Below are 66,083 nucleotides of genomic sequence, written 5' to 3'. Positions count from 1 at the left end.
TTTTTTATTGTGAAATTAATCCTCAGAGCATGCAAGTATCAACTCCATGTACTTCCTGTACAGATTTAGAGGGTTCAGAAATACTCTGACAGATGCAAAGGGAACTCTGGTCTCATTTCCACCAGAATCCTCTTTTCTCCCCTCATATAATCCTTATTCTACTGCTCATTTATCCACAGAAGAGAGGTAGTGGGTATGAGTCTTATAACCAAGGATTTGTACCCTGTGTTTACTTTCATTTCTGAGAACCAAAAGCAACATGAAGAAAATTACCTCCTGAACAGAGATGACTCAAGAGAGCCAAACACAAACCCAAGTGTGTTATTTCACCCTGACCTACTTGTTGCTACTTCCTTCCCCTCAGACCCCTTTGAAGAGGACTAGTGACCTAGAGCCTGCAAACAGAGCCCTGTGGATGCCTTTCCCTGTGGGATGGTGACTTCATATCTGTCTAAAAATCAGGCAGGGAAATTTGGGCTAGGCCAAGTCCTTTGGTCTTATGGTCTGTGGATTGCCAATCCTGCTAATCACAAAGCTGTGGCTATGGAGGGGAAAAGCAGTTATGTGACAAGTGAAATGAGTTGAAGGAGTTCACTGTGGCTCCCTGAGCTTGGTACCCATCCCCTTGCTACATCCAGGGCACAGGAGAAATGGTGGCTGAAATGAAAATGGGTCTAATCATCTGGTTTCTCAACTGATTAATCACAAAGACTTCCAGCTAGTGTCACTAAGTGAAAATGTCAATGATCCATCCTATATAATAAAAGCGTAATGTGGTAAGTGTCCAGTCATCCGTTCAACCAATCAAAGTGTAATCCTATATAATAAAAGCCTAATATGCTGAGAGTCCGGTCAGCCAGTCGGCCATTCAGCCAATCAAAGCGTAATATGCTAATGATATGCTAAGGCCGCTCAACCACTTGCTGTGACATGCACTTACCAGCAGGGGGCAGACTGTCGACCAGTCACTATGAAGTGCACTGACCACCAGGGGGCAGATGTTCTGACCAGTAGGTTATCTTGCTGCTGGGATCCAGATGATTGGGACGGAGCGAGACGGGCCAGATATGCCCTGGAGTCCTCCCGTGGTTCCTCCCCAGCTGGCCAACCTCCTGCGTCCCTCCCCGGCCCTGATTGTGCACCAGTGGGGTCCCTCGGCCTGGCCTGCACCCTCTCACAATCCGGACCTCTTGGGCGATGTCAGCTGGTTTCGGCACTATCCCACAGGCCAAGCCAAGAGACCCCACTGGTGCACGAATTCATGCACTGGGCCTCTAATTTCATAATAAGAGCAGTTCAACTATGTTAAAAGCATAATTATAATTTGTTTTGATTCATTCATATTAACAACAGAAAACGGCCAGGGTATTTCCAGTTCGGGGCAAATCTGGATGAAAAGGTCCCTCCCTACCTTTGACAACTTTGAACATGGTTAAGCTGCTTTTACATGAGTCCATTCTCACCCTGGCTGGGTGTTATCCCTTACACGGAGAGGTTGCCCGTTTATTTCCCCAGTTGGGGCACATACCTGGGTTGCAGCCTTCGAGAGGCAGCCGATCAATGTTTCGCTTTCACATCGATGTTTCCCTCTCTCTCTAAAAATCGTAGAAAATAAAAAATAAAGTCATACATTCTTTTTGCCCAATAAGCAAAGCAAATTCTCAAGATTCACTGGACAAATGACTTAACCACTCACTGAGTGTCTTGCACATGCCTGGAAACCAGGTCACTGGGAAGACACCTGTAGTCAGACTACTCCCCTTCCCCCCTCCATTTATGGCATTCAATGCTTCTCATCAATCCCCTTCAAACATTTTCTGTAAAGTGCCAGATAGGTATTTTAAGGGCTACACACCATAGGCCATATGGTTCCTGTTATAACTATTTGACTCTGCCCTTGTCCCACGAAAGCAGCCTTAGACAATAATGAACAAATGGCCCTGTTTGTATTCCAATAAAACTTTATTTACAAAAACAGCGGGTCCTGCAGTAAAATTGTGTTATATAAGTAATAGGGCTCTAGAATCTTTAATAGCAAGTTTTGTTTTGTTTTCATTATTATTGTTGCTCTTGTAACGAGGTTTATTTTTAGTTGGGGGTTTAATCTAACTCTATCTGGAAAAAGTGGTTGTTTTTCAGTACAGCTTTGCAAAAAAACTTCATCTCACAGGTGGTTTTATTTTACAAAAGTCTGCATTATAAAAATAGCTGAACTTGTTCAACTTTTTAGCCCATTTAACTGTGCAGGGTAAGTCATCCACCTATTGTTCAGTGAAACCCAGGAAACTACACCCTCTTACCATCTGCAGTAACAAGGCCAGCTCTTTAGCTGCCTGAGATTAGAATCTCATCATCTCAATATGGATGCCTGCCAACCTCTCAAACACTGAAAAGGAAAAAAAGCTCTGAAAATAAAAAGCCACAACTATTTATTGAACATTTCATATATGTCAGAGGTGGGGGAGGATGGAAGAGAGGGTATATAAAATCTCATTCATCTCAATATTATAAAGTGGGCGATGTCCTGTTTTACAGATGAGGGTCAGTGACTGCCAAGCTCATAGAGCTAAGGAATCGGGGGCTACGTGCTGTCTTCTCTCTGCCCGAACATTCTTTCTATTCAATTTTCAAATTCTTCTCTTTTACCTTACTTCCCCTCCAACCTCAGGAATCTATGGCCCCTCCCTAGTCTCACAGCCTAAGACATTTTTCTGTCTCTCCTTTCTCTGCTACCCAGTCTAAATGCCTTGGTGGACCATTTCATTCTCGTCCACTTTCCCCTCACCACAGATGCCCAACTCTCATCTTTCCTAAACTATTGAAGCCAACCATGATGAATACATTTAAATTCTATCACCATCACTACTACCCTTTTTCTCAATCTCCAGGGTTTTTTTTAATTTCTTTATTGATTAAGGTATCACATATTTGTCCTCATCCCCCCATTCCCATCCCACACCCCTCCCCACACATGCCCCCACCCCCCTGTTGTCCTTAACCACTGGTGAGGCTCATATGCATGCACACAAGTCCTTTGGTTGATCTCTCCCCTTTACCCCCACCCTCCACTACCCTCCCTCTGAGGCCCGACAGTCTGATCCATGCCTCCTTGTTTCTGGGTCTGTTCTTGTTCATCAGTCTATGTTGTTCATTATTTCCCCTAGATGAGTGAGATCATGTGCTATTAGAAATACACTTATAAGAACCGAAAATGAGAAAAGCAATAATGGTTATGCTGACAGGCAAATGAATCAGTCTGTAGTGAGTTTCTTTCTGGGCCAACAGTTCTTTTGAGACCCAATTTCAATGTCAAACAGTTCCTTATGTGTACATGTCAGCAATGACATTTCAGTTCTGGATGGTGGACAAATGGTGGTAATGCAGGTCCGACTCTCTCTGGTTTGGTCCTGGGCAACCTGCAGTGATGCACAGCTGCTAACTGCTAGTATGGCAAGGCGACGTCAGCGTCTTCCATCTCTGGACTGCTTCTCTTCTGTCTTCATGGCTGGAGTAGTCCTGTCGATTCCTCTCTGTTGCTGGAATCCACATGGTCTCGGAGTTGTTTTCTGAAAATATACAAACATATTCTCGACCAAAAGTTAATAAAGGAATATTTTCTATAAATTTGACTTGGGATCCTATTTCATTTTTTGCCCAAATGATTTTCCTCCAGCTTGTTTTGACACCTTGTGCATTTTTCATGGGTTGTCTTGCTTTTAGCCTTACAATTAATTTTCTAAAGTATTAATTTTCTAGATGTAATTTACTTACAGGTTATTTTTCCTTACATGATATTCTTCTACTATCCCCCCCTTTCTTGATTTAAATCTTAGGAGGCTTTTGAAAATTTTATAATGTAGTCTTTTTTTTTTTTTAATATATTTTATTGATTTTTAACAGAGAGGAAGAGAGAGGGATAGAGAGTTAGAAACATCGATGAGAGAGAAACATCGTTCAGCTGCCTCTTGCACACCTCCTACTGGGGATGTGCCCGCAACCAAGGTACATGCCCTTGACCGGAATTGAACCTGGGACCCTTGAGTCCACAGGCCGACGCTCTATCCACTGAGCCAAACCGGTTTCGGCTATAATGTAGTCTTGATGGCTTTTAAATTTTAATTTTTTGCACTATAATATTACTGTGTTAGGTTCATTACATGGTGTGCAATTTTATCATGAGATGAACTACCAATAAAAATTTTAGTTAACACTTTAGGAACACCTTTTTGTCCAGTACAATTAATTTTTCTAGCATATTCGCTTGTTTCAACTAGCCAATTTAAATTTGCCTGAAAACTTGACTACTATTTTACTGTCAAATTTATTACTCTAACAACAATCTTATTTTACCCTGTAAATATTAGTGGAAAGGATTATTTGCCTTCTTGAGTAGGTCCTGAGCATTCCTGGTGGTAGGCTGGATTTAGATATCAAAAACCCACTTCCCCACACCATGGGTACAAGACAACTCAAACAAGTCTTGTTACAGTGAGAGGGCAGCTGCTGTCGGCCAAGTCTCTGTCGGTCACCTGGGTCCTGATCTGAGCTGGGCATGGGAAGCACGAAGCAGCCATGGGGGCAGGAGACCTTCAATCTCCAGTTTTTAACCTCATTTGTTCAGACTCCACCATTCATTGACTCATTTGATAATTGTCACTACTTTAATACTTTTATCTCAGGCTTTTGGTAATATCTCATCTTTTGTCTTCTAGGAACTTCTTCCTTCAAACACCAGATTTCTTAATCACAATTTCAATCTGCTATTCTCTCCTTTGCCCTCTAGTCTCTCCCTTCCCCACCCTGTAAGTTACTCTACTAAACAATGTCAACTCCCTTCTCCCTCCCCTTGCTAAAAACCTTCCACTGTTGTTCTTTACATAGTCTGAGTACTAAAGTCTAAACTCCTCAGCTTGGAATTCAAGGCCCACTCCCACACATACACATCTTGGCATATCCATCTGTTCCACTCCTCCTCTTTGGTTGCCTTATGCACGCATCAAATGGAACTAAGGCAGTGATGGGCAACCTTTTGAGCTTGGTGTGTCAAAATTCGCCAAAAAACGGCGTAACTCGGGTAGTGTGTCACTTTGAGGAAAAAACATTATTTCGCGATATTTATAGTTTAAATAACATAAATGTATAATTGTTATATATAATTGTATTTAATAAACCTCAGCGGCCGCGTGTCATCAGAAATGGCTACGCGTGTCAGTGCTGACACGCGTGTCATAGGTTCGCCATCACTGAACTAAGGACATTTTATTGGTGGCAAAACAGCATCAGGTGTTAGACCTCGGTTCAGCAACCTTGGTACTTAAGTTCTCGCTAAGAATTCAGATCCAAGATAAACTATAAGAGAGTTTATTTAGAAAGTCACAGAGGTAGAAGTGAGCTGTAGAAGAAACGGGCTCAGGAAACAAGTTACAGCAAAAGAAGGGCCCTTGGAGCTTAGCAGAGGCACCTGGGGGAAGGGGATTGGAAAAGGCCCGGCTTGCTCCATAGAGTAGCACTGGGTCCTCCATCCTGAGGGCTTTTATGTGAGGACTCCAGAGGATCTCAATAGAATATTCATCAGCTTTCCAGGTGTGTCCTTTCAGGGTCCAGAGCCAGAGCAGGGAGTCATTAGTCAATGCGCTGGCCCTGATATCAGCCATGGCATCCCTCAGTCTATTTTGCTGCTTTTTTGGGCATGGAGCTGAAACACAGCTGAAGCCTAGATGTCATCTCCAGGGGTTAATACTTAAGGGAAGGGCTTGTAGTTTTTCCCATGGCTGGGGCTCTTGGCCCTGGTGACCTGTTACTGGTGAGATGTCTTCTTTTGATTCTTGTCTTCTTGAAGGAAAGATTTCAAACAAGAGACAAAGTGTAGAAAAGCAAGCAAGAAGTTACTGACTGCAGCAAAAGCACTTGGGACACTGGAACAAGGGCATAGAAGAAACAACAGGAGAGCCCAGGCTGGGCTGCTTTGGTTCACTAAGAAGCCAGAGAAAAGGGGGCCTTGGGGACAGGGTCTGGGGGTTAGCCCAGGATGAGCTGCCGTTGTCCATTGCTCCCCTGGTTGCAAGTCTCCTGGGGTCCCTTAGAGCTTAGGAGGCATGTGCCTGTGGGGGAAAGGGAATGGCATGGATGTGCTCCCTGGAGGGAAAGCATGCTGGGACTTTCATTTTCAGGGGCTTTAAAGGCTGAGCATTTAGGGTAGGTCTTCGGGGAGGATCAACAGAGTATTCATCAACCTTTGCTGGTGAACCAAATGAGATTTATTCTCTTAATTTGTCCTTGGCTGTGGTCAGCAAATGGCACTAATTGGATTTCTGTTATCTGTCTCCCTGAGTAGGGTGATTTAAGCTATTTTCCCTCTGGTTGGGGAGAAGTGCAAACCATTTACTCTTAAGTGTCCTTGGTTTAGGGAAGCTAGGATTTACTAGGTGGCTGCAAACTGCTGTGTAACTACCTGTCTTAGTTTCCCTATTCTGCTAGTCCTGGAATGTTCCTAGCTTACTCTCCGATAACACAAGGTCATGGGGTTAAGAAGGAGAGATGTCCCCTTGGGCTGTAGGTCTCCAGAATGAAAAGGATACCCAGCACATGAGAAGAGTCTGGCAGGTTATAGGCAAGCTGTACCCAATTTATCCAAGTTCTCCACATGCTTCCTTCTAACCAGACGGGATGATTTAAAAGTAATGCTAAAACATAAAATTCAATACACTCAAGCATACACTCAAAATCACCAAATAATTTATTTGGAATCAGAATGAAAGAACATTTGACAGTTGTTGAAATGTATGTTTCTTCTGATACTTTTGATCAGTTATACAACTCATCTAGGACACATGACCAGAAATATTTTACATTTCTTCAGGACTGCGGTTTTTCCATGACTTCAAATTTGGGATCTAAGAAGAGGAAAAAAGGTTCAATCTTAGCCTAGTGCAATAAAATGCCGTATTGAGAAGGCTTCAATATTTAACTCATCAATCTTCTGCTGTTTTTTTAGTGAATACCGATTGTTTCTAAACATCTACATGGAAATATAACAATTGCTGAAGATTTATTCAGCACTATTATGAGCCAGGCTATTAATTGACTCTACATATATCATTTACCTAAAACCACCACATGAGGAAGATATTATAATTCTCTCCAAATGTCAGATGGGAAACAGGTATCAGTTAACTATCTAAGACTACACAGTTCATAAGTGATATTGTCAGAGGATTCAAGATCAGGGAGTTTGATTTCAGACCCCCATTGTTTTAAACTCCATGTGTTGTGATCTCCTATACGAGGGTTGGGGAACGTCCAGCCTACAGGCTGTATAAGGCCCTTGAAATCATTTGGTCTGGCCTGCCAAGGCATTAGGGGTGAGTTAATTAAATGTGTGACCAAAAATAGCAGGCTAATTTTTAAGCTGATAATTCTGTATGGCCGAGAATGATGTTATAAGTATCCAAGTGGCCCTTGGCAGAAAAAAGGTTCCCCACCCCTGTGACCAATACAAATGGCAAATATTTATCCCAGAGCTTCCCATGCACACATCACTGCCCTAATAAATCTACATGTAATTGACATTTATCCTCTAAAGAAGTAAACATAAATAGGTATACATATTTTCCTCTTAAAGGATGAAACTGATTAGAGATTTACCTTCAAATTTGAAGTCTGGGAACGTATTCATGTCTACTTTCCCATACATTTGCTTAAGCTTAAAAAGCTCCCTCTCCAGGTCTTGCTGATACTCTGGGCCAGCATCAACAGGTCCTCCAGATGACCTGTGTGTAAATGAGCAAGTAAAAACTCATTTTAGGTGCTGGTTACAAAACCAAAATTATTCCCTATTCTCAAGAGGTTTTGCCATTTAGAAGAAAAAAATAACATGTTTATAAACATTTATGCCATAAGGGAGTCATATGATATGCTTCAAAGACATGGTTTAACAAAAAGCTACTCAGTTGAGAGGGCACTTTTGCTGAGCTAATCAGAAAAAACTTCATTTTAAAAAAAAATGGCATTTGTGTGCCCTGGCTGAGTGGTTCAGTTGTTTGGGGCGTCATCCCAAACACCTGGTTTGATTCTAGTCAGGGCACATACCTAGGTTGAGGGTTCCATCCCCAATTGGGGCACTTACAGGAGGCAACTGATAGGTTTCTCTCCCTCAAATAAAAATATATCCTTGTGTGAAGATTAAAAAAAAAAATGGCATTTGTGACAAATCATGCATTTGCATCAGATTTAAAAAAAAAATTTTGGGTCAGAATTTGAGACCTTCTAAGACTGAAAAAGCAGAGATATGGAGGAGATAAAGCACTAGCTTTATGAGGGAATATTGAGCAGTTTAGATGAAAAAGCCAGCAGTATCTAGATCAGGCGTCCTCAAACTACGGCCCGAGGGCCACATTCGAGTGTTTTTGCTGTTTTGTTTTTTTACTTCAAAATAAGATTATGTGCAGTGTGCATAGGAATTTGTTCATAGTTTTTTTTAAACTATAGTCCGGCCCTCCAACGGTCTGAGGGACAGTGAACTGGCCCCCTGTTTAAAAAGTTTGAGGACCCCTGATCTAGATCATGGGAAGCCTGAAATGTTAAGCCTGGGAGTTTGTATTTTATTTGCAAAGCAATAAAATGACATACCAGAGTTGTGCTTTGGGAAATAAATATAGCAATGAGACCAATTAGATTTACTTAATCCTTTGCACAAATTCTTTAGCTTGTCATATTACCGCCGGTCTATCAATGAACAATAAACAAAATATTTACAAGTGAAAATTCTATCTAGAGTAATAATATTTTCATACATGCCTATGATACAGGCACAGGGTAACATTTGTTATAGAATTTTCACAAAATATAGAGACAGCTCTAATTTAAGAACTGGTTATGGATCCAATTTTCTTCTAGATCAGCAATAAAATTTTCTGTAATGACAGCAATGCTCTATATCTGTGCTGTCTAATATGGTAGCCACTAGCCACATCTGCCTATTGAGCACTAGAAATGTGGTTAAGGCGACTGAAAAACTGAATTTTTACTTCAACTTAATTGTAATTAACTAGAATTTGAATAGTCACATGTGAATAACAGTTACTGAAATACATACACATGCAGTTTTATAAAAAAAACACAAAACTATATTGATTTCAGAGAGAAAGGAAGAGGGAGAGATAGAAACATCAATGATGAGAGAAAATCATTAATTGGCTGCCTCCTGCACGCCTCACAATGGGGATGAAGCCTGCAACCTTGGCATGTGCTCTGACTAGAAATGGAACAGTAACTTCCTGGTTCATAGGTCGATGGCACACTGAACCACACTGGCTGGGCCAGCCACAGTGCAATTCTTGAAAGAGCCTTCAATCAGATACTTTGTGCCTGTCTTCCAGCTCTGGGATCCACAAGCTTTAGAAACTACTTTGAAAAGATCCAGCCAGTCTCATCAATATACTAGTTACTGATAAGGTGAAAGCTATTAAAACTTGAATGCATGCATTCACATCTGATTTACCATACATCTGCTTAAGCTTGAAAAGCTCCCTCTTCATAAATCTACCTCCTCAACTGACTCTAAGTCTCCCTGCCCATCTTGCTCTAGATGGTGACTAGGACAAATCAGACACTCCAGGGAGATTTATTTATTTCACTTAAAAAAAATACTAGGCATGCTAATTTATTAAACCATTTAATCTTTATAACATCTTATGATACAGGTACTGTTATTATCATCCCCATCTTATATATTAGGAATCCGAGGTACAGAGGTTAAATAACCTGCCCAGCATTCATGCTCAGAACACTTCTCCACACTGTTTGCACAAATGAAGGAGCCAGACCCCTTAGGTTCAGAGTATGCCTAAGGATTGACTTCTTATTGGACAGGCTTTTAAGGACAGTGAAAGTGCAAACAGCATCAATATTGTGATGCCACAATACCTCCACACAGAAGATGCTCCAATTTCCCAACCAGTCCTGCACACCTGCTTACTGAACAGTGTGATTTTAGGCAAATTCTAACTTTTTAGCTTTAGTTTTCTAATATATAAAATGGGGATGACATGAATAAGGTTGTTGTGAGAGTTTCCTAATATTATCTTTATTTTAATCCCTTCACCCTCTCCCTCCTCAGTTCAGGTAACGAGAAACCTTGTTAGTCACCCAACCTCAAGTCTCAGTATTTTGATTCTTGTCACTTTTATTTATTTATTTTTATTTTTTTAAAATATATTTTTATTGACATTTTACAGAGAGGAAGGGAGAAGGATAGAGAGTTAGAAACAACGATGAGAGAGAAACATCGATCAGCTGCATCCTGCACACTCCCCACTGGGGATGTGCCCGCAACCAAGGTACATGCCCTTGACCGGAATTGAACCTGGGACCCTTCAGTCCGCAGGCCGATGCTCTATCCACCGAGCCAAACCGGTCAGGGAGATTCTTGTCACTTTTATATTCCCACTGCTTTAAAAACAGGATTCTCATCAATTAATGCTGATATTATTACATTTTTCTAATATATCTATCTTTCCTCTTTTCTCATACCAAATTTCCTAGTACACTGTGATCAAAATTTTCTTCCTAATACAGAGCAATATTGTTCCACCTCACCATCCTACTCAAAAATCTTTAATTTCTCATATATGCTTTTCATATAATATTTTAATTGTCCAGTCTATAATCAAGGCCTCCCATAATTCCTCATTCTAACCCTAGTCTATCCTTTACTGCTCTCTACATTCTTTATATACTCCAGTCTTGGGAAATAGCATTACACAATTTCCCAAATATGCTTCCCAGTTTTCATGCCTTAGCTCACAGTACTCTTTCCTCCTAAAAGGTATTCTCTTCCCACCCCATTTACCCGTTTCACCTTCACACCAATTGTTTGTAACCTGAGGTAGACCTGGGTATGTCTACTAACGGCCTTCTGTGGGTTTGAGAACTCTTTCAAGCTATAAACAAAATCATGTGAGTAAAGTCTTCACTTTTTTTTAAGGTAGAATGATGATATATCCTTTAGATATAAGGATATAACCAAAATAACAAAAGATTTAATGGAACTCTCCCTGGAAACCCATATAAAAAAAGGTAAAATTCGGGACTTAAAATAATCAAGATCTAATGAACCTCTATGCAAGGGATCAGCTCAGTATAGGTCTTAGACACTTTCAAACACCAAGTAAGTTTATGACCATCTCAAAACTTACATACTTTAAATATTTATATTTACACAATGGTTGATTATCCACCCACTTACTGTCGCTTAGTTTTGTATTCCCTAATCTTGTCCACGAAGAGTTTCTGTAAAGGATCAAGTTCCTTATTAAATGCCACAGCTGTAACACCAATATTCCTCCTCAAATGGACTGAAACTGCAGACCGAATGAGAGAAGAGAACCTGAAGAGCCTCTGAAGAATCATGGTGACTATTACTGGGGAAAGAAAAAAAAGGCACCACAATGTTAATATATCTTAATATACATATACTTAGTATAAAATACATCTAATTCTCTTAATTGCTACAGGACTTAAAGCATATCAGAACTCAGTGAATGCTAAGAACAATCACTTGATCCTAGCTCCATTCCCCTCTCCACTGCCCACAAGTTTTTACTTCTTAACCCGAAGACCTGGGTCCTAGGAGCACTTAGGAACTCAGGCCTCTGTGTGGCTCCACTAGGGTTATACGCAGAAAGAAAGCACAGAATATGGAATGGGGTGTTTCCTCCCCATGAACTTAGCCTTGGATCAGGGAAAATAGTCAAACTAGGATGATGGAAAGCTACCCAGCCCCAGAGAAAAAGAACAATCCTGACCTCTAAAACAATGTGCTAGGATTCTCTAAAGGGAACTGGGCAGGGGCACTGGAGACAGTTGCCTCAGTCAGGATTGATAGCCTGGAAGTTTCTACTTGGAAGACCCACAGAGGGAGTCTGCCTGTTACAACTGCAAATCTAAGTCCTGTTACAACTACAAATCTAAGTCCAACACAACCAGCAAGGAGAAATAGCCCATGGAAACCCACCAACAAAAGAGGGAAAATCATGTGGTACAACCTAGTCAGTGACCTAGAATATGTAAAGGAGATGAAATTCTGATTTTTAAAAATAAGGATTTCCAAATCCTTAGAGCTAAAGGACATACTTTTCTAACTAAAAATTTCAGTAGATAAATTGATCTCAGTTGAGATCTCATTCAGTGTCTTAAAAGACCAAATGCAAAAAATACCAAATTATAACAAATATATGCAAACAGGAATTCCAAAAGAAAAGGAATAGATAAGGAGACCATAAGTAGAAAAAAGTTCCCTTAAATTAAAAAAGACTGAGTCTAGTAAAGGGCTTACCAAACCCTATATTGGAATGATGAGAACTCAATAAAGCCTGGTACAATTTCTGAACCTTAAAGACAAAGTGAAAACCTGACATGTTAACGCTAACATGATCCCTCTACTCCCACAAATTAACTAATAATAGCAATAACAAAAATCATCATCATACTGACACTGAACCCCTATTATGTTATACTCCTCCTCCTCCTCCTCAAAGTATGGTCTGTAGACAAGTGGTAGCATACAGATTGTGTCACTGGTCTATAGCAATACAAAAATTGGAAATAATCATTCAGAAACTTTTAAGCAATTTGGCATATTAACATAGTAGAGGCCCCATGGGGTCCCTTGGCCTGGCCTGCAGGATCAGGCTGAAACCGGCTCTCCAACATCCCCCAAGGGGTCCAGGATTGTGAGAGGGCGCAGGCAAGGCTGAGGGACCCCAATGGGTGCACGATTGGGGCCGGGAAGGACCAAGGGAGGGCTCCAGGGCGTGTCCGGCCCATCTTGCTCAGTCATAATCGGCTGGACCCCAGCAGCAAGCTAACCTACTGGTCAGAGCACTTGTCCCCTGCTGGTCAATGCATGTCATAGCGACTGGTCGACCAGTCAACTGTCGGCCCCTGGTGGTCAGTGCACATCATAGTGAGCGGTTGAGCGGCCTTAGCATATCATTAGTATATTACGCTTTGATTGGTTGAATGGCCGACTGAACACTTGGCATACAAGGCTATTATTATATAGGATATCTGCTGAACTTAATAAAAAAATTAGGGTTTGTATTTTGTGTATCTTCATTTTGTCTTTCATATAATTTTTCTAATAATTCATTTTTATTGTATTCTTCAAAAATATTCACAAATGTTGGGGAAAGGTAGAAAGCCTTTTACCACTGAGAGTTAGAGAAGCACTACGCTAAAGGACAGTAGAATAGCACAGTTGTTGAATAGGAGGGGGGTACACTCCAGGAGATGTTTGGCAATGTCTAAAGACATTTTTGGCTGTCCCTGGTAGGGTGAGTGTTACTGGCTTCTAGTGGGTAAAGGCCAGGGATGCTGCCAAACATCCCATAACAATAACGGACTTCCTACAGCAAAGAATGATCTTCTCCGAAATGTCAGTAGTGCCAAGGTTGAGAAGCCCTGGAAGAGCACACAAAAGCTACCAAAAGGAAGTATACAATCAACAAAATACCCTTCACCTGCCAGGGTGAAAGCAAACCAGATGAAGGAATTAGAGAATCCATCACATGCCATTCTTATACCCCATCAGAGAAAGATACTTGAGAAAAGACTCCAAGCAAACAGCAAACGACCTTAAGCTGCTGCGTATTTCGAATCCCATTTTACACACACAGAAACCGAGGTTTAGAGCTAAGTACCTGGTCTAAGATTACACAGTAGATTCTTACCGGACACAAGTATATTTTAAAAATTGTGCAATTCAATGTATATATTCCTTTCTGGCAACTTAAGGACATATTTAACACTCAGCAATAAAGGTTATCTAATGTTTGTTCAGCCCTAGGTATTTCGCAAAGTAATCCCATATATATTCTCTCCTTGCACCCTTATGGCATTCCTGTTCAACATTACAAGGTGTTCTTACCTCTGCTTTACAGGTAATAAAACTATGTCTAAGAAGGCTGTTAAATTACTCATATTCCCACAGTTAATTTGCTCTGACTGCAAAAAATCATGTTATTCCTACTGCAACATGAGGAAAATCTTTTTTTTCCCCGATTCCTGAGTACTGATGATTCCGAAATCACATCTCTAATTTTGTTTTTCCCCTGAACCCAATACATTCAACAGCTCACGTCCCTTCGTAAGTCCTTTAGGGCCCTCAAATTCATCTTCTCTAAAAAAATGAACACATAATCTCATTTGTGTTTACATACACAGTGAGTGTGGACGGTCCACTGGCCCGCAGGAGACACGTGCTATTACACAGACAGGTGTAAAATGTCAACTGTGAAAAGTTTTCTACTGGAGAACTAGAGGGGTCACGAGAGGCTATGATAGGGAGTTGACAGTCAGAAAAGGACTGGGGAAGGCAAGAGAAAAGGGCACAGCATGTGCCGAAGGAGCAAGGTTCTCCTGTTCACAGTGATGGCTGACCAGCCAAAGGTCAGTCCTTTCGCTGCCTCTCCAAAGCATATCCTTTAAAGATATACATCTTTTCTTTTTTACTTGTTGATTGTAGAGGGATAAAGGAAGCGGGAGAACAACATCGACTTTGTTGTTCCACTTATTTGTGCATGCACTGGTTGCCTCTTGAATGTGCCCTGACCTTCAACCCTGGTGTATGGGGAAGACGCTCTGGCCAACCGAGCTACCCGGCCAGGGCCCCTCAAAGCATATCCTCAAAGTCCATGCACGATCCGCCTGACTGGACCCGCTTTTCCCCTCCTGGAACCCTGCTGTGCTCGCATGCGCACTCTGGCCTCTCCCCTGGTTCAAGCACCAGCCTCCCACCCCGCCCCGCCGCCCCGGCAGCGTCCTGTTCCTCGGGGTGGTTGGGGTGTAGGATTGTGCAGGAAAAGAGTGTCAAACACGGCTGCCTAACAGAGTTTTAGCACTACTGATATTTTTAGGCGGGCTGCAAACTTTGAAGATGAGTAGCAGCACCCTGATCCGCTTTAAATAGCTCAGAACCATCTCCCGTGAGCCCAGGTGGAGCAGGCCTGGCTGAAGACCTGCCCCGCGAGCATGACCTTGGCCGCCCCAGCCGGGAACCCCCCGCGTCCCTGCAACCCGCACCACCCCGGCTGGCCCCCAGAGCGGGCATTATTATCCAGGCTATCCATCGAGCCTACTTGGCAAACTCCAAGGCCTGAAGGCTCACGGCAGTGACCTCGGGGCCGGCCGTGAAGGTCCCCGGGCCAAAAAAGCTGCTCTCTCATCAAGGGCAAAGGTAACAGGCAGCCCAGTCCCCAGAGAAAAACTCAGAATCCGAGTCCCAAGAGGCCCAGCGAGGCCAGCTACCCTCCCAGTCACCTTGTCCTCAGTCCCGAGCTGCCAGAGCCGCCGCCGCCGCCGCCACCGTCCCACTTCCGGCCTTGGCTCCGCCCCCCACCCGCCTACACGCTATCGCAGTGCATTGTGGGCCGCCGTTTCAGTCGGTCGGCACTCACCGGACAGGAAGCGTCTCAGAGACAGTCTGCGACCGGACGGCTCTAGGTGAGGCAGAAGGCAAACGGGAGGAAGTAGAGGGTAAGTGCTTCCGGGTCCCCTAGCGACTCTTCCGCCATCTTTCCTCCTCCTCATTTAATCGGCTCCCTCTTTCCCTTCTGGAAACCTTCCGATGTACGCATGCGCACTTGGCCTGGCCTTTCCGTGAGTTCGGTCCTTCCTGCCCCGAATCAGCCAGCAAGTCCTGTTTCTTGGGTTGTTGAAGTGTATGAACGTCCCGACAGAGTGACAGTGTAAAACAAAGCGGACTGGGGCGTTGTGCTCCTTTGTGCCTCGTGAGCCTCCGTTGCCTCGGGGCGTTCGTTTTCGCGCCACCTGCTGGGACTTGTAGTCCTGAGCCCGGGGGTGCCTGGGAGGCGGGAGGGGGGTTGGAGTTTCTCCGCGCCGATTCCGCGGGAAGGGCCCAGGGGCCTCACACCTGGGAGTCGCGGGAGCTGCAGGTTTTACCGGGAGAGACGCCGCACGTGGAGCGCGCGCCGCCGCTGTTCTCAGCCGGCTCCGGAGCGCGGGCGGGGGCGACCCGGTTGATTCCGGAGCGGGTGAGTGCGGCCGCGGGAGAGGAGGGGAGCGCGGGCCCGCGCGGGCCGGCTTCGTTCCGGGGCCTGCTCCCCCAGAGCGGCCCCCCCGCGGCCGCCTCTGTGTTTTGTTTCCGCTGGTCCCCGGCGCTGTGACTCCCATTTCCGTTCGTGGAGACTTGAGGGAGCCGGGTGGGGAGGGGCGGGGAGCTGTGCGGGGAGCGGAGGGAGGGGCGGGGGGCGCGCGGCGCCGGGCGGGGAAGCCGCGCGCCCCGGGCCCCGGCGGGCCGCGTCCCCTGCCCCGCGCTCCGCTCCTTCGCCGCTCGCTCGCCCCCCACCCGGCGTGGCGGTCCGCCGTCTCCCCGATCGGAACGTGACCCTGGCTCCCGGGATTTCACAGGAAGACGCAAAACTGGTCTCGCCGACTCGGCGATTGGCTCTCCCTCCCAATCCAGTTGTCTTTCTGGAATGGTCCCACAGTTGCAGCAAAGCCATTTATTTGTTCCTGTTGATGTTGTTCGTTGGGTCTCTCTTGAAAAGTGGCCGTGAGACAGGGGGGAAATGATGGGTTAATGCAGTTTGCCAACTTTTTTTAAGTGTTTTGTGTGCACTGGAAGCAAAGCCGTTTTCGCCTGTTTGAACGTAGGGGTCCTGGTTGGATGGGGTTCGCGGTGGGGGAGACAGTGCCCAAGGCCGCGGTGCCCGAGGGTGAGGGGTCACTGAGAAACACGCGACGGTCCGGCCGTGGGAGGAGCCAAGATTGAGGGGGACTCGCTCCGGCCGAGCGAGGAATGGGCGGTGATAACAGTGCCCGTACTGTGTCGTCTTAAACTTCAAAAGAAACGGGTCCGCTCTTTCCAAACTGCTTGAAGGGATTCACCCCTCTTTCAGGGTTTGGTCCGGACTTCCCAGCCCTATTTGTTTTTAGACCAGGTTGGCTTAAGTCGGTTTACCTGGATTGCATAGCATACAGGACTGTGTGTTAGGAGGGGTAGATAGCCTTGAAGTAAGACGGTAAAGACCGAACTATAGATGCTACATGGAGGCTGTTCATAAGAGGATGTGGAGGCTGAATAGTAAATTAAAACTTTATTTTTTTCCACCAATTTTGTTCATAAAATTTCAAATCTACAGGGAACTTGGAACAATTATACCATGAAATTATACAGTGAACACCTTCACCTGGAGGGGGAAGTCACCAAGTATCAGTCATTCTCCCCATTTGCTTTCCCTCTCTCTACAAACACACACACACACACACACACACACACACACACACACACACACAAATGCGCGTTTTACTTTTTTTTTCTTAACTGTTGACTTTATTTTTAAAATGTTTTTAATTGATTTTAGAGAAAGGAAGGGAGAGGGGGAGGGAGAGAGACATCAATGAGGGAGAAACATCCTTAGATCGCTTTCCTCCAGTCCCACTAATGGTGGTGGAGCGGGAACCCTGGCAAGTGCTCTGACTGGGGATCCAACCTGTGACCTCCTGTGGCGTGGGATACAACGAGCCACACTGGCTGGGCTGTTGACTTTATTTTTAAAAACAAAAATTTTTTATTCAGGTATTGAACAATATTTTTTAGTTTGAGAAAATGTTCAGTTGATCAGGTAGGTACTCTTAGTTTACATTTATGTATATTAAATACACATTTATTTTATATATTAGGTTTTTAATACATTTTGTATGTTAAATATAGATAAGTATTACATGTAAGTATTGTCCTTAATGGGAAAAGTTGTCCTAAACTAATAATATTTTCCAGTGAAGAAGACTAATTCTCAAGTTGTTTTTTTTTTAAATATATTTTTATTAATTTCAGAGAGGAAGGGAGAGAGAGATTGAAACATTAATGATGAGAGAGAATCATTGATCGGCTGCCTCCTGCAGCGCCCCCCATTGGGGATCAAGCCTGCCACCCGGCATGTCTGAATCGAACCCGGGACCCTTCAGTCTGCAGGCCGATGCTCTATCCACTGAGCCAAACCAGCTAGGGTTAATTCTCAAGCTTATCTGTAGCTCCAAGGGAGAATATTAAGTGTAACTGTATTTGAAAGAATACTAGCCTTTTCTGGACTTTCTAGTTAAGTTTAGTTTATTTCCATTTTGTGAAGGGTTCTGAACCCCAGGTGAGATTTAATCTAGGAGAAACCAGGGCAGCCCTTAGGTGGAAAGCTCCAGGTGATGTTCTCTTCTCCACTAAGTTTTGTAAAAGAATCCTGGTTCCAGAAAAAGAGCTCAGACCCACTCAAACAGTGATCTCAACGATTTGGACAATTTCCCAATCTCTTACTTTCAGGCTAAATTTAGAGACCTGAGAAAGAAAAAAGGATCAATTTAGAGACTATGAGTATTTTTTTCTAAAGTGTATGGGGTTCTTTTTTTGGGGGGAGGGTGGCACCTTCTTGGAACTGATCTATAACTTTTTTGGAAGATCACAGGATAAATTTCTTTTTAACAAGTCCCTGTTTTAGTGCTTATATTATGGGGAACCATAGATAACCCTGCTGATAAGGCTTTAGGGCCATTTCTCAGCCTCTAGTTACTTTTTCATATACTTTTTTATTTTCCCCAAAGTTCTGGGAAAATTCAATTGTTTTCTAACCTTTTAAAAAATAAAATTGGTTATGGAGAGAGGAGTGGACCTCTTTATAGGCCCTGAAAATAAAACATAAATATCCTTTAAAAGTTTAAACCTTACCATTTCTCACTTCTTTTTCAGTATACAACACACTATTTTATATATATATATATATATATATATATATATATATATATATATATAAATTTTTTATTTTTTTTTTTGGTAAGAGAACGTTTATTGGGTATATTACAGAGATAGAAACAGTAATTCCTAGAAGTAATGGGTTTAGGAAACAAGTTATAGAAGTAAAGGAAGGGCCCCAGGAGCTTGGGAATGAGGAAGTTAATGGTAACCTGCCCGGGGCCAAGAGGGGGAGGGGGAAGGCAAGGCATGGCAGGGGTTTCCAGGAGGGAGAGGACGCACCTTTTATGATTTGTGTGTGTGTGTGTGTGTGTGTGTGTGTGTGTGTACATTATTTCCTTGTTTTTAACTGTTACTAAAGTTCCATGGTGTGGGCTTCTTTCACATTTTCTTATATCTCAGTACTTTCTTACCATGGCTACTTTTATTGGCTCTAGCTTCCAGCTATCCCCTGAATGTCCTTATCAATCAATATCTCTGGAATGCTTATCTATGCCCCTGATTGCTGGGTCACAGGTGTAAGCCTACTTGATTTGAACTAGTGCTGCTAGATTTTTCTCCAGAATAGCTGCATCTGTCTGTACTTCAACAGAGGCAGAGAACTCATGGCTCCTCACCCCTACTTATTCTTTCCAGTATTCAACACTACATTTTTCACACACACACTCAGGTATAAAGTTTTTGTTTTAAATTGCATTTTTGAATTATTTGAGTTTAACATTTCTTTATATCCTTAGCCATTTTGGTTTTACCTGTTACTTTCCTTTTCCTATACTTTACCTGTTCTTCTAATTTGTCCTGACTCTTGGAGGGTTGTTATCAGTTTGCAGGAATTTGCTGTCTATTCCAGTTATTCCCTTGTCACTTTTGGATATTGAAAATATCTTTTCTCAGTCGTTACCCTGTCTGTTGAACATAAATCTTAATTTTTATATAATCAAATACATTAGTTTTTTTTCCTTGTGGTTTAATTTTTGGAATGTTAAATTATTTTCTACTCTTAAACCATAAAAAAAATCCCCACCATTTTTTTCTATTAGCTTTATAGTTGTATCTTTCACATTTAAGCCTTTAGGGGACCTGAAGTCAATTTTATATGGTGTACTAGAGGCCCGGTGCATGAATTTGTACACCAGTGAGGTCCCTTGGCCTGGCCTGTGGGATTGGGCCGAAACCAGCTCTCCAACATCCCCCAAGGGGTCCCAAATTGTGAGAAGGCGCAGGCCAGGCCGAGGGACCCCACCAGGGCATGATTGGGGCCGGGGAGGGCTCCAGGGCATGTCCCGCCTGTCTAGCTCAGTCCAGCAGCAAGCTAACCTACTGGTCGGAGCGCCTGCCCTCTGGTGGTCAGTGCATGTCATAGCAACTGATTGACTGGTGGACTGTCTGCCCCCTGGTGGTCAGTGCACATCAGCTAGCGGTTGAATGGCCTTAGCATATCATAGCGACCGGTCCACTGGACACTTAGCACATTAGGCTTTTATTATATAGGATAATAGTTTTTAAAACATTTTTTAATAGAGTGCCTACTAAGAGTGAAGTACTGTTCAAAGTATTTTGTATACTTCTGTAAACATACTAATATTCCTTCAAACCAGGTGGAGTTTATGTTCTACAGGGTCACCACCTGTTTTGCTCTAGTGCTCAAGATAAATAACACAGTTTTACAAATAGTATGTTAAGGAATAGACTTTATTAGAGAAAGGGAAGTTCTACTAAGCTAGGGTCAGAACAAAAGAAAGCAAAAGTTGGCTAGGGCCTAGGCAGTCTGCTAGAGGTGCATTATATGTATGTACTAGAAGTCCGATGCACAAAGATTTGTGCTAGAATGGGCTTTCCTTTCCCTGGCTGCCGGCACCGCCTTTCCACTCCGGCCCAGCCTCTTTCCACTCTGGCTCCGCCTTCCCACGCTGCCCAGAGGCCCTGAGAGACGGGGTGGGGCAGAATGCCTGGGTATGCAAATTAACCGCCATCTTTGTTGGGTTAATTTGCATATCAATTCTGTTTGGCTTGTGGCGTAGCGGAGGTATGGTCAATTTACATGTTTGTCTATTATTATGTATGTATTGTGCTGGAGAACCCCAGCCTCTTATTGGTCTTCCTATAAGAGGATATGTGAGAGCAACCTTAATAATGTGGGGAAAATCAGACCATTTTTATACCTGTCATTCTAGATTTGGATGCCAGCTAATTATAGACTTGAGGAGAGGTATAGCCCTTTCTAAAGGGGAAAAGAAGACTTTGCTAGTCCTACAGTAATGCAGTAATTCATTATAATACAACAATATACATATTGGTAACTATTTTGTTACTTGATTTTGCTGTTTTAGAATATTGTACTGGCACTTATAAGATATGTAATTTTTAACAAATCATAGCTAGGATTAACTTTAGTTTTATATCACTCTATCACTACAATGCTAATAAAGTACATTCTTCATCCTGCTAATATAGTACAGCTTTTAGGTAAACAATAGTGGTTCATTGATTTTTAAGCTGCAGGTTTGAATCTGTTATTGAGACTGAAGTTGCTTTAATATAGTTGACATACCTTTCATTTGATTTTGAAGTAACTTGAGTTAATTTATTGACCGAGATTGGGCTGAACAAGTCCCAATAAATCCAATAGAATGATGAAGAATTCATGTCAGGCTAATAAGCACCATGTCAACAAAAACTAATTTATCAATATCATGTGGATTTTCTTTTATGTGTGAAGATTACTTCTTCCTGTTCTACTTACCCTCTGTTCTTATTTGAATTGGGTCTCTACTTCTTGTGTAGCATTTCTCTTTGTGCAGATAATTTTAAAATGTCTTAAAATTTAACTCTTACAGGGCTGAGCTTTTGAAGTATTTCAACCATGACAAAAAGAGAAGCAGAGGAGCTGATAGAAATTGAAATTGATGGAACAGAGAAAACAGAATGCACAGAAGAAAGGTTGGTGGTATTATCTGAATTTATATATTATTCACATACATTAAAATTAAGAATCAAGCCAGAGTTCTTTTGGGGCCTTTTTTTTTTTTCAACTGACAGCGTTTTGGGGAATAACGTATTGCTTTTTTATGCTGACTTAATGAATTTATAGCTGAGAGGGAAAGATAGTTTTAAAAGATAGTAATATGCCCTAGCCGGTTTGGCTCAGTGGATAGAGCATTGGCCTATGAACTGTAGGGGTCCTGGGTTCGATTCCGGTCAAGGGTACAAACCTGGGTTGCGGGCTCAATCCCCAGTAGGGGGCGTGCAGGAGGCAGCCCATCAATGATTCTCTCTCATCATTGATGTTTCTATCTCTCCCTTCCTCTCCAAAATCAATAAAAATATATTTTGAAAAAGATAGTAATATGCATAGCTAGTAATAAGCAATTGATTGTGATGGTTTTAATCCCTCATGGCACTGTTTGATTATTTTTTTCTTTCATCTGTGCCGGTTATTTGGATTTCCTATAGAGTTAATTCCCAACCTGAACTAATGTAACAAATATCTATATGTAACTACTATGAATTGTCAGGAGTATATATGAGACAGTAACCTGCCCTTGTAGAGGCCACATTGTGTTTGAGAAGGTATATGAGTAATTATGTGCATAGTACTAAGCATATAGAATAGTGAAAGGTATTAGTTCTTGGAATAGTATAGAATATTATTCCATTAAGGAAGAAGGGCAGTGGTTGTAAGTTCAGAATCCAAAGGGAGATTTTGGGTAAAAATAGAGATTTGGGAGTTAAGAAGAAGGTTAGGGTTAGGGCTAATGGTCCTACTTTACTCTGTTTACTCTGTAAAGCAGGAGATGAGATAATACACTGAAAGTAAAGGGACTAAAGAGTAGTAGAGAACTTCTATATAGTAAAAGTTTAGAATAACTGCAATGAGAATGGACCAAATTACTAAGATTGAATATGATGCTGAGTGTTTAGAGTACAGCTAAGATTTTAGACCTTAGTTTTTAAAAATTTTGTTTTATTGTGGTAAGAGCACTTAACATGAGCTCTACCCTCAACAAATTTTTCAATGGACAATACTGTGTATTTAACTGTAAGAACCATATTGTACACCGATCTCTAGAACTTACTCATCTGGCATAATTGAGATTTATACTAGTTGTTTAGCAGTTCTCCATATTTTCTGCCAGCTGGCTGTGGTCACTCATACCACCTCCTCTTCTCAGAGGAAAGGTCTGGCTCTGGCTCTTAGGAAAACCCCATGTTAGCTGTCCTCAGTCCTGTCCTCTGCCACCATACCCTCACACAGGCATGTTTTCCTGACAGAAAAGGTCATGACTGCCCAAGAGATCTTAACTTTTTTGATAGAGAATTTCAATATGTTTCACTATGCTGTTTTTTTTTTTTTAACAGAAGAAACAGTAGAGACTACATGTCTCTTACTCAACAAATTACCCCAGAACTTAGTTCTGGCTTCAGGGTATTTCATGTGTTTGCAGTTAAGCTGTCAGTGTGGCTATAGTCATCTGAGGAATTGACTAGGGCTAGCATATCTGTTTACAGGATCACTCATGAGACTGGTGATATTACTATTCACTTCCTGACCGCATGGGCTTCTCTGTAGGGTTGCTCATGATGTGGCAAATGGCCTGAGAGAGCATGCTCACCAAATGAGGGGCTGCAATGTTGCTTTACATAACCTAATTTTTAAAAAAAATATATTTTATTGATTTTTTACAGAGAGGAAGGGAAAGGGATAGAGTCAGAAACATCGATGAGAGAGAAACATCCATCAGCTGCCTCCTGCATACCTCCCGCTGGAGATGTGCCCACAACCAAGGTACATGCCCTTGACCGGAATCGAAACTGGGACCCTTCAGTCCGCAGGCCAACGCTCTATCCACTGAGCCAAACCGGTCAGGGCTACATAACCTAATTTAAGAAGCAATATATCACTTCGGACTTAGTCATTTGGCAGCACTATTTGGTGATAAGTTTACCACTATGAATGGTGTCTATGCAGACATGAATTTCAAAGACCAGAAATGTGTTTTCATAATCAGTTTTGGTTTGAACATATTGTTACTTTAATTTTCAGGGTAAAAATGTAATTTTTAACCATTATATTATTTAACATTTAGCATTGTAGAACAAACCTACACCCCAGCTGAATGTGTAAGCCAGGCCATAGACATCAATGAGCCAATAGGCAATTTAAAGAAACTACTAGAACCAAGACTACAGTGTTCTTTGGATGCTCATGAAATTTGTCTACAAGATATTCAGGTAATTTTTTTTTAAATTTATATTTCAGCATTTAAGTGCACATCTAAAAATCAGAATTACTTTTTGTCGTCAATTTGTCATTGTGTAAAATGCATTCATTATAAGGTGATATGAGGGGAAAAAGCACTCATACTTAAAGGATATAGAATTATGAGTAAAGATATCCGTATCTAGGTCAGATAGCAAAGTCATAAGTTCCTTATTAATTTTGTGATCAGAGATTTAGTATTAACCCTGACCTTAAATGTGTATAATTGGTTGATAACAGCAAGTATCCTATATAATAAAACCCTAATAAGCAAATTGACTGAACGGCAGAATGACCGGCAGGAATGACCTGTCGCTATGACGTGCACTGACCGCCAGGGGGCAGATGCTCAACGCAGGAGGTTGGGGGCAGCTCCTACGTTGAGCGTCTGCCCCCTGAGAGGGAGGTGACTGGCAGCAGCGATCAGGGGGCGGGGCTGGCCAGTGGGTGGTGTCAGGCCACCAGCCAAGGCAGGTGTCAGCAGGGCCCCCAACTGCCCCGTCTGCCAGTTGCGCCACAGATGGCCTTGATCGCTGGCCAGGCCTATGGACCCTACCCTATATATTGGGAATAGCCTCTTAGATTTAAAAATTAAAACTTGGCAAGGCTACTCTAACACTGAAAAGCAGGATGATGCAGTGATGACATGCATGGACTCTGGCTTGCACATTATGTGGTCAGCCCTGATGCTGACACTTGTAACTGTGTGACAAAGCCAATTACTTAACTTCTCTCTGCTTCAGTTTTTCCACCCATAAGATGGGGAAAATGGTACTACTGCCTCAGAAGGATCATGTTATGTACTAGTTTTTATAATCAGGGCAAAAAAAACCACGTAGCTGCTCATACAACAGCAAGATGCCTTTCACCTGTGTGAAAAAAGTATGGTCGCTGGTGCATGCAGCATCCTGGATTGCAAGAGGGATGCCCGACTGCCCAACATGCCCCAAGGGGTGCCGGATTTTGAGAGGATCCAGGCCGGGCTGAGGGACTAACTCCTCCCCCCATGCATGAATTTTGTGCACCGGGCCTCTAGTTATATAAATAAATTTATTTAAATTGTCCCCACTAATTAAATATCCTTGCTTTTTAATGACATATAAATTGCATTGTTTTCTACTTTAAATACTCTTAGGGAATAAACAATTGCTTTTTGGCATTATTTAAAATTCTAAACTAGACTCTAGAGCTAGAGAAAACTGCAATTTAAAATAAATTCTGTTCTTTATGTTGTCCTTAATTACTACCACAATGGTTAAAATATTTTAAATTTTGGCAAAGAATTACATGATATTACAACTTGCATAATTAAATGTGTTCTTATAATTTAATTATTATACTTCAGTAGTTAAGTATAGTTTGATATATCCATTTTTATTAAACCAGATGATTATGTGAAAATAATCTTACTCCTTTACTCATATTTAGCTGGATCCAGAACGAAGTTTATTTGACCAAGGAGTAAAGACAGATGGAACTGTACAACTTAGTGTACAGGTAATTTCTTACCAAGGTAAGTTAATTTTTGTGTAGCTATTTAAAACTGCACTCATGTTTTTCTAATATGAGAACTGAATTTTATAAGTTTTGGGTGTTTTAGATGGTTGTCTAAATTACTTAATGTGATATTATAGCCAAATATTAAGGCTTTTGAATTAATTATTGTATCTGTCAAGGTGAAGCAGATAGTATCACATATTTTACCTGGTTTAATCAGCAAGGTAGGGTAGTAAATAACAGGATGAGAGAGGGCTGGAACAACAGGTTCTAGTTAGCTTTCTAAGAATGACTCAGCCACAGTGCAGTGCGGGACTGACAATTGCCCTGGCTGCCATAAGCTAGAACCATGCTACCTTTTCAGTGCTCCACAGGAGCCAAAAAATGGATGCCATGTGCTTGCTTATCCCCTCTTAATTCATTTCTCAATAAAAGGCTCATGCCAGTGATTCTAGAGCCTAAGTCACATTGGGTACCCTTGCTGCAAAGGAGATCTAGACCAGTGATGGCGAACCTATGACACGCATGTCAGCACTGACACGCGTAGCCATTTCTGATGACACGCGGCCACCTCAGCCGAGGATGAAACATTTGCTGCTCCTGACGATGAAACATTTGCGAAATAATGTTTTATCCTCAAAGTGACACACTACCCGAGTTATGCTCAGTTTTTTGGCGAAGTTTGACACACCAAGCTCAAAAGGTTGCCCATCACTGATCTAGACTCTGCAGTTGAGCACAAAAGGAGTAATTAGCAAAGGAAGTTGCTTTATTCTCTTCCTCACCCCCACATTTTTTTTTTAACCTATTTACTAATAAATTGTAGACATGTTTCCCTTCTATGCCTAAGTAAATGCATTTTCTAAAAATAAGGAATTCTTTTACATGACCACAGCACAATGCTCAAAATCAGGAAATACTGACACAACACTGTTACATAATACTAGAGGCCCGGAGCATGAATTTCTGCACCAATGGGATCTTGGCCTGGCCTGCGGGATTGGGCAGAAACCAAAGGGCCCCGGATTGTGAGAGGGCACAGGTCAGGCCGAGGGACCCCACCGGTGCACGATCGGGACTGGGGAGGGACGTGGAAGGGCTCCAGGGTATGTCCGGCCTGTCTCGCTCAGTCCCGATTGGCCAAACCCCAGCAGCAAGCTAACCTACCTGTCGGAGTGTCTGCCCCCTGCTGGTCAGTGCACGTCATAGCGACTGGTCAACTAGTCGATTGTCCCCTGGTGGTCAGTGCATGTCATAACGAGTGGTTGAGCAGCCTTAGCATATCATCAGCATATTATGCTTTGATTGGTTGAACGGACAACCGGACACTTAGCATATTAAGCACTTATATAGGACTAGAGGCCCAGTGCACGAAGTTCATGCACGGGGAGGGGGCTGTCCCTCAGCCCAGCCTGCACCCTCTCCAATCTGGGACATCCCTCTCACAATCCAGGACTGCTGGCTTTCAACCACTTGCCTGCCCACCTGGCTGATTGCCCCTAACCACTCCCCTGCCAGCCTGATCGACGCCTAACTGCTCCTCTGACGGCCTGATTGCCCATAACTGCCCTCCCCTGCTGGCCTGGTAACCCCAAACTACCCTCCCTTGCCCCCCTGGTTGCCCCTAACTGCCCTCCCCTGCAGGCCTGGTCTCCCCCAACTGCCCTCCCTTGCAGGCCTTGTCCCCCGCAATTGCCCTCCCCTGCTGGCCTGATCACCCACAACTGTCCTCCCCTGCTGGCCATCTTGTGGTGGCCATCTTTGACCACATGGGGGTGGCCATCTTGTGTGTTGGAGTGATGGTCAGTTTGCATATTACTCTTTTATTAGATAGGATTAGAGGCCTGGTGCACTCACGGGTAGGGTCCCTAGGCCTGGCTGGCAATCAGGGCTGATCAGGTTCCCCGCCTCCCTGCCTCCTCCTTCCCTCTTTCTCTTGCCACCTGTGCGCCTCCACCACGCAGTTCCTTGCCCCTTCCTCCTCCCCGCCTCCTTCCCTTGCTTCTTCAGTGCCCCGCCACTGCCGCTGGTTACCCGCCATGTTCCATGCTGCCCCCTTGTGGTCAGTGCACGTCATAGTGAACAGTTGAACTCCCGAGGGGACACTGCATATTAGCCGTTTACATATATAGAATACCAAAATTCTATTGAATTGTTGTTGTTATCATTTAGTAGGACTCTCTTAAATTCTCTAGACATATTGCTAAACATTTAAAATGGAGTTTTGCTCTATCATTTGAGAACATATAAACTCAACTAAATTTTGTTAGTGAATTTCATGTTTTCATCTGGATATTTTTTTAATTCACTGTTAAAGGAATTGAACCAAAGCTCAACATCCTTGAAATTGTTAAACCAGCGGAAACAGTTGAAGTAGTCATTGACCCAGATGCTCATCACGCTGAAGCAGAAGCACATCTTGTTGAAGAAGCTCAAGTGATAACTCTTGATGGCACAAAACACATTACAACCATTTCTGATGAAACCTCGGAGCAAGTGACAAGATGGGCTGCTGCACTAGAGGGTTATAGGAAAGAGCAAGAACGCCTTGGGATACCATATGGTAAGAAAATACGTAATTACATGTTAGGTAGAATAATAAGAATTAAGCTTGACGTAGAAGATACTAGGGTAAGTTATAATTTGTTTTAAATGGAATTTTTAGGGAGAATATTGATTTTCTGTATGTCTCCCTTTTTGGACTGTTAACACATGATGGACAAATACTGTCCTGGGTGCTAAGAATACAAAGAAATACAATCCGGCTTCACTTAACAATGGGGGTACGTTCTTAGAAATGCACCATTAGGCAGTTTTGTCATTGTGCAAACACAGAGTGCACATGTACAAACATACGTGCTATAGCCTATCTATCACACACTTAGACTATCTGGTATACTCTATTGCTCCTAGGCTGTAGACCCATAATATATCATGTTACTGTACTGAACACCGTTGTCAATTTTAACATAATGGCAAGTATTTGTGTATCTAAACATAGAAAAGGTACAGTAAAAATATGATACAGAGATAGAAATGATACACAGGAGTGGAGTTTGCAGGACTGCAAGCTGCTCCTTGGGAGTCAGTGAATAAGTGGTGAGTGACTGTGAAGGCCTAGGGAGTTACTATACACTATTGTAGACTTTGTAACCTCTTTACACATAATTTGCCAAAAAAATTTATTTCACCAATTAACCTTAGCTTCCTATATTACTTTTAATTTTTTTTAAAACTTTTCAGCTCTTTTGTAATAGCACGTAGCTTAAAATACACACTTTACAGCTGTACAAAAATATTTTCTTTAGATCCTTCTATAAGCTTTTTAAATTTTTTATTTTAACTTTTTAAACTTTTTTTGTTAAGAACTAAGACAAACGCATTACCCAAACGCACAGAGTCAGAATTATCATTGTCACTGTCTTCTACCTCTACATTTCGTCCATTCTACTGGGAGGTCTTCAGGGGCAATAATTAACTTCCATGGTGCTGTCATCTCCCATAATAACAATGCCTTCTTCTGGAATACCTCCGAAGGACCTGCCTGCGGCATTTACTGAGGAGGTGTCGCTCTTTTTAGAAATACATCTATCGTGGTTTGCTTTTAAAAAATTTTTATCATAGGTTTATTTGTAAACAGATAATGAACATTCCTTTCTGTTAATGGAAACCTTTCAGTGTTGAGGTCCATGTTTTCAAAGTTTTTAAGGAGCTTGTTGAGGTCTGCAAAAGCTTCTAAACCCTTCACTGTCAGTTTTCTTGGGGTTTCTTTTTCTTCCGCAGTTTCCTTTTCTCTTGCTTCTTCTTCAGCTATGCGTTCCTGTGCCAGATCCAACAACGTCTCATGAGTCAGTTCCTCGGGAACAACCTCTAGGAGCTCCTCAGTGTCCTCCTCTTCCACACCCAGGTTAAGGTGTTTGCCATCTCAACCACAGCTCTTGGTTTTTGCAACTTTTGTACCACACAATGTTAAAATCATTAGAGCATCACTAAGTGATAGGAATTTTTCAGGTCCTGTTATAATCTTAGGCACCATTGTCATAAATGTGGTCCATTGTTGACTGAAACATCGATATGCAGCACATGATTGTATTAAAAAAAGTATACCCTTAGGGTATAAACAGTGTAGTTGCCGTGAGAGAAGGTAGATGAAAAGGTAATTTCCATAATGATAATGTGTTTTTAAGCTGTTACATGCTATTAGCATCTCAAACAGGTCATAGTGGGATTTTTTCTAGACAAGGAAATTATTGGATAGAGAAGGACATTCCTGACAGGGAAAGTATGTGGAAAACTGGGAAGTGGGAGTATGCAGGAGTAGTGAGGAGATAGATGTAGTGGATAAGGAGTTATTTTGTAGCATTATAGAACCCCAGTTGGGGTGTGTGTGGGAGGCAACTGATTGATGTTTCTCTCTTACTTTGATGTTTCTCTCTCTCTCTCTCTCTCTCATATTCTTCCTACCTTCCTCGTTCTTTTCCTCCGTTCCTTTCTCTAAAAATCAGTAAAAGCATATTAGGTGAGGATTTAAAAAAAAAGATTGTCAAGTGTCATTATGTATAGATTTGTTTCTTGGGCCTCTTAAACTTCTCTGAAGAATTGGCCAAAAATCTCTCAGGAATAGAAGGTTGACATGAGGATTTAGGGTTAATGTGGATGTGAATGCTGCATTCTGGAAGTGGAAAGGGACATGGAAAGTGGGGAAGTAGAGAGGGTATCACTCCTCAGTTTTTTTAAATTTTATTTAAAACTAGAGGCCCAGTGCATGAAATTTGTGCACTGGTAGGGTCCCTAGTGGCGGCTGGCCGGGGCCTCCCTCCCTTCCTCCGACTGCCCCCACCCCTGCCCCTGCCTCTGCCCCCTGGTCGAACTCCTGGAAGAGCTCCTGTTTAGGGGACAATTTGCATACTACGTTTCTATTATATAAGATAGATTTTTATTGATTTCCGAGAGGAAGGGAGAGGGAGAGAGAAATAACAAAGATGAGAGAGAATCATCCATCTGCTGCCTTCTGCATGCCCTATACTGGGGATTAGGCCCACAACCTGGGCATATGCCGTTGGCCAGAATCGAACCCAGGACACTTCAGTCCATAGGCTGATGGCTCTATCCACTGAGCCAAACCAGCTAGGGCTCACTGCTCAGTTTTTAGACTTTTTTTTTACTGAGGTCAGTTTTCTCAGTCTGTGCTTTGTGTCTCTCCCTGGTTTTCACGTGTGTGGGGATGCTTCCATTCAGTTGGCTCCTGGGGAAGAAGGAGAGGCCCTGGAGATTCTAAACACACCAGATACTTTAAATCAATCTCCACATGTTTCACTTAAACCTCTCCTGCTACGTGGAACCACCATGACCTAAGCCATTAGGGGTTCTGTAGGCAGGAATACTTTCACTTAGTTGGTGTCCTTGATAGATCTTTTAGGTTATAGCTTTTCCTACTTTGCTGGCTTTTCACTCTGCGTATTATCTTCAAAAAGTTTGTGGAAATCTCCCAAATCATTTCTGACATTTCCCAGTTATATTCCTATGAGTTTTAATCTCTTAAAAAGTCCTTTACTATAATTTTACAGGAGTCTTTGAGAAAAGAAGCAAGCATAGCCAATTAGTAATGTCAAATAAGAAGTACTGATACCCTATATAATAAAAGGGTAGTATGCAAATTGACCGAACGGTGGAACGACCGGTCTCTGATACGCACTGACCACCAGGGGGCAGACGCTCAGAGCTGCCCCCTGGAGGTCAGTGCACTCCCACAGGGGGAGCATCGTTCAGCCACAGCTGGGCTGACGGCTGGTGAGTGCAGCAGCCCACCTCCGCAGCAGTGCTAAGGATGTCCGACTGTGGCTTAGGCCCGCTTCCCACAGTTGGACATCCCCTGAGGCCTTCCAGACTATGAAAGGGCACAGGCCGGGCTGAGGGACCCCAACCCCCGCCCCCCTGCAGTGCACAAATTTTGTGCACCAGGCCTCTAGTTATTTCAGAAAAAAAATCAGACTATTTTTAACTATTTCTATTTTCTCCTAATTTTTTTGATCTTGGTACTTTTTTTGTTTCTTTTTATCTAAAATGAGCTTTCATAGACTTTTGTTAATCCTCACCTGAGTATATTTTTCCTTTTTTTTTAGAGAGTGGGAGGGACGGGGAGAGACAGAGAGAGAAACATCGATGTGAGAGAGACACATCAATAGGTTGCCTTCTGCACACCCCAACCATGGCTGGGGATTAAGCCTGCAATCAAGGAATATGCCCTTGACCGGAATCAAACCCGGGACCCTTCATTCCATGGACCGACGCTCTATCCACTGAGCCAAATTGGCTAGGGTGCTTTCTAGGACTTTTAAAGAGAAGAGTATTCTAGCATAGTTTTTCTAACCGTCCGCACCCCCTCCTCTCTTATTTTTAAGTAGTATTCAAACATAGAGCCACTTGTTTCTCAGTTCCTGTTTGTTTATCTGGTCCTCCTCTTTTCTTTTTCTTGTACTGAGTTTGAATTCCTCTCCCACCAGTTTCTCCTCTTTGTAGTCCATTCTCTAGAAGTGATTTTGGCTCAGTTTGAAAAAGTCACAGGTGTTACACTGCTCTAGCCCCTTAAACCTTACCACAGACCTTTGTATTCAGCTGCTGTTGGATTGGGCAAAACTACTTTTGAGTTGCTCCTTTCACCTTCGCCTGTTGTGCTTTTAATGAATACTTCCTGACTGTTGAGGTTTTCCTGCTCTCACAATGGATAATGTGAGATGTCTCTTTGCTTCTCCCTGTGCGTTCTCCTGCACAGATGCTGATACTATGGCGGGCTTGTGGCTTTTACTGCTTTGCCTTCACCTTGCATATATTTTGGGGTCCATGGGATAACTTATCCCCTGGTTTTATTGTAAATATTAATGGATTTTTTGTTTTGCTCTTCAGTTGCTTTTAGTGATTTTTTTTTAATTCATAGGAATTTAAAACTGCTGCCATCTTCTCAGAATCCTCCTTCCTTAACTTCTTTGTGAAAAATCAAATAAAATAATCAATTCTGTGGTTATTAGTCCTGTATTCTTATATTGATTATGTTCATTTTACTATAAATTGGCTCTTGATAAGTACCTAAATGTTATTTTTATCACTTATTTTCAAATTGAATAGCATGCATCTTGATGGCATATAACCACTATCATTTGGATTGATCATCTCCATGCATCAATACCTATACCAAATTAATTCAGCTAGTATTTATTAAACCTCTCTGGGTAGAATGCTGTTAGGTCCCAGGGATACAACAATGAAATATTTATATGTGTTGGCTATTTTTTCATTTGTGAATTTAATCAATAAAAAGTGATGAGGACATGAAACTATTTGGATTCACCTTTTGTAAATTCAACAAATGTATGCACAAGGCACTGTGGTAAGTTTTGAAGATAGAATGGTTTACACGACACAGTACTTGTGTTTAAGACCTTAATGAATTATAGGGGAAGAAAGCTAAGTAAAGAGGCAGTTAGCATGTAGTATGGTAAGTGCCACCATAAGGGTAAATGCAGAGCAGCCAGCTTTTTACAAGAAGTGGAAGGGAGGAATGAGTACTTTGTTCACATTTTGGGTAATAAGTTAGCTCCTTAGAAAACACCCCCCCCCCTTTTTTTTCTTCAGTGCACCAAATCATACACTGCTACAAGACAATTTTTTAAACTTGTATAACTTACTCCATAATCACATGTATTATTCCAGTTGGCCCACTGGAGAGCAATTTAGCATTTTGTTTTTCTTGATAAAATTTCAGACTAATTGATGTAGAACCATGGGAATCCATCAAAAATTTAGATTAAGGAATTGAAAAATAGCTACGGAGAAAATGTAGCATAAACTCTTTTTACTTTATATACTGTTTACTTACTTGGGAGAAAAAGGCTGTCTGGATTTTATCTGTGTGTGTGTGTGTGTGTGTGTGTGTGTGTGTGTATTGACAAGTTAACTGTAAATGTATATAATATCTAAGATGGAACTAGGCTAATGGTAATATTTTTTCTTTTTAGATCCTATACAGTGGTCTACAGACCAAGTCTTGCATTGGGTAGTTTGGGTCATGAAGGAATTCAGCATGACTGATATAGACCTCGGCACACTCAACATTTCAGGACGAGAATTATGTAGTCTCAACCAAGAAGATTTTTTTCAGCGGGTTCCTCGGGGAGAAATTCTCTGGAGTCATCTGGAGCTTCTTCGAAAATGTATGATTGGAGTTATTATCTATTTATATTGTAACTTAAGTTTAATTTTATTTTTTTACCTTTGTTATCGTAATTGCTTATTAATAATAGCAATAATATTTAACATTTATTAACTGGATAAGGCTATGGTAAGAGTTTTATATGTATTATATAATCTCTCTATTAAGGCTGCAAATCACAGAGTGCCTATATGGTCTTATTACAAGCTTTCAAAAACCTCTCTCTTTCCATGTTGTGCTTTCTATTTTGAGAGATCCCAGGAAAAAAACGAAACTCTTTCTGAGAATTAGGACTTAGAGGCGAATCTTATCAGTTGGTCACGCCTGTGCTTTGTGATGGTGACTCTCTCTTTTGCCTTTTTAGACTAGGGCACCTTCGTTCATTTATAGTCACAAATAGAACTGTTTGAGTTTCAGTAGCACCTTTTACCTCTTCAAGGTACTTTTATAAAATTTGGGGGGGAGGGATGAGATCTGCCACAAACATAAGGCATTTTTCTTTTTGATTTTTTCTTTTCTTGATTTTTCAAGACAGCAGTTCTTGGGGAAAATGCTCAAAACTAGGAATCTGGATAAAACAGTAGCATCTTCAGTTTACTGAAAAGTTAACTATGTTTCAGGCACTGTGTTTCTGAAAAGCATTTGCTTTTAATCCTCAGGACAACCTCATGAGGTGGTAGGTTGAGGATATTTCATTTAAACAAGGATTAATGTTCAAGTTAGTTGAATAACTTAACCAAAGTCACACATCCAGTGAGTGAGTGCTCGGATCAGAACCCATATCTCTCCTAGGCTAGTTCCATGTAGTTGTTTAAACTCCCAAACTCAGGACACCCAAAGAAAACTTCCATCTGACAGGTGGGATTCAGACTTCTTCTTAGTTCCCCAGCCCTTTCCAGCTCTGTGTGTCTGGAACTGGGTCCTGGCATGGTGCCCTAAGTAGAATTGTGTTGGGAGCCCAGGTCTCAGAACTCACTTTCAATACACATATGATTGCTGGTGGGTACAATTCAATTTGAAGACAGAAGCTTCGGGGCAATAATGGGCAGTAAATAAAATAAAGTAATAGAGACTGGGAAGCATTCCTCTTGTTGGAGAGGTAAAGAATAGCATTTGAGTAAGGAATAGCAATAGATGAGTAACGAATGGTTCTCTAATGGATTATGTTAGGGCCTTTTACAATGTACTCATATTGGGAGCTGTATTTGAGACATGTTAAATTATCTAGTTCAGTTGTGACATTTAGGACATTTATAGTTTTATTGAAAATGTATCTATCTTTAAAGCATTATTAAATTAAAGCAGTGTTATTTAAAAGTGGATATTAGAACAAATTATTAAATTATAAAGATTTCTCAGATGATCTTGAGAGGGAGACTTTTTGAAGAGTATATATCTAAATATTTTCAATGTGGTATATAGTCTCATTTCTGATCTGATATTGAAGATTTTCGTGTTTTACATGGTTTTGTGTAGATCGGGGTCCTCAAACTTTTTAAACGGGGCCAGTTCACTGTCCCTCAGACCGTTGGAGGGCCGGACTATAGTTTAAAAAAAACTATGAACAAATTCCTATGCACACTGCACATATCTTATTTTGAAGTAAAAAAACAACACGGCAAAAACACCTGCATGTGGCCCGCGGGCCGTAATTTGAGGACGCCTGATGTAGATAAATAGATTTAGATATAGATATTTACATTTAAAAATTACAGATATTTACATTAGAAATTACTCTCTGAATAATGTACTCTAAAAGAAATTGAAGCTTTCCCTACTACTTCTCTTAAAAATATCTGTTCGTTATAAAGTGACTATCAAATATTTTTTAAAGTTATGCCAATAAGTTTCAGTTGTTTAATGTTTTGCTTTTTTGTTTGTTTGGTTTTGCCTTTAATTGTGGAGTTTCTTTTAAAAGGATCAAATTTATTAAGTTCAATTTTACTGGATTGGGGTTTACATTCTGGTTTTAAATGAAAACAAATTTTTATGTGTGTTCTTCAGATGTATTGGCAAGCCAGGAACAACAGATGAACGAGATAGTTACAATTGATCAACGTGAGTATTCATGCCCATAACATAAGGCCCATTTATCAATAAGAAATGTTTCCTTTATTCAGTACTGCGAGATAGTAAAAAAAGAACAAACTAAATATTTATGAAGTATTTTAGATATACAAAGAAATAATAAATGATAACCACCATCTATATACCATAACACCATACACTATTAAAAACTAAATCTCTATATATAAAATCTAAACTTTACCAGTTGTAGATCCCATTTTAAATGACTATCCTGAAGTGGATGTTTATCATTCCATGTAGATTTTTACCAGTTATGTAACCATAAACACTTTATAGCATTGTTTTGCACATTTAAACTTTTTGGGTAAAAGTTATGAAACTTACCCATGTTGATACTTACTGCTCGATGTCATTCATTTTCACTGCTGTATATTAAACTTTGTCAACATCACTGAATAAGCATTTGTCAGAATATACATGAGATTCTCTGATTGTAGTATCATAAGGTTTCTACCTTTTCAACCTTACTAGGTATTACCAGTTTTTTCCTCAAAGTGGTGGTAAATATTTGTACTCTCATCAGTAGTGGAATGTGAGTCCTCATTTGTCCACATTTTCTCCAGCAGTTGATAAACCATTTTTAATGAACAAATATTTTAAGACTGTATATACATCACTAAGTTATTTCAAAAATAAGAAGACCAATTCTTACTAAGTTGAGATTCATGAACCGTAATGCAAACCAACATCATACCGTATTTTCCGGCGTATAAGACGACTGGGCATATATAAGATTTTCCTGGGTTAAAAAGTCGTCTTATATGCCGGAAAATACAGTACCTTATCCTCGGAACTTTTTTGTAATTTTGTTTAAAACTTATGGATTAAGGCTTTTTGAAATGAGGCCTTTTGTTGAGGTAATTAGAGGGGCATTCGTTAACCCTTTGCACTCGCTTGCTTTTTTCTCGATTCCTTTATTCTACTCGGGATTTAATTTTTTAAATACCCCAGATTTTACAAAGCGCGGCAGTAGAATAAAAAACTGGAGTTTCTTTTCATACAAACTTATTTATATTTCAAATTATTGATACATTCAATACAATTCGACATACGAGCTGCTACCGATGCTAACCGTGTTGAGTCACACTCGACATCCGAGTGCAAAAGGTTAAACTTAATTGCATTTTATGTCTTTCAATAGTTTTTTTCCTGCTTGTATTAGAAGTGGAAACAGTTTTTTCCCTTGTCTTTATTTGCAGCTGTCCAAATTATTCCAGCATCAGTTCAGTCTGCAACACCAACTACCATTAAAGGTATAAACAGCAGTGCAAAGGCAGCTAAAGTACAAAGAGCTCCAAGGATTTCAGGAGAAGATAGAAGTTCACCTGGAAACAGAACAGGTATTTTTGCATTTTCATCTGGTATTTATAACATTTATCAAATTATGTATATTTTGTTTTATTTCACTACTAGAGGCCCGGTGCATGGATGCGTGTACCTGTGGGGTCCCTCAGCCTGGCCTGCGGGGATCGGGCAGAAACCGGCTCTCCGACACCCCCCAAAGGGCCCCGGATTGCGAGAGGGCACAGGCCAGGGGGAGGGGGAGGGACTGCGGGAGGGCTCCAGGGCGTGTCTGGCTGGTCTCACCCAGTCTGGATTGGCCTGGACCCCAGCAGCAAGCTAACCTACCTGTCGGACCATCTGCCCCCTGGTGGTCAGTGTGTGGCATAGCGACTGATCAAACGAATGGTCAGACACATAGCATATTAGGCTTTTATTACATAGGATAGGATGTGAAAATCTGAGTATGGCCTATTTCTCTGGCAGTGCTTAGACAGTTTTTGGAAAAAAATCTGTGCTTTTAGCATGGCTGAACTAAAAACCAGAGAGCCTGTTTGTTGCCTTTTGCCCTTTTTTAATTTATAGCACTTTGGTCATTGCTTGTCCCTGTCAATTTAGGAAACAATGGCCAGATTCAACTGTGGCAGTTTTTGCTAGAACTTCTTACTGACAAGGATGCTCGAGACTGCATTTCTTGGGTTGGTGATGAAGGCGAGTTTAAACTAAATCAGCCTGAACTGGTTGCACAAAAATGGGGACAACGTAAAAATAAACCTACAATGAACTATGAGAAACTCAGTCGTGCATTAAGGTAACATTTATTACTTTTTAAATATCAAGCTTTTCTAAAATATGGCTCCTTCTTCTTGGTGTGAACATTGTGATGTAATGGTGTTAAAATCCTTGACTTGTTCATAAGATGTGTTATATATATATATATATATATATATATATATATTATATATATATATATATGCTAAAATTTTTCATACTTATGTTAAAAATGGCTTCTTAAAAAGATGTTTAGTAATAATTTTGAGGTACATAAAAAAGAGGTTTTTTTACAGATTACTCTAAGAATATTTGCTTTGGTTTATCAGGGAAAGCCTTGATTTCTTCTTTATATCTGAAGGTTAACTGCGAGATTATTCTTCGCTGGTAGTTTTTACCTTTCAATATTTTGAACGTCATTCCACTCCCAGCCTGTCCCATAATCTGCTGATAGCCTAATGGGGAAAAGTTACTTGTTTTTATCTGATTTAAAAGCAGATACTACTCAGTTTAAAACCAACATATTTAATCTTTGAGGTTTCTATTATTTACCTAACAGATAAAGATGCTGTCATTTGCATAGGTGCATTGAGTGTAAACTTGAGCAAATATGCAAAATGTTGGATGCAAAATGGTGGCCTGATTTCCTGTTTTTTTTTTTTTCTCCCCCTACAATCTGACTAAATCTGAATATACAACGTTTACATTGATAGAATTGAAATGGAATAAAATTATTTATAATTTCCCCTAAGTAGTATAAAATTTTTTTTCTCTTAATAAATCTTTATTGTTCAGATTATTACAATTGTTCCTCTTTTTACCCCCCATAGCTCCCCTCCACCTGGTTCCCACCCCACCCTCTGCCCTTACCCCCTCCCCCACTGTCCTCATCCATAGGTGTACGATTTTTGTCCAGTCTCTTCCTGTACCCTCCACACCCCTTTCCCCCTGAGAATTGTCAGTCCACTCCCTTTCTATGCCCCTGATTCTATTATATTCACCAGTTTATTCTGTTCATCAGATTTTTTATTCACTTGATTTTTAGATTCACTTATTGATAGATATGTATTTGTTGTTCATAATTTTTATCTTTACCTTTTTCTTCTTCATCTTCTTAAAGAATACCTTTCAACATTTCATATAATACTGGTTTGGTGGTGATGAACTCCTTAATATTTCTTGCCACTCCCGTCTGGCCTGCATAGTGTCTGTTGAGAAATCAGCTGACAATCGTATGGGTGCTCCCTTGTAGGTATCTAACTGTTTTTTCTCTTGCTGCTTTTAATATTCTCTCTTTGTCTCCTTTAGCTTTTAATATTCTTTGTCTCCTTTAGCTTTTTCTTATCTGTGAAGCTCTTTATCTGCCCTTCAATTCTGAATGATAGCTTTGCTGGGTAGAGTAATCTTGGTTGTAGGTTCTTGCTAATCATCACTTTGAATATTTCTTGCCACTCCCGTCTGGCCTGCATAGTTTCTGTTGAGAAATCAGCTTACAATCGAATGGGTGCTCCCTTGTAGGTAATTAACTGTTTTTCTCTTGCTGCTTTTAATATTCTCTCTTTGTCTTTTGCTCTTGGCATTTTAATTATGATGTGTCTTGGTGTGGTCCTCTTTGGATTCCTTTTGTTTGGGGTTCTGTGTGCTTCCTGGACTTGTAAGTCTATTTCTTTCACCAGGTGGGGGAAGTTTTCAGTCATTATTTCTTCAAATAGGTTTTCAGTATCTTGCTCTCTCTCTTCTTCTGGCACCCCCATAATTCAGATGTTGGTCTGCTTGAAGTTGTCCCAGAGGCTCCTTACACTATCTTCATATTTTTGGATTCTTTTTTCTTTTTGCTTTTCTGGTTGGGTGTTTTTTGCTTCTCTGTATTTCAAATCTTTGACTTGATTCTTGTGATCCTCTAGTCTGCTGTTAGATCTCTGTATGATATTTTTTATTTCAGTCAGTGTATGCTTAATTTCTAGTTGGTCTTTTTCATATCCTCGAGGGTCTCACTAAATTTATCGGCCTTTTCTAGAAAATTCTTGAAAAACCTTATAACCGTGGTTTTGAACTCTATATCCTGTAGTTTGCTTTCCTCCATTTCTTTCATCTGTGACCTGTTTCTTTGTCTCTGCATTTTGGTTGCTTCCCTGAGTTGATAGAGTGGCTTTGTGTGCTAGGTGTCCTATAGGGCCCAGTGGCTCAGCCTCCCCAGTTGCCTGAGGTGGACACTCTTGGTGCACCCCTTTGTGGGCTGTGTGCACAGTCTTGTTGTAGTTAAGCCTTGATTGTTGTTGGTATCACTGGGAGGAATTGACCTCCAGGCCAATTGGCTATGAGGATCAGCTGTGTCTATGATGGGAGAACTTCTGTGCTGGAGACACCCTTATGAGGCAAGACTTGCTTCAGTGGGGCTTTGATGCTCACTGAGTCTGCCCCCTGAGTGTATCCCTTATAGATCTGAGGAGTTGTAATATGGATGGTCCTACTCTGACCCCTGGGTACACTGGCTCTTGGATCTCCAAGGAGGTGCTAATTTAGCCTCTGCCTGAGGCCACCCAGCAGGAGCTACAGAGACATCTGCAGATTCCTCTTCTTTGTTTGGGTTTTGGAAGTGCCCAGATGAAGCCCAGCTGTGAAGCAATGCCAGCTGCTATGTGGCCTTGGGCCTTCTTTTGGATGTTCTGGGTTTCTCTGACTCAGTTGCAGTTTGTTAGGTAAGTTTAGATTTCAAAGGATCAGGCCATTCATATGCAAAAACCTCTGCGCACAGCTTGGATGGGGCGAAGTCTCAGGACGGAGCAAACAGCAATGGCTTCCCATCAGCCCTGCCCTAAGAGGCCCCTGGGTCTCAGTGTCCCTTGGTAATCGCTGCAAGCACCTCTGAGAAAAAGCCGCCCTCGAGTTCTGCCTGCTGCCAGACAGTCCAGTTTCCCCCCGTATGAGTCTGGGTCCCCAGAGTCTCGCCCGGAACTGGAGTTCAGAGCAGTCGGGAGCTTGTGTCTCCCTCCAGATTGAAAAAGCCAGGCGCGTACTCAGTTGCCAGTCTCCTCTGCATGCGCATGCGTGCGCCTCCTTTCCTCTGCTTTTTACATCTACGGCTTCTCTGAGTCTCAGTGTGCTTTTCTCTTCCCTTCTAATTGTAGAATTTCCACTTAGCCAGCCTTCCTGTGATTGTGGATGATGTCTGTTTTGTCTTTTAGTTGTAGATTTGAAGTTGTTGTGCGAGGCAGCAATTTCAGGTGTTTACCTATGCTGCCATCTTGGTTTCTCCGTATAAAATTTTTTTTTAAATATATTTATTGATTTTTTTTACAGAGAGGAAGGGAGAGGGATAGAGAGTTAGAAACATCGATGAGAGAGAAACATCGATCAGCTGCCTCCTGCACACCCCCACATGAATTTCATGCACCAGGCCAATAGTCATAATCATAATCTCTCACTATGAAACTCATACACAATGTCCAAGGGAAATGTGAAGTAGCAACAAAATGATATTTAGAAATATACAAGTAAATTGCAGAACTACTTTACTATATTCACTCTTCAAAAAAATTTTTTAAAAAGACACAATTCTATAATATTCCTATATATACTACTTCCCAGATACTTAAAAACACATACTGAATTTCCATCATTTTAGCAAACATAATTCCTTATAGCAATTACATCAAAAAATTTTATACGGCCCTAACTGGTTTGGCTCAGTGGATAGAGCGTTGGCCTGCAGACTGAAGGGTCACAGGTTCGATTCTGGTCAAGGGCATGTACCTTGGTTGTGGGCACATCCCCAGTAGGGGGTGTGCAGGAGGCAGCTGATCGATGTTTCTAACTCTCTATACCTCTCCCTTCCTCTCTGTAAAAAAATCAATAAAAATATATTAAAAAAACAAAACAAAACAAAAAAAAACAGAAAAACTAAGTTATAGCATTTAGGATGCATTTTTGGCCCGGCTGGCATGGCTCATTGGTTAAGCGTCCACCTGTGAATCAGGATCATGGTTTGATTCCTGGTCACATTTTGGGTGGGAAGACTATAAATAAAAGCACTGAGATTACTATCATGAAACAGGATTGTGTTTATCTTTGGGGCAGGGAAAGTGATGATTGGGAGGAGCCATGGAGGGGATTCTGAGGTGCTGGCAGTGTTGTTTCCTGACCTGAGTCATATTTAATGGGTGAATGTACAATTTGTAATCACTGAGCTGTTCACTTTGTTGTACGTTTTGTTTGAGTAGTATATTTCACAATTTAGAAGGTTAAAAAAATAATTTTCTTTTTTAAAGAGGAAGGAAATAAATCATGACCATGAAAATTCAGGTATTATCACCTTTTGCCAAGAAACTTAAGACTATACCAACTTAATTTTTCTCTTTGAAATATAAAAACACTTCCCTTCTTTTTTTTTAAATATTTTTTAAATTTCTTTATTGATTATGGTGTTACATATGTGTCCTTATTCCCCCATTACCCCCCCCTAATGCCCTCATCCCCCCCCCTTGTTGTCTGTGTCCATTGGTTAGGCTTATATGCATGCATACAAGTCCTTTGGTTGATCTCTCCCCCTTACCCCCACTCTCCCGACCTTCTCTCTGAGGTTTAATTTTCCTTTTTTCTATGGTGTCTGCTTGTACAGCCTTACATATTATGTAGAAACTAGAGGCCCAGTGCACGAAATTCGTACAATGGTAGGATCCCTAGCGGCTGACGGCTGGGTACTCCCTCCTGCCCCCTGGTCGGACTCCCGGATGACCTCCCAGTCGAGGGGATAATTTGCATATTATGGTTTTATTATATAGGATTTACTTAAGAAATTGAAATGCCAGTAGCATTTTAAACTGGATACCAAGCATTTGGTGGTTTGTGGACTGAGATCTAAATTATGTATTAACGTAATTGACACAAAAGGAAACACAAGATTATAGCCAATGTTAAATCTCTTACTGGGGGGGAGTGAACATGACTATTCTGTTTTTGCTGTTCTGCATTTAGGGAAAGATGACATGATTTCCTGTGTTTAGGTCAGTCATTTCATTAATGTACTCAATTAAATGGAGTGACTTTTATAATGAAATCCTGCTAAATATGGTAGTTTATACCATTGGTACTTTTGCAAATGTTCCTTTTGTAATAAGTCGCTAACAACTCTTGTCAAATGGGTGCAAATAGGCAGTGTACTTTTAACATAAAGGCTTCACAGTCTGCCGGCCCAGAAGTATTCACTTACTCGCCCCCCCCTCCCCTCCGCCCCCTTTTATTGGAATTGGAATTGGCAGGGCATAGTGGTAAATAAAGTGTTTTCTGAGTTAAATATAAATTCTGTTCTATTTCTGTCTCCATAGAAAGCAGCAATAAGCTAGACTTCTAGAGCAGTGGTTTTCAACCAGTGTGCTGCAAGAATTTTTATGCTATACCTATTTAGTCAGGGGCACTGACCTCTTTTCCCTTAGATTGTCAAATAAAAAATGACAACGGCCAACACAACAATAGTTGTTTGGTGTGACTGAATCAAAATTATAACTTTTTTGTCAGATCGGCAAAAAATATCTTTTGTGTGTGCCTCAGAATTTTAGTAATTTATGTGTTCCATGAGATGAAAAAGGTTGAAAATCACTGTTCTGGAGTGATTTCCCCAAGACTCAGAAGCATTGTTTCTTAGTGATGTACTACTTCCCGTTTTTCGGTGTTGTTTCTTCTACCCTGTTTACTTGTACTTTTGAGGTTCCCTATTGGGTTTGGTGAATTTCTCAGAAAGGAAAGTCTTTACATATTAACTGAAGGCATGGTTACACAATACAGGGTTTTGTATAAGACAGAATAGAATTGTGGACATTCCAACATTCCATAGAATATAGTAAAAATTTCTTCGCATTATATGGTTCTTAATTATTAATATAGCTTATATTTTATAGAGGATTATGGGCTAGTTATTGTATGCTTAGGCACTTTGCAAAGATAATCCTTTTAATCCTCAACAGTTCTATGAGGGTAAGTACTGTTTTAAATCTTATTTTATAGAAGAGGAATAAAAGCTTAGAGAAAATGTGGCTTTCTTCTGGTCTCAGAGGAAATTACAAGTAAAGATAGATTTCGAATCTCAGCATTCTGACTCTAAGCCCCTGTCCATAGGTTCTGTTACTGCTCCCGAAGGTTTTTGTTTTATTTAATAATGTTTGTTTTTAAATCAGTGTTTCATCCTAATTGTAGAAAACATGCTTAGAAAATGTAGTATGTAAATTTTGGAGTGCTGAGCATTGAAATTGTAGTAAGTAATGTTTTGAAGTTTCCTTGCATAGTAACATTAAATATTTCTATGTAACTTCCATGTTAACTTCTGTTACGATAGATGCAGTATTCTCCTAGTCTTCTGCTATGGAAGAGTGTGAAATACTGTGGGAAGTCCAGACTCTTTATCCTACCTAATAATAGAGTAATATGCAAATGAACCATACCTTCGCTATACCCACAAGCCACGCCCACCAGCCATGCCCACCAGGAAACTGTTGCAGGGACCTTGTGGTGCAGCGGAGCCCAAGGCCGGGAAAGCCTCGGGCGGAGGCTTTCCCGGCCTTGGGCACCAGCGGGGAGCCTGCACGGATCACAGGCAACGACCAGGGGGTCGGCTCCTAAGATCCTTAGCAGGGACGCTGGGGTGCAGCAGAGCCCAAGGCCACGGCCCAGGGCCAAGCCCTGACCCTGAAAGAAGGCAGAAGGCTGTGGCCACAGCCAAGGCCTGGGTCCCCCGGTGCCGGCAGAAAACTGGTGCAGGCAGCCAGGTGAATGAAGGTCTATTGCACGAATCTTCGTGCAAACGGGCTGCTAGTTTTTTATATAGTACTGATGTGTTTTTCTCTTTTTAAAGGTATTATTATGATGGGGACATGATTTGTAAAGTTCAGGGCAAGAGATTTGTGTACAAGTTCGTCTGTGACTTGAAGACTCTTATTGGATACAGTGCGGCAGAATTGAACCGTTTGGTCACAGAGTGTGAACAGAAGAAACTTGCAAAGATGCAGCTCCATGGAATCGCCCAGCCTGTCACGGCAGTAGCCCTGGCTGCAGCTTCTCTGCAAGCAGAAAAGGATAACTGAGCCCAGGACCCGCTGGGATTTCACGGTCTTTCTTAACTATGAGAGCAAGCATTGCTCTTACCTTTATTACTGAATTTGAATCTTCCTTTATTTCTAGACTGTACAGTCTGATGCATGATTTTTTTTATAAATATTTCATACTCTTGTGAATTTGGATCTTTTTACTTTGAGCATATATTTTAGAATATGTGTATGTTACAGGATCACCACAATGGCTTCAGTATGAAGGCAGGTTCATTGTGGGTAGTTTGTTAACAGTCAGGAAAGCTAAACTGGTCAGTATTAATGTCTAGCCCTACCAAAAATAGCCAGCAGCATCTGAGGATGAAAAATAAATGAAGTATCTTCAGGAAACAGTCTGGCTTACCTATTTTTGAAAGTATAACTGTTTACCCTCTCTGCTGCTTTAGATGTTGCTTTACATAAAACCAGAAAATGGAATTTTAATAGAGAAAGCATGTGTGCCTGTTTCATCTAATCAGGCAGAGCTAAAATAGTCATATCAAATAAAAGTATAATATTAATAAATTACTAAACTATTAGTATCAAGTTATTAAAGTAATTTATATATTTGCAAGCAAAGGACAAAGAAGTCAACTGGCAGAAGAGCAGTGCTGAAGAGGGAGATCCAGGTTTAAATCTGGCTCAGGTTTTTGTATAGATTCATAATGTCAGGTCAAGAATTTAAGTTATTCTAAGAGAAGCATTGAATCTAATAAACCAACTATTACAAAAATTTTGAAATGATCTCTTTTCCCTGTCAGAGATCTAAAAAACCGAGAAGGTATACCTCAGCCAGAAAATTGATTTGGCTTCTCTCTCTCTCTTTCTTTTTTTTTTTTTTTTTAATTACTCTTTCATGTTGGTTTATTATGCAAAGCAGCTTACATGCTCATTGTGTTTCTGATGAAATGAAGACTTTAAATCAGTCAGCAGTACTTCACCTTTCAAGATATTAGGAAATTATTTGCAAATAGTTTAAAAAGAAAATTTTACCTCCAGTACAGGCAGTTTTCTCTTAAAGCAAAAATGCCCATTTATTTAATTTCTCCTTTTGAATATTTATATATCTGAGTATACAGATATATGTATACATGTCCACATGACCATTTCCTATAAACATAGGTATACACATATATGAAGACATAATATTCAAAAGGAAAGATATTTGAAAAGGTAATAACTCATTTTTTTAATCTTAAAAAATTAAACAATTCTTATAAGTATGAAACTCTTTACTTACCACAAGCTAACACTAAGCAGAAGTGGCTAGAAATATATATTTTTTTTTGTTTGCTCGCTCGCTCTCCTTGCTTTGTTTTGTTGTTTGTTTTAAGGTATTATATACAAATCCTGATGTGAGATACTGGCAAATAACTTCTAATCCTCTTATAGCAGAAGATTTATTCTCAAATATTACTTTATGCACCTTCTCCCTCATCATTTACTTTAAATTCATCCCTCTAAACAGCTTTATAAGGGTTAGTTAATGCTTTTGACTAACCAGGAGGAAAGGGCCATGGTAATATAGGCAACGTGGCATTGCTAGCAGTTGCTCCCATCAATATACTAAATAGCATTTGGAATGAACCACAGGAGATAGGGCTCTTAGGAACGGGGAGGAGAGGAGAGGTCTGCGATCTCCTTGTCTGATAACCTCAAATCATAATTTTAAGTGCTGTGCTATAGGGCTACAAAGTATAATGTTGGCCCATTTATATGACTGTATTAAGTCCTTTAAGACTGCTGTACACACCTAAAAAAGAACAAAGTTTGTAACATCCCACTGTTACCATTTTATAAACACACACAAAATAGACTGACAAATTATTAGTAGATATTGGGTGCAGTGGTTGCAAGAATATCTGAGTATATTAGCAATTAATATACAAAAGCCCTACTTTCAGATAACTAATGGCTAAAAATAAGGTTTCGCACCATCCACTTATGGCCTAGGGAATTGACAAATCACTTATAGTTCTAAAAAATTACACTATTCTGATATATTTTCTAGAGCTTAAAATACTTGACTTTTGAAATGCTTTTAAGGTGACATTATGTTAACATTTTAGCCAGGATGGCAGACTTCCTTTATATCTCAGTTATAGGTGTGTTTGTGTATATGTTTTTTTATTTTTTTTAAAGCAAGGAACACCCACATTTCTTTTAGATCCCTAAAGTCAAATTATTATTTCTTCTGTAGCATTTCTCAGATGCTTAAAAACAATAAGACATTCTCCATTTTTTTTTCTATAACAGTTTTTATTGTTCATTACAATTTGAACAGAGACAGTTCTCATACATGATCAAGTTTTTTTCTTTTTTCTTCGTTGCCTCTTATCATTTTATGCACCATAACATAGGTAGTTTCCCAATTGATTCAAGAAATTTCTGTTACTTTGTGTCAAGTGACAGTAAACGATTTTCACTGTCCTTATTGAGGTTACAGTTATCAGAAAGTCAGGTAGTCTTTTCCCATATAGAAAGATTATGGAAGAAAATATAATTCACACCATTCTTTGTTACGTTTTTATGTATGAATTTTTCATAGGAGAATTTACAATATATTTAAAGGAAGAAAGATAAAATTATTGGTCATCTTTTATATCTTAAGTACAAGAATAATGAAATGTTCACTTTTGTTTTAAAACTTGTTTTCCACATGAGGTTCTCCCTGAGCCACCTTTATAGGTATAGAACTAGCCTGAAGTTTGGAGATTTGTGTTGGCATCAGGAAATCAAATTAGGCAGAATTGCTCTGTGTGGTTGATCTTCACATGAATTAACTAATCATATTCATTTTGTATCAGTCTATGTCAGTTAATTAGGAAAATTTGTTTAGTTGTTTTTCTCCCCTGACTAATGGTGAAACTCAAGTATGATATTTCTTTAAAGATTTGTACCTCCAGATATTTACGGCAAGGTCTGCTATTTTCCATATTCATCATTTTATGCTACTGCCTTTTAAAAAGAACCAGTGTATCTTTGAAATAGCACAAAAATGTTTTTTAAATTCATAACTGCAAAACAACCTGTGACTAACTTAATGTCTTCATATCTAGGAAGTGTAAAAATATTGATATTTAGTGATATTTCACTTGCTGCCAGAAAAAAAAAATTCTCAATTTTTTGTAAAAGGGAGGAGGATTTTTGCATACATTTTTACTCTTTAAATAAAGACACTTATACTGTCATAATAACAATTATGTATTTCTTTGTGGTTTTTATTTTTTTTGTAATTTTACATAAAACAGTTATTTTCTATTTTTACTCAGATAAAAATATTTGTGCATAAAATGTAAAAATAGTATAATGAGAAAAATAAAACTATTATACAGTATACTTCTGTGTTAGAAGTTTTATTCCTGCAAACAGTCTCAAGTTATAGGGATATTTGGTTGGATGAAAATAAGACAGTCCACATCTGATGTATATATCATTCCCACATACTTTAAAACCCTCAATTTGTGAAGAACAGATGTCATGAACTAAAATTGAGTGATAGAGTTTAGTCTTTAAAATGAATTAATGAATGCATGCATGAATGAATGAAACCCCATCCACAAAGCCAAATCGTTGTAGAATAACTGAAGAAATGTTAAGCCTGAGTATGTCAAAAGGCAAGCCAATGATTATTAAACTAGAAATTCTTAGTAAAGTCTGTTTTTGTTTTTGATTAAAAAACATTACTTGTCCATGTTGGCTGAGTGACAGCAGGATGCTTCAGCCAGGACTGAAGTGTAGAGTCAAAGAGGACAGGAGAAAATGGCTTGTGCTTTTGTTTATGGTCAAGCAGTTGTCAAGACTTCGGCATACCTAAAAAAGAAATCACAGTCTGAGTGAAATAAATTGCTTTAAAAACACAGTCTAATTTTACCTAGTTTGAAGTGATGTATATTTGTTCTCCCCCAACACTGATACATTTTTCTTTTTGGTGAGACTTTTAACCTGAATTTGCAAGCCAAGAACATGTTTAAAATGCTTACTTTTACCAAAGAACTTGTATGCATATATGCATAACCCATGGACACAGACAATAGTGTGGTGAAGGACTGGGCAGGGGGTGGGGGTGGGCTATAAGGGGTCAGTGGGAAAAAGGGGCATATGTAATATTTTCAACAATAAAGATTTAAAATTAAAAAATGCTTTCTTTTTATTACTAGTAAGCTGACTGACTTAGAACATGGTTTATAAAACTTTCTGAGATGAAGGACAACCTTTTTATTTCCAATTGGTCACAGACTGAAATTTTCGTAAAATAAAAAAAAATGGGCCCTAACTGGGTTGGCTCAGTGAATAGAGCGTTGGCCTGCGGACTGAAGAGTCCTGGGTTCAATTTCGGTCAAGGGCACATGCCTGGGTTGTAGGCTCGATTCCTAGTAGGGCCTCGATTCCCTGCAGGAGGCAGCAGATCAATGATTCTCTCTCATCATTGATGTTTCTATCTCTCCCTTTTCCTTCCTCTCTGAAATCAATAAAAATATGTTTAAAAAAATTGAATTAAAAGGGACAGAAGGATATGGAAAATTGTTTAATGGATACAGCGTTTCAAATATGCAAGATGGTTGCACAACAATAAATGTACTTAATGATACTGACCGGTAGGTACACTTAAGTATGGTTAAAATGGTAATTATATGTTACGTGTATTTTACCACAAATTTGTTTTAAAATATGAATCACTAGAGTTTACAAAAACCAATGTAATTCACCAAATTAACAACACAGTGTGGGGAGACATGGTCATCTGAATAGGTGCAGAAAATGTGTACAATAAAATTCAGTATCCATTTATGATAAAAACTGAGCAAACCAGAATTAGAAGGGAACTTGACAGGGAGTATCTGAAAAACGTACAGTTAACATACATACGGTTTGTTTTTCTCCTAAGATTTGGGGAAGGCAACAAGATATCTTCTGTCACCATTTCAATTTAATACTGTACTAAAGTTCCAACCTATGAAGAAAGTACACGGTAGAAAAAGTATGCATATTGTAAGAAATTAAACTCTTTGCAGGAGACATGATCAAACGTTGAAAATCCTAAAAAATAAACTACTAGAATTGATAAGTGAGTAAGGTAAGGTCCAAGGTCAATAGACATAATTCAGTTTTACTAGTATTTCTACATGCTAGCAACATATAATTGGTAATTGAAATGTAAAAGCTACCACTTGGTAGAATTAGAAAACATGTAATACTTAGGGACAAATATAACAAAAATTTGTACAAGACTTGTTCAATGAAAACCACAGAAGTTGGTAAGAAATGAAAGAAAAGCCCTAACCGGTTTGGCTCAGTGGATAGAGCATCGGGCCTGCGGACTCAAGGGTCCCAGGTTCGATTCCGGTCAAGGGCATGTACCTTGGTTTCGGGCACGTCCCCACTGGGGATTGTGCAGGAGGCAGCTGATTGATGTTTCTAACTCTCTGTCCCTCTCCCTTCCTCTCTGTAAAAATCAATAAAATATATTAAGAAAAAGAAATGAAAGAAAATCTAAGTGGATGGAGATACAGTAGGTCCTCGGGTTACATCCGAGATCCGTTCCTACGGCGCGAAGTAACGTGATTTTCACTGTAAGTTGGAACCCACTTACATAAGCACCTACGTCACTCACGTGGAGCACATACACAGCAGTAATGAAGTGAAACAGTAAAAAAAATTGAAAGATAATTCCTGACTTTTACTTGTAAATAAATAATAAGCATAAAGCACATATGTACATACGGCGAAATGATGGAACTTTTAAAAAAATAAATAAATGGGAGATGGCGATGTAACCACGAAATGATGTACGTGGAGTCCGACGTAACCCGAGGACTGCCTGTGTACCATAATTGTGATTGGAAGACTCACTTTTATAAATGCTAATTATCCCTAATTTGATGTATAAATAATGGAATTCAAGTAAAAATTCTAGCAGTCTTTCTTGTAAACAAAATTTATGTGTAAATTCAAGTGACCCAGAATAGTCAAAACAAATTGGAAAGGAAAAATTAAGAGAATTTACACTATATAAAGCTTTGCTATTTAAAGCTAAAATAACTAAGATGTGGTAGACAATTCAATAGAAAAGGGGTAGTCTTAAATGTTAGAACAACTGGATATATTTATGGAGAAAAATGAACCTCAATCCTTACCTCATATCACACATAAAAATAAGATGGATAAAAAATGGATCATCAACCTAAAAAGGAAAAACTCTAAAACTTAAGTAAAACAACATTTTCATGAGTGTGGGGTAGCAAAGATTTTTTAGATAAGACAAAAAAGCGAAGTCCAGAGATATCAGTAAAATACACTGCAGCATTTTTAAAAACCTTTGTTTTTTGAAACTTTAAAGTCAAAACATGGATTTGGAAAAAATACTTGCAATGCATATGTTTTACAAAGTTCTTATTTTAAAAATATAAGAAAAAAACTCATGGATGTACACAACAGTGTAATGATTGTGGCAGGGGAATGGGGTGGAGGTGGAAGAGAGGGCAAATGGGAGATAAATAGACAAACTATATATGGAACCCTTTTCTTAACAAAAAAATGCAGTAACATATGGCCAAAAGATTTGAACAGACACTTCCAAAAATATATATAAATAGCCAATCCTATCTAATAAAAGAGTAATATGCAAATTGACCATCACTCCAACACACAAGATGGCTGCCCCCATGTGGAAACAAGATGGCCACCACAAGATGGCCAGCAGGGGAGGGCAGTTGGGAGGCACCAGGCCTGCAAGGGAGGTCAGTTGGGGGCGATCAACCCTGCAGGGAGAGCAGTTGGGGGGGACCCAGGCCTGCAGGGGAGGGCAGTTAGGGGCAATCAGGCTGGCAGGGGAGCAGTTAGGCATCGATCAGGCTGGCAGGGGAGTAGTTAGGGGGTGATCAGGCTGGCAGGCAGAAGCGGTTAGGGGCAATCAGGAAGGCAGGCAGGCAAGCAGTTGGGAGCCAGCAGTCCTGGATTGTGAGAGGGATGTCCGACTGCCCATTTAGGCCTGGTCCCTGTGGGATCCCTGTGGGATTGGGCCTAAACGGGCAGTCGGACATCCCTCAAGGGGTCCCAGATTGGAGAGGGTGCAGGCTGGGCTGAGGGACACCCCCCCCCCCCCCCCCCGCCGCGCATGAATTTCGTGCACCGGGCCTCTAGTAAGCATATAAAAAGTTCAGCATTATTGGTCATAAGGAAACAAAACCATAATTCAGTATCACTACCCATTATAACTGCTGAAAGCTAAAAGTCTCACAACACCAAGTGTTGGTGGTGACAGATGAACATCAGGCAAATAGCTGGTGAAAATGTAAAATAGCACACTACTTTGAAATAGTTTAACACATTTTTGTCACAACCTAGCAGTTTTAATCCTAGGCATTGACCTAAGAGAAATAAAACATAAATCCACTGCAAGGCTTGAACACTAATATTTATAGTAGTTTTATTCATAATGGCCCCCAAATGTAAACAAATGTCTTTCAACAGGTGACTGAATAAACAAATGCAGAATACGCAATGGAAGTACCACTCAGCAGTAACAAAGACTGAGCACAAGAAAAAGTTGAGAGTTGAGCACAGCCTACATTTTGCTCTGTATTACATAGGTGGACAATTTGCCAAAACTTGTTTAAATGGAAACTTAAAATGGGGGCACGTGGCTATGTAAATTACAAGAGTTTAAAATTGAATTACTAGAGAAACAAAATGAAAAAAGATAAAAAAAAACCCTACTTTTAAAAAATTAGTAGGTTCCACAGACGTAAGATTTCTCTGTCAAAGTGCTATAATTGTTTCAGGACCTGTCCTTGTGGACAGATCACAAACAGTTCACGGACTGACACTCATCTGCAGACTCCCAGTCCTCTGATACCAACAGCGTGAGGAAATGAGTTAATACCCACTCCAAGAACTGCAAACAGAACCGTATCCCAGGACGGCCGCTGTGCAGTTGCAAAGGGGCTGAAACCGAGTCCAGAGTCCACTTGCTACACTGAGTCACAGGGCTTTGTTATCCCAGATGAAGGGGTTCCATAAAAGCACCAGTCCTGTCCAGGGTCTCCCCAGGGGAGCTACGTGTACCCCCAGGGTGTGACTTCTAATTGCCCGTAGCTGCCAGGTGTATAGGGCGCTAAAGTTCTGGCAATGTACTCCACGTAAAGACAGATCTCAGTTAAGACTGGTAAGTTGAGGGAGTTCTTTAAATAGATACTGGATGTCGAAGGGCCCATGACAAAGCATTAAACTCAGAAGGAGCATAGTATAAAGGAAGGACTATGTTGGATATGCAAGCAAAGAGAGAAAACAGAAAAGAGGAGAGAGGATAAAAACGGCCAGCGTGTGTCTTTACTTGAGAACATTAATCATGTTCTATTTTAAAAAGCAGCCTTGGCTGTGGCGTGATAATATTTTAGATGTAATGAAACACCGAATCAAGCATTCATGTTTTTTTTATGTACCTTTGTTGTGTTATGTGCAAGTTTAAACTACTGAGTTAATGTATTATTATTTATAAATCTATAAAGACTCCATTAAAAAATTCTGTCAAAAACAAACAGAACTGCCCACAAATGTGTATATTCTAGATTCTCCATAATAAAAATATATTGCGGTAGTCACACTGCCACGTATGGTCAAGTTGGAGTAAGGGGGTGCTATGGTCTGGATGTTTGTGTTCGCCCCTCCCCCCCCCCCAAATTCATATGTTGAAATCCTAATGCCCCGTGTGATGGTATTAGGAGGTGGGGCCTTGGGGAAGTGATTAGGTCATGAGGGTTTCTCTCTCTTGAATGAGATTATGGTCCTTACAAAGGAAGCCTGAGAGAGCGCTCTCACCCCTTCCGCCGGGTGAGGACCCCTAGAAGCAGGCAACCTGGAAGGCCTCCTCCTGACCATGCTGCCACCCGCACCCTGATCTTGGGCTTCCTGCCTCCAGAACGGTGAGAAGTCAGTGAGATTTTGCTAAGGCAGCCAGACAGACTAAAACACAGGGACTGGATATATTTCCCCTCCTTAAACAAACGTAAAACAACAAGAAGAAAAAAAAGAAACAACATTTCTTGGATATTGGACATCAGGTAGCACAGGCCTGGGACCCTCAGAGGGGGAAGCAAAAGAGGGAGCCCCATGATGTCCCGGCTCACTGTGTGGTCTGAGATGCCAGCATGCAGAATGGGGGCAAAGGAATTTAGGGGCGACGACTGGGGAGCCGAGGCAGCTGGTGTTTGCAGGGCAGTCACAGAAAGAAGAGTGGTGCACAGAGACAGAGTCTGGGAGACCTGGGGGGCGGGGGAGGGGCCTGGGGGTCTTCAGCAGAGAAAAGAAAGACCCACCTGCCAGGAGCAGGGGGAGCAATGCTTGGGGCTCACATGAGACCAGAAATAGTTATGCTCCTACCAGACAGAGAGGGAAATCTTGTCATTCATGAGGACGAGGTATGGAGTTCAAAGAAGACTTGCTAAGCTTAAAAATCAAGCCTAGTTCCAGAACAAAGCTTGAGATTACTTATAGGAATAAAAAACAATAAAGTATTGCTTATTTGTATTATTATTATTATTATTAGTATTAGTATTATTTTTTTAAAAATCTTACTTATTCCTCAAATTCCAATTAAAATGCCAACTGATTTTCTTCCTTTAAATTCTTGTCGTATTCTTTACAGCTATGAACACAGTCTATATTTTATAGGTTTTATCCAAATGTAAACGGTTTACCTGGTAGTATTGTAAATTCCCAGGTGACAGAAAACACCCATGGTTCATTCATATTTGTAGCCCAACTTGCATTGTTGATGCCTCACATATCTGATTTTAAAATATATATTAGCCTAATAAAGGAATGATTATTCCAATAAAGTTTATCCGTCAGTAGTAAGTATGAATTGCCCATTAATTTTATAATACTGTAAATTTATTTTGAAATCTATTTTTTTTTAAATGTGAAAGACAAGTGAAGAATCACTCATATCATTATTGCCAGGATGTTTGCCAAGTACGAGTCAAAAAATATGGACTAATTAGTTCTCTTAGTTCTCTTGGTTATTTTTATAATAATAAAAATTGTTTTTATTACTTACATAGCAATTTGAAGAGTCCTTTTTCAAATGCAGCTGGGATGATTGCTGTGGAACTTATACAGGGATTATTTGCGCAGTACTTGTAAGTAATGTAGAAAAATATGAGTTTGGGGGTCTCTGTGATGCTTAGAGGTTCCAGTTCCCACTTTTTCCAGTTGATGTCACTATGGCAAAGGTATCTTAAACATCTGGCATAAAGCAATAGAGGGGAGGAGATATCCATCTCATAACTCGGCTGAATCAAGAAGCATATATTTTGGGAGATGCTGCTAAATTAAGGGCGGGGAACAGGGCAAAACATCTGCATTCATTCTGGGAATCGGAATGGCTGAGGGAATGCATTCATCTGCTCTAACATGAGTCAGCAAACAAACAAATAACCAATCTATAATGAGTTTGGAAGCTGCTGATATTGCTGCTCTTTGCAATGACACAGCAGGTAAATCCTCCCACGCTCCGAACTGCCGTGGTGCATTGAGGTAGCTTGTTACAGCCTTTAGTCTTGCTTCTGCACAAGCAGTAAATAAACATCTTCAGGTTATGTTTGCGGCAATGGGCTGGTGTGCTGTCTCTCTCCCTGCAGAAAATCGGCAGGATAACAGAGGACGCCCACTGCACAGACCAAGTTGTTTACCTAAAGAAGTGGTAATGGTGCAGAGTGTCTGCACATTAACGGAAGTTGGAGAAAAAAATGCCAGGCACTTGATGGCTCCAAAGTAAATAGCGTCCTTGCATTTTAGCAGCTGTTTAAGGATTCAAGTATCTTTTCGTGTCGGTTTACGTGGCAAGGTGAAGGCACCTCGTGACTAAAGCCTGTTCGTCAACAAGCATTCACTGGGTATTTTTCTGAAAGGGGAAACATGTTTTCAGATGTTATTGGGCTGTGCAGGGAGGCAAACAGATGTCCCCATTAACGCTCCCCACAGAGCGAGCATATTGTGTTATTCACAAGTACGAAGTGCTGGCGCTGAGGTTACACAAAGGTTTTGTTAGGAAATCTGCCTCCACAGGACCAGGATTCGAGAATCTCCTTTCAGACCGTTTTTCACTGTCACATTTGATGTGAAAGGCCATTTTCCTGGTTAAGATGATAAGTTGCATTTTATCCTTCTTTCAAAAACGACTATTCTTTGTTGTTGTTCTGCCTAAAAGTAGGTAGCAACCTGTTTAAAATTCAATTTTCTATAGCAAGGTACTGGATACCCTCAGTGAAGAAAAGGTTTTTGCAAAGATGAGGGATATTCAGCTCAATATGAGATGTCCTTGGTACTAAAGCCACCTAGGCAAGGAATCCCATTTGCAACCAAGCTGGAACTCAACACATCCGCTAAGAATTATTGTTTCTGTTTTCTTATATTTTAAGTATATTTTTATTGATTTCAGAGAGGAAGGGAGAGAGAGATAGAAACATCTATGATCAGAGAAAATCATTGATTGGCTGCCTCCTGCATGCCCCCTACTGGGGATTGAGCCCGCAACCCAGGCATGTGCCCTCACTGGGAATCGAACCGTGACCTCCTGGGTTCATAGGTTGATGCTCAACCACTAAGCCACGCCAGCAGGGCTTGCTATTTCTGTTTTAAACCTATGAACTAGAAATAATGATGAGCATGGAGGACACTGTATTGGGAACCCTGCTGGGAAACTCAGGATTGTGCAGCCCTTTATCACCATCAACAGCTTTGGATGATGAATACTCTGGGTGAGGGTCATGGTGCCCAGAGAGAGGCGCTCAGGTCTGAGCTGGAGAATTGGGGAATCGGTCTCTCAGTGCACTCACAGGTGTTTCAAAAACAGGCACCGAAACAAGGAAGTGGGTTTTAAAGGCACAGAGAGGACCTAGGTTTTCATGACCTTGACTGGGACTTGGTTGCAAATGGAATTCCTTGACGGGGTGGCAAGGAAGACAGGTGCTTCCTAGAAAGTATCTGTGAACTAACTTCCCCTCCTGAAGGAGTCCCACGGAAAAGCCCCCCGGAGTGGGACAACGATAATCACAAGGGTGAAAGGAAGAATGAAAGAGAGAGTGAGGAAGTGATTCCTTGCCAATGGTCCTTGTGAAGCAAATTCTGTCAAATGAATCTTGGTTTTCAAATTTGGGTTTACTGATGGCGGTAAGATAGCTGCCAGTTTGTCTGCTGGGTGTGTGTTGAAGCATTTTCTTTTCTTTTTTACAGAAAGGAAGGGAGAGGGAGAGAGAGTTAGAAACATCAACGAGAGAGAAGCATCAATTAGCTGCCTCCTGCACACTCCCTACTGGGGATGTGCCCGCAACCAAGGTATATTTCCTTAACCGGAATCGAACCTTGGACCCTTCAGTCCACAGGCCGATGCTCTATCCACTGAACCAAACTGGTTATGGCAAAGCATTTTCTTAAGTAATTAATTTCCCCTGTGACCTTTTGGGTAATTTTTTTTAATCACAAGCTTTCAACAAATATTAAATGTCTACTCTGTGCTAGAAGATTCAAAAGAAGTATTGACACCCCTTTCCAAAGCCAAACCGCTTGCCCATTTGCAAGACAAAATGGACCCATGTTAAATTGAGATGAGATTCCTAAAATGTTGGGATTTCATGGAAGAGAAAAATTACAAAAACAATACAAACAACAGTATGTTAGTTTGCTAGGGCTGCCATACAAGGTACCACAGACTGGGTGACTTAAACAACAGAAATTTACTTTCTCACAATTCTGGAGGCTAGCAGTTCAGGATCAAACTGTCAGCAGGGTTGGTTTCTTTTTAAAAAAATATATTTTTATTGATTTCAGAGTGGAAGGGAGAGGAAGAGAGAGATAGAAACATCGATGATGAGAATCATCGATCGGCTGCCTCCTGCACGGACCCCACTGGGGATCAATCCCACAACCCAGGCATGTGCCCTTGACCGGAATCAAACCCGGGACCCTTCAGACCACAGGCTGACGCTCTATCCACTGAGCCAAACCAGTTAGGGCAGGGTTGGTTTCTTAAGAGGCCTCTCTCCTTGGCCGCCTTCTCCCTGTGTCTTCACATGGTCTTCCCTCTGTGTGTGTCTGTGCCCTAATTCCCCTTCTTATAAGGACACCAGTCATATTGGGTTAGGGTCCAATCTAATGACCTCATTTTAACTTAATTACCTATTTAAAGACCCTCTCTCCAAACACAGTCACATTCTGTGGTATTGGGGGTTAGGACTTCAACATACAAATGTTGCGGGGGGGGGGAAAAATCCAAGCCCATAGCAAACAACAACAACAAACCCACAAAACAACTCTAGGTGTCTGATTCATGGTTTTAAACTTTTATTTTGCCAAACTAGGAATTTAAAAAACGTATGAGTTTATCATGAGTTAATGAAAGAATAATTTATTAACAGAAAAAAGAGGTAGTAAAGATATAATCAAGGAATAAAGGAGTATTCTTAAACTAAATGCATTTATCTTTATAACATCTTGTTCATAAGTGACTAGGAACTGAGATTTGTCCTTACTTTTAGGGCCAGTGAAATCTTGATAGTTTTACCAGTGACTGGTGCTGACCTGTCAAAATAGAAGACGTATTTATTGTAACTTGGTGCCCTAGCTAAAATTTGCTTTCAATATTTTGAAAACCTTAATCACACTGGTGGGAACCCTGTCGGAAGTGAAGACCTGAATATAACCTGAGGCCTCTGTTCTGGGGAAGCCAGCAGAAGGGATCCTTTGGCGATGCATATGTTAAGCAAATGTGTTAAACTGGAAGAGGAGCTCCTCTAGATGTAGAACAGTCTGTGTAATAATAATTGAAGTGAGCCTGGACGGTGTGGCTCAGTGGTTGAACATGGACCTGTGAACCAGGAGGTCACAGTTCGATTCCTAGTCAGGGCACATGCCCGGGTTGTAGGCTTGATCCCTAGTGTGGGGTGTGCAGGAGGCAGCCAGTCAATAATTCTCTTATTATTGATGTTTCTATCTCTCTCCTTCCTTGGAATCAATTTTATATATATATATATATATATATATATATATATATATATATATATATTTAAAAAATAATTGAAGTGTGTGTGTGAGAGAGACACACACAGAGAGAAGAGTCAAAGCAGGGTAACCTTTGTAGAGTGTCATATTTCTCTATTTGAATATAAACTGCACTATGCCTATGATCTGCTACTCTTTCTACAGGAGTGAATGTGTGTGTGTGTGTGTGTGTGTGTGTGTGTGTGTGTGTGTGTGCTTCTGTTATTTGAGAAGTTGTTCGTAAGTGACCAGGAACTGAGACTTGATGTTGGTGAAAACCACACGCAGCTCAGACGTCATCTCGCATGAAGAGGGAACTGAACTGGCCAGATGGAACTCAGCCTGGACTATGCTGGTCTATGTGTGGGGCTATGAAAACACATCATCCATATCTGCAGAAATTTTTTGATGGTGGTAGTAATGTGTGCTGATGTCATTTCCTACTGAGGCTTTAGCACAAATTCAAAGCCTTGTAGCCAAAGCTTTTTTGAACAAAGGGGATATTCTTACCATCAATTATCCTAAGAAGAAATGGATTCTAAAGGGGGAAATTCGGACTGATAATTCAGTGGTTAGGTTGGCTTGGAATCCAAGCTGTTCTAGAGGAAGATTAGGGAGGAAGTAGATGGATCCCAGTTCTGCTATGTAGATCTGCAGCTGGTAAGGTGGGGCGCTAATGTCAGGAGACAAGCTCAAGGGCACTCTCAGGGCAGGTCTAGATACCCTCTGTCCTCAGGCAGGCTGGTCCCATGCACCTGGTAAGGATGACCCTTGTCTGAAGAGCTCTGAGAGCAGCAGGTTCATTGATAGCTAAAGTAAAACTGCTCGTCTCTTGCATTGAAATCACTTTCTGTGGCCCCTGAAGCTTGAGTAAAGTCTTATCAAAGACTGTAACCTAGTCCAGCTTCGGTGGCTCAGTGGTTGAGCATTGACCTATGAACCAGGAGGTTACAGCATATGCCTGGGTTGTGGGCCCCATCCCCGATCATGCAAGAGGCAGCCAATCAATGATTCTCTCTCATCACTGATGTTTCCATCTCTTTCCCTTTTCCTTCCTCTCTGAAATCAATAAAGATATACATATATTCTATATAATAAAAGGCTAATATGCAAATAGACTGAACGGTGGAACAACCCGAACAATCAAACAACTGGTCACTATGACATGCGCTGACCACCAGGGGGCTTGTGCAGAACATGGAGGGCATTGGCTGCCACAGGATGGTGGAGCAGGTGAGCGGGGACACCAGACCAAGGCAGGTGCCAGTCACTGTCATCGGGGTGAGCCTCTAGTGGTTACTGAAAATTCTTTGCTCCTGTGCGCCATGGTCCCGCTCAGTGCTTGCACCTGCTGCCAGTGTCAGAGCCGCTGCTTGTACCCACTGCCAGCATCGGCCCTGCTTGCACCCGCAGCCGGCCCTGATCACCCTGAGGGCTTCTCCACCCCCCGCCCCCGCTCTTGAGGGGTGATTGGGGCAGCAGCTGCCGCTTGCACCCCTTGCTGGCGCCAGCCCCAATCGCTCCACGCCATCAGTGGATGTGAGCGGGGCCGGCACCATTAGCGTGTGGGAGCAGTGGCAGTGGGAGCAGGGCTGCCAGCAGACAGGGGACTGGGGATCGCAGTGGGAGGGGCCAGGCGGGGTGCAGAGGAAGGGCCGAGACCTGCCCCTGTGCCTAGCACAGCCTCATGGCCCACAGTTCCTTTCAAGGTGCACGAATTTGTGCACTGGGCCCCTAGTGTCTATATATATATATATATATATATATATATATATATATATATATATAAGGGTAATATGCTAATTAGACCAGACATCCTTCTGGACAAAGCCACGGTGGTGAGGGGTGAGGCAGAGGTGGTTAGGGTCAACCAGGTCGACAGGAAAGAGCAGTTAGGGGTGACCAAGCCGGCAGGGGAGGTCAGTTATGGGCAACCAGGTCAGCAGGGGAGGGCAGTTAGGGGCGACCAGGCCAGTAGGGGAGGGCAGTTAGGGGTGACCAGGCAGGCAGGCAGAGTGGTTAGGGGCAATCAGGCAGGCAGGCAGATGAGCGGTTAGGAGGCAGCGGTCCTGAATTGTGACAGGAATGTCCAACGGCTGGTTCAGGACATCCCCGTGGTGTCCTGGAATAGAGAGGGTGCAGGCTGGGCTGAGGGACACCCCTCCCCCCGCCACGTGCATGAATTTCGTACACCGGGCCTCTAATATATATATATATATTAGAGGCCCGGTGTACGAAATTCATATATATATATATATATATATATATATATATATATATATATATAGAGAGAGAGAGAGAGAGAGAGAGAGAGAGAGAGAGAGAGAGAGAGAGACTGTAACCTGTCTTAGTTATGCTGTAGGCAATTAAAGAGTTGATTGTATGCTTGGTCCATGTATGAAGGATTTGCAGTCTTTAGACAAGATAATATACTGATTCCAATGTCATTTATAAGCTTTACATTTTATTCATCATGGTTGTTTTTGCATTCACTGAAAAAAATATTTCATTAAAATATTTTTTACCTCAAACACTGGGTTTCCTTTTGGTGCCTCTGTAAACTTTGCACCATAGTTTCACTTCTGATTCTTTCAACTCAAGTTCCAGGGTCTGCTTTACAGTGAGACAAGGAGATTTAAGTTTCTAAGTTCACAGAAACTGAGACAAGAGATGTAACAATAAGGTCCTATATCACAGTAGGAAACAGCTTAACAAAACACATAAGAGTATTTCATGGTTCTAAGAGCTGTCAGCATATATATAAAAATGTTCTCAGTAAATGACACTCAACATTGAGTGTGGAGGAAAGAAGAGAGAGAAAACACTGTATGTAGCCTTTGGAGTGGAGAAGGCAGTCTAAATGTGACGCCCATGTCAAACAATTGACAGCATGAAATTCTTGGCCTAAAACTATGCATTCTGATATGATGTGTTTATGGTTACTTTTGGATATGGCACTAGGGCAAGTAGAAATTATTTCTACCCACACTTGGGATGATAAATCATTACTGTGGGAATATTATGTCACACTCACAGGTTCTTTTTCTTGAGTTTAGAAAAATAAAATAATGAAAATGAAATATCTGGAGGATTTCTAGTTCCAGGTCTGACATGTAAAGAGCTTGGAAGTCGTTACTCCTGTCCTCACCATAAGAAAAAGCTGAACAAACTGAAAATCTATGACTTTCCTTGGACCCAGCATAGGGCTGAAGTTACAGGGTAAACTGCCACACGAAATCTGGAAGGACAAGTGAATTCAGAGCCGCAGCCAATATCTGCTCAACCCCAACAGATGAGGTTAGCGCTATAAACTGGTAGAAACACATACCTGGTGATTCTAACTGCTGACAGCTGCTGGGAATTCGCTGGAGAGTTAAACAATTTGGGGCCCAGTCTAAGGGAGGCTCCCTCTCTGCCATAGGTTTTACCTCCAGGAATTCCATCACATTCTCCTGATGCAGAACCAAGACAGATCTGCTCCCGGCTCTCAGAGAGAGACAGTAACCACTCTGAAACATGCCCAGAGCATTCTCCATAACAAAGGAGAACTCTTCAGTGGAAAAGAACCCCTTCTCAACCGGAGAAGGACATTCGTCCCACTCCAGGCCCCTCTAGCCTTCTTACTTAAGAAGAAGAGCGAGATAAGAACATTGTGAAGGTCACAGCCCAGGGACACAGGCCCACTGAAACACTGGGGTTTAATCATAAGATGACAGTGCTTCTCTTCCCCCACACCTTTGCCGCCACACCATAGTGCTCCAATATAATAACAGTGGATTGCTGTTACAGTGTTTTTCACCCTTAGTTTCTTTTTTTCTTTTTGATGTCTTCTTAGGAAATAAAGAGCTGGAAGCTGGAGACTATCTGAGGAGTCTAAGGGAACCCAGAGTTATCAGAAGAGATAAAAATAAGGACACTAGAGGAATCAGAAGCCGTTGGCACCTACAATTATAGTAAACTTGAAGCACAGTCCAATTTCGAATCAGATTAACATAAAACTGACTCTTTCTAACCTCAGCTCCTTTTATCTGATACATGTCTGCCTTTCAACAAAAAATATTTTCAAGATACTCTGAAAATAAAATGAAAGAAAAAAGAGAAAAATATGAAACCTAAAAGACAAGCAAGCATCAGAACCAGACTCAGATGTATTAGAATTATTAGGCAGGGAATCTGAAATAACTCTGATTAATATGTCAAGAGAGAAGTGTAGAAAATGTAGATAGCATGTAGTAACAGATGGAAAATGTAAGCAGAAAGATGGAAACTCTAAGAAAGGATCAAAGAGAAATGCTAGAGATGAAAAAAAAACCTGTAATAGAAATGCAGATGTCTTTAGTGGGCTTATCGGTACACTGGATGTGGTAGAGGAAAGAATCAGTGAACTTGAAGATTTGTCAAGTAAAACTTCCAAAAATGAAATACAAAGAGGAAAAAAAAAAAAGATGAATAAAATGAAACAGAACTTCCAATAACTATGGAACAATTTCAAGAGGCATACCATACACAACTGGAATACTAAAAGAAGGGAAAGATTGAAGTAGGAGAAATATTTGAAGTAATTATACCTAAGAATTTTCTAAAATTAATGACAGACACAAAACCACAGATCTCAGAAGCTTAGAGAACATCAATTAGATAAATACACAAATTTTCACATAAACGTATCTTACTTACACTGCAGAAAACCAAGACAAAGAGAAAATATTGAAAGAAATATGATTTTAAAAAGCCTTACTTATAGGGGAACAAGGATAAGAATTATAGGGGATTACTATGACTTCTCATCAGAAAGCATGTGAAGTAAGAAATGAGTGGAGTGAAATATTTGAAGTATTGAGAGAAAAATCCCCCACTAACCTGGAATTCTATATCTCACAAAATAACCCTTTAAAAATTAATGAGAAACAAAGACTATCTCAGACAAACAAAAACTGACAAAAACAAAACAAACAAACAAAAAAAAAACTGCCAGCAGACATTTTCTATAAGAAATGTGGAAAGAAGTCTTCAAGAAGGAAAATGACATTGGTCAGAAGATAATCTACAAAAAGACGAAAGAGTGTTGGAGAAGGAATAAATGAATGAAAAATAAAACCGTTTATTTTGCTTATTCTTAATTGAGCTATAAGAAATATTTTGTTTTAAGTAATTATAATAACAATGAGTTGGGTGATTATATGGATAAGTGAAATGAATGATAGAAATGTCCTAAGGGATAGGAGGGAGGAACTGAGACCACTCTGTCATAAAATGCACCATGTGTGAAGTGGTAGTGTTATCTGAAGATCAACTTAGTTTAGTTAAAAATGTACATTGCAAACTCTAGAGCAACCACTAAATAATTAGAAATATGATTGACATGCTAAGAAAGGAAGTAAAATGAAATCATATAAAATGCCCAATCAAAACCAAAGGAGGTAGGAAAAGAAAGGCCAAACGCAACAAAAAGAAGAGTTACAAACATGAAGGACATGAATCCAAGTGTATCAATAGTTACTACGACTGGGCATGTGGACCGCCCTGAATTCTCTGTATTATTGGTGCAATTTTTCTGTAAATTCAAAACTGTTATAGAAATAAAGTTTATTTTAAAAAATTAAATATGTGGCTTGAGAAGGTGACGTCATCACTAAGCAATTTGGTAGGACCTGCTTTTTTAGGGAGCCGTAAGAATAACACTAACACCCATGAATATGGGATGGCTCAGATCACGCCTGGGCAAGGCCTAGGCAAGGCATATTTTGGGTTCCTTGAGTATGAACTTATCCAAGATCTTTAAGCGGTCACCTTCCGTCCATTTCCAAGTGGGGTAGGATATAAATAAGCTTACAGCTTTTAAAAGATCAGGTGTAAAGAGGACACCAAAGCAAAGACGTAGAGAAAAGACAAAAAGGTTATCTCTGGATATAGCATTTAAAAGTGAAGGTTCAGCATGACCGAGACTTGCACAAACTGCTTAGGCTCACAAAAGCTGGCTTTAAAAAAAAAAAGTAATTTTGAAAGAGAGATAAGAGGAGCATGGACCATATAGAATTAGCTTTAGAAAAGAAGAGGCCCTGCACAGTCTTTGCACAATTAGCAGTTCTATAGCTAAAAAGATGGACGTAAAAAAAAAAAAAAATCTGTAAAGGCTCTACTAAGAGAATCGGGCTTAGGATGTTCATTTACAGAGCTCTCTCAGCCAAGATATGTGTCATGTATGCATGTGTGCGTGTCTTTATTTAGACTCACATGCACAGGACATCCCTTTGAAATAAGAACCAAAGTTCTTTTAATTGATAACATATAGAAACATACAGCTTATTGCTTAAAAAAAAAAAGTAACTACAGGAAAATGAAAGAGTGTGAGAGAACACAAACCTTCTTATAATTGGGACCAATAGCCATGTGGTGATTTTATGCACCATTCCCTGTCTTCTGTTATTTGAACAGTAGCTTGTCTAATATAGTTAGAACAAACTCAAACACCATCATCATGGTCGATATGCTAATAAGCTAGAAATCAGTATGATGAAATCTGGCTTGAACACTTCTCAAACATGAGGCTTTGTGTTATACAAACACATCTCGATCGTATTAATGTTTTAAAATTTAGAGCCTTGACATTTCATTAAATGTAATGTCAGAAATGCATACTTTCAGTAAAGTTTCCACCTCAGCATGGAGTTTGTTGAAGAAACTGTCAGGAGCCTCATACCCAGAGAGATTTTAAAACAGAATGAAGCTAAAAACGAAAAATATGTTTTTAGAAAAAAACACACAAAACGATATTCCTTGTGGCATGAATTTTTTCTCACCTAACCAACTGCTATATATAAAAAAATAAGATACCCCTCCATTATCCTACCACCCGCCAAGGAATGAGATCACCCATCTCCTGGTGTTGTTTTTCTGCTGCTTTCTGTACCTGCCATTACTGGTTTGGCAAAATGTTTGCCCTTTGAAATTTTACTTTTCCTCAGTGGTTGTCGCCATTCTCGAGACAATGAAAAGACTATGAGACTGGATATAAGTCCAGTTTTCACATAGAAAAAAATCACAAGCCACTTAATGAAATATTTAGCGGCTGTTTCTATATACAGTCTTTTAAGATATCACCGA

The 66,083-nt window shown here is 40.7% G+C and overlaps 2 protein-coding genes across 10 annotated transcripts; one reads left to right on the top strand and one right to left on the bottom strand.

Moving 5' to 3' along the window:
• Window positions 1-6,713: 6,713 nt before the first annotated feature.
• ATP5PF (ATP synthase peripheral stalk subunit F6) lies at window positions 6,714-15,645 on the bottom strand. Of its 2 annotated transcripts, none has more exons than XM_079766792.1 (4): window positions 15,456-15,645; window positions 11,246-11,420; window positions 7,645-7,769; window positions 6,714-6,893 (listed from the first exon to the last, which is right to left on the bottom strand). In XM_079766792.1, exons 1-4 carry the CDS (start codon window positions 15,586-15,588, stop codon window positions 6,856-6,858), a joined length of 471 nt encoding a protein of 156 aa, XP_079622918.1. In that variant the 5' UTR covers window positions 15,589-15,645; the 3' UTR covers window positions 6,714-6,855. The 2 variants fall into 2 exon arrangements, with proteins under 2 accessions (XP_079622918.1, XP_079622919.1); XM_079766793.1 differs by lacking the exon at window positions 15,456-15,645 and adding an exon at window positions 15,319-15,388.
• On the top strand, window positions 15,431-48,247 carry GABPA (GA binding protein transcription factor subunit alpha). Of its 8 annotated transcripts, none has more exons than XM_079766786.1 (10): window positions 15,431-15,534; window positions 21,598-21,700; window positions 23,848-23,992; window positions 25,449-25,533; window positions 27,835-28,080; window positions 33,530-33,724; window positions 35,728-35,781; window positions 37,011-37,151; window positions 37,711-37,903; window positions 44,708-48,247. In XM_079766786.1, exons 2-10 carry the CDS (start codon window positions 21,624-21,626, stop codon window positions 44,934-44,936), a joined length of 1,365 nt encoding a protein of 454 aa, XP_079622912.1. In that variant the 5' UTR covers window positions 15,431-15,534; window positions 21,598-21,623; the 3' UTR covers window positions 44,937-48,247. The 8 variants fall into 8 exon arrangements, with proteins under 8 accessions (XP_079622912.1, XP_079622914.1, XP_079622916.1 ...); XM_079766788.1 differs by lacking the exon at window positions 15,431-15,534 and adding an exon at window positions 15,551-15,657; XM_079766790.1 differs by lacking the exon at window positions 15,431-15,534 and adding an exon at window positions 15,609-15,627.
• Window positions 48,248-66,083: the final 17,836 nt, after the last annotated feature.

This window comes from Cnephaeus nilssonii (genome assembly GCF_951640355.1).
Source record: "Cnephaeus nilssonii genome assembly, chromosome: 3".
Lineage (NCBI taxonomy): Eukaryota > Metazoa > Chordata > Mammalia > Chiroptera > Vespertilionidae > Cnephaeus > Cnephaeus nilssonii.
Note: the sequence above shows the minus strand (reverse complement) of the source record. Positions and strands in the feature narration are given on the sequence as shown.

Coding starts and splice junctions, on each gene's coding strand:
- ATP5PF (XM_079766792.1), bottom strand. CDS start 15,588: ATGAGGAGGAGGAAAGATGGCGGAAGAGTCGCTAGGGGACCCGGAAGC. Junction 7,770..11,245: donor GAATACAAAACTAAGCGACA/GTAAGTGGGTGG, acceptor ATTTACACACAG/GTCATCTGGAGGACCTGTTG. Junction 6,894..7,644: donor CCCAGACTTCAAATTTGAAG/GTAAATCTCTAA, acceptor TCCTCTTCTTAG/ATCCCAAATTTGAAGTCATG.
- GABPA (XM_079766786.1), top strand. CDS start 21,624: ATGACAAAAAGAGAAGCAGAGGAGCTGATAGAAATTGAAATTGATGGA. Junction 23,993..25,448: donor TTTGTCTACAAGATATTCAG/GTAATTTTTTTT, acceptor ACTCATATTTAG/CTGGATCCAGAACGAAGTTT. Junction 28,081..33,529: donor ACGCCTTGGGATACCATATG/GTAAGAAAATAC, acceptor TTTTCTTTTTAG/ATCCTATACAGTGGTCTACA.